The sequence below is a fragment of the Gymnogyps californianus genome, chromosome 19 (assembly GCF_018139145.2).
Source record: "Gymnogyps californianus isolate 813 chromosome 19, ASM1813914v2, whole genome shotgun sequence".
NCBI lineage: Eukaryota > Metazoa > Chordata > Aves > Accipitriformes > Cathartidae > Gymnogyps > Gymnogyps californianus.
The window spans coordinates 13,693,238-13,765,326 of NC_059489.1; the positions used below are offsets into that span (position 1 = coordinate 13,693,238).

At 43.4% G+C, this 72,089-nt stretch overlaps 1 pseudogene; it reads left to right on the forward strand.

Moving 5' to 3' along the window:
* The first annotated feature begins 30,010 nt into the window (after nucleotides 1-30,010).
* On the forward strand, nucleotides 30,011-55,864 carry LOC127023890 (myosin heavy chain, skeletal muscle, adult-like; annotated as a pseudogene).
* The last annotated feature ends 16,225 nt before the right edge of the window (nucleotides 55,865-72,089 follow it).

A 72,089-nucleotide genomic window follows, 5' to 3' on the forward strand; every position in this document is an offset into this window, starting at 1 on the left:
CTACAGACCAGCAACTGGGTCCCACTTAAAAATGGGTGCTTTTAAAGCTGCTGAAACTTCCTGCCCCACGTATTATGATCAAATCACACCAAACAGGTTAAAATCCAACCAGGTGGGTCAGCCAGTGTCATGTGTTCACCACTGGGACAGAACAAAGACAGGTGGAATGGGCCAAAGAAGGCCTGGAAATGTTAGGGTCACCAATGCTCAAAGAAAAGACCCTGAGCTGACAGAAGCAGCCACTGGTCAGTGTGCAGGGCCTCATTTGCACTGGGCCCTCTCCCCAGAAATGGCACCATGTAGGTGCTTGGAAGCATATGACTGTCAAAAGGCCAACGCGCAGCATTAATGGCCCTGCCAACTCCACCGCACACCTGGTAGAGCAGCCTAAGGAGAGCCACTGCAGCACCTCTTTTGACAGCTGGGATCTGCCTGGACCTTCATAGTGCAGGTACCGGGAGATGCCCAGGGCTCTGGATCACCCTCACTCATCTTAGGATGACCATGAGATCCAGCCTCCACAGATGAGGACCTCCTAGACTCTTAGGCCAGCAAGGGCGACAGAGAAAGCCCTTTGCAGCCTAAAGTGTAGACGAGGCGTTCCCGTAGTCTACCTTTATGCTACCTCAAAACACGCAAGTAATCACAATATTCTTCCCCATGAAGTGGATGTGAAAATGGCACTGTGAACCCAAGCAAAGCCCACCTAGACCTTCACTGTTCAAAGACAAAAGCAGAGCAGGACTACAGTGGGAAGAAGAAATCCTGCCCCTCATCTCCCTTGTCTGCCTCTCCTGTCCTGAGGTTTCCTCTTGCAGAGGAAGCCTGGGGCTGGGGCGAGAGCAATCACGCATCAGCTTCCCCTTTCCCTCCGGGACATGTCAGCAGGACCAGCTCCCTGGGAGACAGGGCTGCTGTGAGAGGCACGGTCAGTCACTAACACACACTTGAAACACAGGCTGCCTCTCCCTTAGCAAGTAGCGCAGCATGATGAGAGATCAGTGGGGCAGAACAGCAAGTGCTGAGGACCTGGCACCTAGACTAAATGGGTTTCAGGGGAAAGAGTGCGAGTCCCAAGAGCTGAATGCCTGTCTGAGGTGGGAGCACATTAGATGTGCCCCTGGAGCCCACCTGTCCTGCAAACCGAAGTGTGGGACAACAGGGAGATTTGCTTCCATAGCATTTTCCTGTTTGACGCTAAGCATTAATGAAGACATGCTCAAAGACTCCTCGTGCAATTAATGCTGATTGCACCATGGCAGCGTGTGCAGACCCCAGGTGAGGCAGGGGCTGGGCAACACCCACCACCAAAGATGCTGTCCCTGTCCCAAAGGGAATGGTCCAGTCTGGGAGTCTCTGTGCAGCCAAGGCTGCAGGTGCAGCAGTGCCCTCCAGCTGCAGTGCCTTAAAATCCTCTCCTTCCTCTTGCTGACAGGGGTGAAGTCTTTCCTCTACTTCTGCCCTGGCCTGTGGCAATGAGCTAGCCACGACTGCAGGAGGAGAGGGCTTTGGAAGGCCAAGAACAGATACTTGCCTTATTTAGGTGAGCTGCGCTTCATGCCCTTGGCTCTGCAGATCCCCTGTCCAAGGAGTCGTCTGTGGCCAGAATGTGACATTTCCTTCATGATACAGCTACTGAGACGGTAACAGGCTGTCCCAGCATGAGCCTGCCAGACACCTAGGTCTCCAGGGGCAGAAGGGTCTGGCATAACATATGCACAATTAAAACTTTCCCATAGGCATCCTCAGGTAGATGTTAGGTCCTGATGGATTAGGTTATAAGAGCATAAAGAGTCAGAACTAGCTCCATCTGGCTCATGATGGAAATATAAAAATAGAGTGAGAAATGAGTGGGGGCAGAAAGAACAATAACAGTTGGGTGGAATTGGACATGCACATATGAGGTCTGAGATAAGGAGAGAATGGCTCAAATGTCTGGAATATGGGCTGGAAAGGTGTGGTTATATGTAAAAGGAAAGGATATGAAAAAGGGAGGAGGACGTTTGGGAATAAGAAGCAAATTGGTGGTAGCTTTGGGGAAGAAAAATAAGAAAAACTGATAGATGTTGGGCTTGGAAGAGTGCTACAGGTAAGGGTGGCATCAAAGAGAAAGGAATAGGAGTTAGAGGTGGGAAAAAGTGACAAGAACATTTTCTGCCTTTTTATTGTAAGAATAGGTAGGCTTGAGGCTACCTTTAAATGTGTAAAATACTTACAATGATGATTATATGAGCAACTATAACCATAGTTATTACATTATTGCAACTAGATGTTTCATTGGGTTTACTAGTAAAAGACAATTTGAGTAAATGGCATCACATAAGGAAGATCATATCTTTGGTTTTTTAAACAACATTTAAGGTCACTGTAAGCATCTTGGATAAAGGAAAATGTCTGTGAAGAAAAATACTGGCAGTTGAGTTTTATTTTGTTGAAAAAACTTTCCTGGCCAACATTTTCTATGCTGGCATTTCTGAAGATGCAAAGAAAAATCTGTATACAGTCAGTATAATTTGGGGAAAAAATATATGCCTATGTCAGTCCAAAATTATTTTTTTAGTAACTAAACTAAAACATTTTTAAATGGTGTTATTACAAAACTATTTGTTTTCTGTCTCCTTTCTATTTGTTCAGTGACCAGAAAAATTATCTTGGTAGAATCCAATAAGCAGATCTCATAGCATTCATACACAGAGCCATAGTATTACTTTGCAATGAAATTTTACAAAGACTTTACATGTTTGATCTGATTATTTCTGTGAATAGAAAATGAGTACTCCATAATGAAAACAGAAATTTTATTATTTTTTTAGGAAGTAAAATATTAAACTACATTAGTGATTAACATGCTGAACATTTATGACGGTGGTGGTGTTTAATAGCCAAAACTCAATAGGCTTATGACACCAGGCTGCATACATCCATAAAAAGTCATAGAATCATAGAATCATAGAATGGTTTAGGTTGGAAGGGACCTTAAAGATCATCTAGTTCCAATCCCCCCCTGCCCCTGCAACCTTCCACTAGACCAGGTTGCTCAAAGCCCCATCCAGCCTGGCCTTGAACACTTCCAGGGATGGGGCATCCACAACCTGTCTGGGCAACCTGTTCCAGTGCCTCACCACCCTCACAGTAAAGAAATTCTTCCTAATACCTAATCTAAATCTACCCTCTTTCAGTTTAATGCCATTACGCCTTGTCCTATCACTACACAACCTTCTAAAAAGTCCTTCTCCGACTTTCTTGTAGGTCCCCTTTAAGTACCGGAAGGCTGCTATGAGGTGTCCCCGGAGCCTTCTCTTCTCTAGGCCTAACAACCCCAACTCTCTCAGCCTGTCTTCATAGGAGGTGTGCTCCAGCCCCCTGTTCATCTTCGTGTCCCTCCTCTGGACTCACTCCAACAGGTTCATGTCCTTCTTATGTTGGGGGCCGCAGAGCTGAACACAGACTCCAGGGGGGTTCTCACGAGAGCAGAGTAGAGAGGGAGAATCACCTCCCTCGACCTGCTGGTTATGCTTCTTTTGATGCAGCCCATGATACAGTTGGCTTTCTGGACTGCAAATGCACATTGCTGGGTCATGTTGAGCTTCTCATCAACCAACACCCCCAAGTCCTTCTCCTCAGGGCTGCTCTCAATCCACTGATCGCCCAGCCTGTATTTGTGCTTGGGATTGTCCCCACGCATATGCAGGATCTTGCACTTGCCCTTGTGGAACTTCATGAGGTTCGCACGGGCCCACCTCTCAAGCTTGTCAAGGTCCCTCTGGATGGCATCCCTTCCCTCCAGCATGTCAACCGCATCACACAGCTTGGTGTTGTCAGCAAACTTGCTGAGGGTGCACTCAATCCCGCTGTCCATGTCCCCGACAAAGATGTTAAACAGCGCTGGTCCCAATACCAAGCCCTGAGGAACGCCACTTGTCACTGGTCTCCACTTGGACATGGAGCCGCTGACCACAACTCTTCAAGAGTGACCATCCAGCCAATTTCTTATCCACCGAGTGGTCCATCCATTAAATCCATGTCTCTCCAATTTAGAGACAAGGATGTCGTGCGGGACAGTGTCAAATGCTTTGCACAAGTCCAGGTAGATGACATCATTTGCCCTTCCCTTATCCACCAATGCTCTAACCCTGTTGTAGAAGGCCACCAAATTTGTCAGGCATGATTTGCCCTTAGTGAAGCCATGTTGGCTGTCACCAATCACCTCTCTGTTCTCCACATGCCTTAGCATAGTTTCCAGGAGGATCTGCTCCATGATCTTGCCAGGGACAGAGGCGAGACTGACCAGCCTGTAGTTCCCCGGGTCTTCCTTTTTCCCCTTTTTAAAAATGGGGGTTATGTTTCCCCTTTTCCAGTCAGTGGGAACTTCCCCGGACTGCAACATCTTCTCAAATATGATGGATAGTGGCGTAGCCACTTCATCCGCCAGTTCCCTCAGGACCCTCGGATGCATCTGATCAGGTCCCATGGACTTGTGCACGTTCAGGTTCCTTAGATGGTCTCGAGCCTGATCTTCTCTTACGGTGGGCAGTTCTTCATTCTCCCAGTCCCTGCCTTTGCCTTCTGCATCTTGGGTGGTGTGGCTGGAGCACTTGCTGGTGAAGAGTGAGGCAAAAAAGTCATTGAGTACCTCAGCCTTCTCCATGTCCTGGGTAACCAGGTCTCCCGTTTCCTTCCGGAGAGGGCCCACATTTTCTTTAGTCTTCCTTTTATCACCGACGTACCTATAGAAGCTTTTCTTGTTGCCCTTGATGTCCCTGGCCAGATTTAATTCTCTCAGGGCTTTAGCTTTCCTAACCTGATCCCTGGCTGCTCAGGCAACTTCTCTGTATTCCTCCCAGGCTACCTGTCCTTGCTTCCACCCTCTGTAGGCTTCCTTTTTGTGTTTGAGTTTGCCCAGGAGCTCCTTGTTCATCCATGCAGGCCTCCTGGCATTTTTGCGTGACTTCCTCTATGTTGGGATGCATTGCTCCTGAGCTTGGAGGAGGTAATCCTTTAATATTAACCAGCTTTCTTGGGCCCCTCTTCCCTCCAGGGCTTTACCAAGCAGATCCTTGAAGAGGCCAAAGTCTACTCTCCTGAAGTCCAGGCTAGTGAGCTTGCTGTGTGCCCTCCTCGCTGCCCTAAGGATCTTGAACTCCACCATTTCATGGTCACTGCAGCCAAGGCTGCCCTTGAGCTTCACATTCCCCACAGGCCCTCCTTGCTGGTGAGAACAAGGTCCAGCATAGCACCTCTCCTCGTTGGCTCCTCTATCACTTGGAGAAGGAAGTTGTCATCAACGCATTCCAGGAATCTCCTGGATTGCTTATGCCCTGCTGTGTTGTCCCTCCAACAGATATCGGGGTGGTTGAAGTCCCCCATGAGGACCAGGGCTTGTGAATGTGAGGCTGCTCCTATCTATCTATAGAGGGCCTCATCTGCTTGGTCTTCCTGGTCAGGTGGCCAGTAGCAGACCCCCACTATAATGTCACCTGTCCCTGCCCTCCCTCTAATCCTGACCCATAGGCTCTTGGTTGGCTCCTCATCCATCCCCAGGTGGAGCACCATGCACTCCAGCTGGTCATTGACATAGAGGGCGACAGCCCCTCCTTGTATCTCCTGCCTGTCCTTCCTAAAGAGCCTGTGTCCTTCCATTGTGTCTTAAATACTTGTTTAGTTCTTGTGAATCTGGAAACGTTCCTTATTTATATTGGGGAAATATCTCTCTTTCATTCATATACATGAAAGTATATTTCATTTCTCATGTATTTATAGTTTGATACCATACCTTGAAGATTAGAATCAGCTTGTATAAACACTCTGTGTAGTCAGATCACCTACTAACTGGTAAGTAATGCAAAGGTCACTGACCTTGAAAAAAGCATTGATCCATAATTACCTTAAAGGAACATCTCTGAGAGAAAGTTTAAAATAGATGCAGCTGGTGTACTCCAGTGGAGCTGCATGGATTGCAAAGACTCTTAGAGCTATAATAGTCTGGAGTGATGTGCCTCCGAAGTAAAAAAGCACTGTTTCACTGACAGAATAACATTAGCTGAAAATATTCCTGTTCTGCAGAAAGAAACTTCTACTCAGTGAATTCTGACAAACCGAATTTATCAAGTCAGTTCTTCATGACTTACAAGTCTATTCAAATCCCAGAAGAAACTACTAGCTGAAAAATATCCTGTCTTTCTCATGAAAGGGAGAAAGGAAGAAGTCTGTTGAAGCGTCTTATTCTACTTACCTGGGTAGCCCTTTGGAAGACAAGACAATACTTCTGGGAATATATGATTCAACATACATAAAGACCTCAGACTGGGGGCACTAACAGGCAAAGTCCAAGGTTTGCAAACGTGCAAGGCAGAGTGCGGGGCGGAGCACTGACATGCTCGTTCCATGCTAGCTCTGCCCGGAGGCCTCTAGAGGTCACCCTGCTCCAGGAGGACACAGGCTAGCTGACGAAATCCCTGAAGGAGCATCAGGGAGTTGACAACATGGATGCAGAAGGCAAAGATTATGCCTGCATGCTTGGTAAAGAAGTGATTGAGTGAAACGGTCTTTACAGCTTAAGATGGATAGGAAATATTCACAGTAAAGTTCAGGCAAAACATAGTTTAATTGTACTTTCCATTTATAGCATCTGAGAGTTACACATCACAGTTATGATAATCTGCCTGCATCATGACACCTCTCCAATTCTGTGACAGATGGAGGATCAGCTAAGGAACACATCACTGAACCTTTTTTTCTGAGTCATTTGCATCCTAATAGTAACATCGTGCTAGCAACCCTAATTTCCCTTCCATCCACCTCTCTGTCCTTCTCTGACTCATTTTGCCACCTGTTGTCCCTCTGCTTTCTGCACTTTACTCAGAGACTTCTAGGCCTTTTTACTTCACTCATCTGTTCTGTAACTGGAGTCACTCAGCTGCTTAAATGTGTGAAGGAAATGGCATTCCAAATGTCACCTAAGAGTTACTTAATATTTGCTGTGGAAATAGGAGGTGTGTGCATTGTTCACCCTGGCTGCACATTCAGTACTGCCCCTTTTCAATCACAGGTTGCACATTTACCCACCTTTCTACTCTCAGTTGGCTGTTTCAGGACCTTTCCAAGGGACTAAGTTGCTTTAGTCTATGTGTGGAACAGAGAGTTATTGCTGGAAACAGAAGACTTCGCACGTATGAAAGTCCACTTTCCGAATTCCCTATGTGGACACATGGAATGTTTGCTTCCCTTTTTATGTAGTAAAGCTAAATTACAAATGCACAATGTATTGCAGATATTAGTTCTTGAAGGCAAGAGCAGGATTAGGAAAAAGGATGGACATTGCTGCTGCTGCTTTTTATGAACTGTAGCACAAGGTAGTCTTCATCAATAATATTCTCAGGAGATTTACATTTAGCCCCAGACATTGCCTTTTACATATGTACATAAATTATTGGTCCCAACCCCCTTTATTCCTAGAGAATCACTCCACAGCTCACATTAGTAATGGTAATTACTGGGTTATCTCAAGAAATCAGTTCAAAATTCCATCTCCCCCTGCCCCGCCCCAGCACATGAAGTCTTTATCAGGAACATTCAGACAGATTCTTAGAGGATATCTTACGGAGGTAATACAGCATGTTAAGCTCCATATTTAACAGACAAGTTCCATGGGGGATATAGAAGGTACTCCCTGTAATTAATTTAATCTGATCCAATACTTATCAAATCTAATAAAGAAAGTGTGTCCTTACCATCTCCAGGTCGTGTTCACAGCAACATGTGTAAACAGTCAAAGTGTAGCAATGAGAAGATTTGCTCTGAAGGATTAGTGTTCTAGCATTTCTGCTTATCATCTGCCAACATTCCTGGGAGCTCTCCTTTTACCCAGGGAACAGCAGAATGAGCCCACGCTTCCTACATCATACCATATACACTGATGGTTTACAGGCCCTATTGATCTTTCCAAGCATGCTCTTCTAATTCTGGTAGCATGGCTGACAACAGTATTTGCAAGTTGCAGATCACACAAAGATTGTTTTTTTGAAAAGAGTGTACCAATCAGCTCAAGAAAATGCAGATTTTGTTCTAAATCTCTTTTTATGGAAAAAATGGCAGGCTGCATTTTGTGGATGAACTACCAGGAGTAGCAAGAACAAGTACTCTACGAACACTCAGCTGACTGATCTCTGAAATGTAGTTCTCTTTTTTTATCCAGAAAGAATTGTGTTAAACTCAACTCATTGTCCCATGTCAGTGGTAAATGCAGACTAATTTCCTGAAAATACTTTTTTCAATGCAATTTGTCAAAAGTCTTAAACCCTGCACAGAGAAGTATTCTGTTCTGCCTAGAGGGATAAATGAGTCTATTTTATATATGGGATACTGACTGGGCAGAGCCACCTTGTTAAGTTTTCTGCGGTCTGCTCAAAACCTTATCATTCCATTTTTCTTAGATACCATAATTAGTGAGGAAGCATAAAGTAAGTAGACATAATCTCTAGTTCCAACATTCTTTACAGAACTACTCTCAAAATCACCTCAACTGGATACACTTAAATGTCTATTGGCTGTCTCTGATGAGAATAGCACAAACCTCTGACCAGTTAAACCTGGCTTGAGAAAAAAATGTCTTCTGATCCTTCTGCAAAAACTTATGGTTTCTCTTTCTATTTAATTCTTCCTCAAATTATAAATTTGTCGTGATTTCTTCTGAACTGTCAGTACACAGTTCTAGCAATGTCTATAGCCTGTAATATCTCCTTACTGCCTACTCTATTTACAACTGCCACAATAAGGTGTTAACCTACTCATCCATAAAAGCTGAATGACCTAGCTCTGAGGATTTTTAATATCATAGGCAACATTATTATTTATTTCAACCTCCCCCTTCATGTCTCAAACCTTCAAATTTTCCACTGATAATGATGCATTCACATTTTTTAAATATTTATGTATTTTTATCATATAACACTTTTTTGAAACTTACAGGTCTTGGGCACATATTGCTGTACCAGATCCATTGTGAATTTTAAGTCATTACATAACATTTGAACGTATATAATGACTTGATCCACATGAGACTTAGGACTGCCTTCCCATAAATTGCCAACGAGATCTGTGGATCTCTCTGACCTTGCATCTTTTTGACCAAGTGGCTAATCAAATAGCAGAAACTCACTGGTGAATGAATAAAGAGACCAACCTCATCTACTTTGGCTGTCTTCTTAGCTACAGCGCAGATTATTGGATTGACTATTTGGGAAGAATAATATAGTTACCCATCAGCAACTGAATACTCTCTTCTTCCAAAAGGAGTGCTCCAACTGTAGTACTGCTAGAGCCATGGTTAATGGGATTTTTAACCCTTCTTTATCGCAATGCCTATTACACAAAGTTTTTTGAGAGTATATCCTGCTTTCAGATCTGCCCTTCTCTCTATGCAAAGACTTGGGCTCCTGAACCCTTTGCTAACAAAGCATCTTGACATTTACCTGGCTTTCATGTGGATTTTAGGTCATTCTGCTGGAGGATAGATTGAATGTTTTAAGAACCCCTCTTTACTAGTGGACTAGCTAACTTTATATGACAATCAAAGGCATAGATTTATGGCCCATGAGCTTGCTTCAAAAACTGGTGTAGAGCCATTCTTCCTGTACTTTGAAGAAATCTCTGGGCATAATGGCCTGTAATTCTTACTTCAAAGATTCAGATCTCCTTTGATGACCTTTAAGTGGCTTCCTCATGTCTTCAGTTACTTCTGGTTCCATCCTGTACTTTTCTGGCTTTATCTTGTGTTTTTTCAACTATAGCTTTTGCTATTCTGGCTTTATTCTAAAAACTTTGTTTGCAGTGTGAGCTGGGCTGAATGCTTTCAGCTACAGGGACGGCCAGTGACTGGCCAGTCTGGGTTCATATGGTTTGAACTGGAAGTACTTAACAATTCCAATCTTATTTCCCTCATGCTGTGTTAACATTGATCTGTGTCAATATTGACTCTTTCAGAATTTTTCCATCACAATGCTTTTTTCTCTATGAACAAAAATGTTCACATTCTGTCCTGCTGCTCTTAGAATGTGTACCGAACCTGTTTAGATAACATCTAGAAGCAGAAGTTTACTTCCTGGCTAACGAGTCTTGCCCGAGCTATCTTTCATCCTGAATATACTTACCTAACATATCTGTAACCACTTTTCTGTGCAGCCTCATTACTGAGCAGTGTCTTTCTGTTTCACAGCAACTATGTGTGAAGTTGCACTCTGCTTTTGTGCTTGAAATCATTGTACTTCCTGCTATCTTATCCATACAAAAAATGCATAATACTTTGTCTTTTTTCCGTTTTCCACCATTCCCATCCCAAAATGCTTCCCTTTTATAGCCTCTAACACCCCTGATTTTTCACAAACAAACTGGCTCAAGTTAACTGTCAGACAAGCTGATATAGAATCAACCAATTGTACCGCAGCTGCAAATTTGCTGGGCATCCTTAGGATTCAGGTCTCCCTCACAATATCTTGCTAAGAAGTCACATCTTAGCAGGAAACAGACCCAGGTCTGCTAACTGTATTCCCTTGTCTGCTGTTCTTCTGGTCCACAACTCTTGAAAGTTGAATACTGTTCTACATGAAGTGGCCTATATCCTAATGATTACAGCATTGTCATAGTATGTTATTTGATGGTCAATTAGGCTAATGAGAGCCCACAGCACAGCTATTTCACTATCTCAGCATGTATTGTAATCACTAGGCATTCCTGCACCATACATTTGATTACAGATCCTGGAAACTGAAAGAGATTTTTAGATAACACTCTGTATAACCTAGATCCCAAAAGATGGAGGGAGCAAAAAGGCACCTGTCTTCCCAGGTTGAGGCTGATTCTGAGTGAACATAACACCTAACACTGAACATCTAAGAACAGTTCCAGTTGGTACTTATGCAGGCAATAAGAAGTTTAACTAGTGCTACAGAGAAAACGATCAGTGTTGCATTTAATAGAATTTAGGCAGTTGCCATTTTCCTCTATTTGTAATGTTGAAGCTTATAACAGCAGAGGGTGAGACTCACTACTTGTTCAGTGTTCCTGTGCCACTCTTCCTCTACGCTTGTTTTCTTATGATAAAGCTAACCTTTTAGCTGGCCTTAGCTGGACTGGAAGAAGTGCAGTAACCACTACTAAAGATATTTTGGCAGCGTCTCAGATAACTAGTGAATAACAAGCATGTTTGGAAAGCTTCACAGTCTGACTGGCTTGTAAGACATGAATCTTAGCATTTCTCATCTATTTTAAACACACTAATTAACCAGTCAGTGTTGACAGGTAGGAAGCTTGTTGGAAAGTAAATCAGTCAAAGAAGAAGGGAGAAGAACATTTCAAAATAGATACGATTCAGGAAGGCAAATTGTCCTACTCTGAGTCTCATGTCTTGTTGAATAGAATCTGAGTTATTAAGCCAAATTCAGACACATTTAGAAACCATTCCCTCAGGTATCAGTGCAGATGGAGAAGACATCTAAAGAGCATTTGGCTTATAAAAGACACATATGTAGTCAAGAAGAGCTCTTTTCTATTCAAGAGTTATTTTGAGTTACACTAACAATTCAAGCAAAAACTTCACTAAATTCTCAAGCATTTTGTCTTCTGAATAACAGAAATTCCTAGCTGCCAGTATGAGGCAATGTCTGTCCGATCATGAATGAAGTCCATTTCTTTGCACAAATTAAGTACAATAGTCCCCTTTGGACAATTATTGTGACATAATTCTAAAAATATTCTATTCTATTCTATTCTAATTCTATTCTATTCTAATTCAAATTCTCATCCACAGTCAAATTTACAGAAAATCTATCTTGATTTTCCTAATGAGTCTGGACCTAAGGGTCAGAAGTCTTATTAAAAAAACCTCAGGGTGATCACTGTTAATTTTCAAAGGGCAATTGCAGTAAGAGACATTAGCGTGTTCTGGCTAGAATAACATACAAGATCAGCATCATGTACCTTCTATTCTATTCTATTCTATTCTATTCTATTCTAATGACACAGCAGCAGAGAACTTGGCCATTTTTTGCCTATGTCCTTTATTGCTTTGAGGAGGAAAGGGACTATCAAAAAGTTGCTTATATTAATATTCCTTCTGAACTTTTAACTTTCATACCAGTTCCTGATCTTTGGTTCTTTCACGTATTAATTTTGTTTGTCCAGTTTTGTGGCCCATTTTCACATTCCATGTAGAATTCTACATTCCATTCTACATTCCACGTAGAGTCTCAGAATGCTTGAGATTGGAAGGCACCTCTGGAAATCATATAGTCCAACCCCCTTGCTAAAGTAGGGTGAACTAAAGCAGGTTGCTCAAGATCTTGCCCAGTTGGGTTTGAATATTTCCAAGGATGGAGACTAAACAACCTTTCTGGGCACCTAGCTCCAATGTTTGACCACCTTCACAGCAAAAAGTCTTTTCTTATGTTTAAAGGAATTTCCTGTATTTCAGTTTTTGCCCGTTGCCTCTTATCTTGTCACTGGGCACCACTGAGAAAAGTCTGGCACTTTGCAGGTTATAATTGAGGAGATGAAAAGCCAGTTTTCCACAGGACTTGGCCCAGTCCTGTGATTCACCAGCAATTTCTCAGAATTGCTATAAAGAGATGTCATTTTAGCCCAATGCTACCCAGTGCAGTCACAGTGCTGTGCAGTGCCACCTCAATATAAAAAGTGAGAAGGCGCAAGACAATCATCACCATTATAGAGTCATAGAATCATAGAATAGTTTGGGTTGGAAGGGACTTTTAAAGGTCTTCTAGTCCACCCCCCCAGCAATGAGCAGGGACATCTTCAACTCAATCAGGTTGCTCAGAGCCCTGTCCAACATGACCTTGAATGTTTCCAGGGATGAGGCATCTACCACCTCTCTGGGCAACCGGTTCCAGTGTTTCATCATACTCATTGTAAAAAAATTCTTCCTTATTTCTAGTCTGAATCTACCCTCTTTTAGTTTAAAACCATTACCCCTTGTCCTATCGCTACAGCCCATGGGGTGGTGATTATTTTGGTTTGAACCAGCTGTATAGTTCACGGCAGTGGTTCCTAACAGGTATGCTGATGGAGAGGAATTACTTTAGGAAGCACTTGGGCTGGTGGGATAAGCAGTTCTAGAGTGGGCTCTGCACAGCATTTGGGAAGCAAGAAATAACACGTTAGCAGCAGGGTTGACTGCTCAGGATCTGTTTGGATACACATACAAGTGTACTAAAGTCCCCTGTCTGAACAGCCCCTGCTTATCTTTCTTCAGGGGCAAGTCACTCTTATGGCAAATTTGTGTACGTGATGCCTTTAGCCCTGCCAGTCCGTGCACTCCCAAGGCAGCCATAGACAGGGCTGCCCCCCTTCCAATCAGATGGCCTGCATGTCATTGGTTGTCCCTGACTGTTATACATATTTTGTAATACTTTTTTATCTCTCTGCTGTTTCCTCTGAAGAATTATGTAGCTCTTTGATATTCTTTCCTTCTGCTGGGTTACTACTGTGTGGACAAGGGGATGGCACAAAACTGTGTTCTGTCCCAGGGATCAGGTCTGGAATGGAGCTGGCGTGAGAGCAGTACAGAGATACTAGTCTGGGGATGTTTGCTATTCTGCTCTCCATACTTTGTGTGTGAAGAAGAGACTTGAGATGGAAGAAAATTGGTTCTTTTCTTGTCCCATGTTGTGGGGAGATCTGTCTCTCTCTCACTGGGTACTTCTGGGTAAATAACGGTCTGTACATCTTTCGCTACAATGCAGACTAAGCATTCTTTGTTGGTCTGTGAGGAGTTATCCTTGATTTTGTGTGTAGACAGACTTGTCTGACATCCCAGAAGCAAAGTGTGTAGTTCTTGGTGTTTGATTATGATCACGTAACTCAGGGTAAAAGGAGATATGCAGTGTTCTCCACAATGCTGGCTGTCATGACTTTGAGGACTTGTTTAGTATCTCTTGAAGGAAAGAGAACACCAGCTCTCCCTGATCAGAAAACAGCATCTTTCTGCACAAATACTGGGAACTCAGCAAGCATAGCTGTTCAGACTATCCATAATGTCCCTGCTATGGACAATGGAAGGGGTCGTTCTTCCTCGCCTGATGCTCCTGTAGTGATGGGTAACCAAAACTACAATTGCACTCACAAGATGCTGTAATGGAGGGATAGCAAAGCACTTCTGAGCATGGACCATGCTGATAAGTGATATCTTGCATCGTAAAATTCAGGCAAATTTCCCACATAGTTTTGCTAAGTTAAGGCTTGTAAAGCCTTTGGTGTTAAAGATTGAAGGGAGAAAGAAACTGCTGCAGCCATTTATCAGTAGTACCTATGCATTGCCTACCATTATGATGCTGCTGCTTCCCTAAGTAACACTGATGCCATATATGAGACCTCCCTCCAGCGGTATTCAAGAGCGGACAAAGTGTGTGTGCGGAGAGCATATCTACCACCTCAATCCTGCTGCTGAGGAAGGAAATCCACTTCTCAGGGTAAAATAAGTGGTGGAGAAAACTCTCTCCCAGGCACTCTTTTATCTGATCAGCTGAGAGAAGTTTTCAGTCTCCTGTACCAAAGAACTTCTTTTCTTACCAAAGAGAGCTGCGGATGTGATGAAACAGGGCAGAAGAGGGTGATCATGATGGTCACGTTCAGAAAAGTTTGTGGGAAAAGTAGCCACTCTGTACATCACTTAGAGATTTCTTCCCAGGAAGACTTCAGGCTCCGCACAGCAACAGTAAGACCAACCCCAAAGGAAGATGTTAGAGCATCATAAGTGGTGTGTGGGTACATGCAGGTGTAAGTGAGTACGTGTGTGTCCATGTGTGCAGGGAGAATAATTTCTTAAAATGAACTTACGATGTCTGAAACAAATGTATAAATCCTTCAGTTCTTATATTTGGCTCAGATCATATTCCCTGTGCAGCTGGTAGAGCCAAATGTTTCACTCACTCCTCAGAGAGCTCAAAGCTCTCCTTCATATCTTAAGATGTCAGCGAAACACTAGCTTCTTTCTGCTGAAACCCAACTCCAAGGAGCAATGACACTAGCATCCATAAAAATAACTGTCTGGGCTGGGGTCCTTAGAGAAGTGTTTGCTATTGGATTCTTGAGCCCAGTATAGAACAGGCATTTTCATAACAAGTCAGACCCTGTGGGGCCCCCGTTTCAGCTTGGTCCATTTTAAGAAGTCATTGCACACTTCATGTGTGGCAGGGAAAGGAGCAACTTTATCTTGTGTCCCTGTATGCTCCCAACTCAAAATTACTGATATTTCATGCATTTCCAGGGGATGTCCTTCCCACCTTCTCCCTACAGTAAACATGTGACATGAGCCTCTGAGAAAGGCAGGAGTAACCCAGACTGTCTTCCCTAGCATATTTTTTATGTTCGTTGAGTTCATTCAGTCCATGACTTTGGACTCCATCTATCATATTGAAGTTCTAGCATGTCTGGCACAGCAGCACTCAGCGGTGGCGTGACTTCATTCAGGCCACGATAGTCTACTGTTAGTCTCCATTCTCCATTAGACTTTCGCACTGGCCATATGGGGCTGTGTTTCCACCCCTGGGGCAGTCGATTCCAGGTGTACTGGACGCCCCTCCAAGTGAAAGCAAACTGTGGCCGGCACTCTGCTGCCAAAGGGATTGAGAAAAATGGCCAATACTTTATTTCTATACTGACTCATGGATGGTGGCAAATGCTCTGTGGGGGTGGTTGCAGCAATGGAAGCAGAGTAACTGGCAACACAGAGGTTAGAGTAGCCACAGTGTCTGTTGCAGGGGTTGGAGTAGACACCGTGTCTGTTGTGGGGGTTGGAGTAGCTGCCTTGCCTGTCGCTGGGGTTGCAGTAGCCGCTGTGCCTGTTGCAGGGGTCAGCACACCCGGAGTGCAGGGGATGAGCCTCGCCCTGGGAAAAACACCTGCCTGATCACGGTGTCTCCCCTGAAAAAACCCCAGTGATACACAATGCAATTGCTCACCACCCGCTGACCGATGCCAGAGCTGTGATCTGCGCCTCCCGGCCAACTCCCCCCAGTTTATATACTGGAAATTTGGGGATCAAACCCATGACCTTTTTGCATTATTAGCACCACGCTCTAACCAACTGAGCTAACCACTGGGCATATACTGCAAGTAAGGTATTACATAACGCACCTTTAAGAACAAGTGCACCAACTTTGAGAGCAAATACATCAACATTGTGACCAGCAACTATTGAACTAATATAATGTATGTTTATAACAAATTTGTTCAAAGGCTTGTTGTTGCTCAGGGCCCCATTTAAAATCGTTCCTCTTCCAGGTCACTTGATAGAGAGGGCTTACAATCATACTATAATTTGGAATATGCATTCTCCATTTCTTTGAAAATGACTGTGGACCAATGGCTACGGGTCCCACTCCAGATCAGCCGAGAAGAGGCTGTGCCACGAGAGTTTGGAGCCTGTGTGCTGCTGCTCCCATGCCAGGGCAGGCTCTGCTCCATGGGAGGGACAACGCCCCTTTGTTTGCACAGGCAGGCAGGCTCAGCACAGGCAGCTTCAGACACAGCCACTGTGCATGGCACTCCGTGCATCCATCCCATGGCTGCCAAGCCATGGCCTTGGATGCTCACTGGGTTCAGATGCCAAGGTGTGACCTGCAGCACAGCTGGGCCTGCTCACAGCTGAGCAAATCCTGCTCATGGGGTGCTACAGGCAGTGGGGACACACCAGCAGGGCTTACAGCAAAGCTGCTGGAGCCCATGAGGGACTATAATTCATGTGTAAAATACCTTGTTCTCTGCCTTTTGGTAATGGTATTCTGATCCAGAACTCTTTTGTTCAATTTCTCTCATTTAGCTCAGAGAGTTATTTTCTCTTAAATTAGTCCCATTTTTTAAACAGAATCTCTGTTCAGAGTTAATTTTGGCTAGATTGTTACGACAAGACCACTTCCTACATCTATCAAAAGCACCCTAGTGTCTCTTTCAGACAGTCAACATGGATTCTTAGTCACAGATGTAGCAGGATAATTCTTTCTGGGGTTCACAGGAGGTTGTAGTCATAATTAAAGCATGAAACATCATGCTTATTCAGTGTTTACTGTGTCAAGTAAAATTTCTTGGTTGATACAGCTAGGGACTGCCTCTGCTTCCTTCATGCTAGAATCACATTACTGGCTTGTCAAAATGGAATCTGTTAGTATAATGTCTTTCTTCATTGCATTATCTAGATGAAGTGCTGGTGAATGCAAAAAGAATATTGGAACAATAAGCTCATCAGAGCTTCCATTATCACCATCCCAGCCAAAAGCAGTACCATCTCCATCCCTTATTCCATACCATTTAACTCACGCACTGGTCTCACACTATCCAATACATCCTTATTAACCACTACCCCCCTCCCCATCTTTTGATATATGCACAAATGTCATTTTCTATGACAGGGGTGGTCTATGGGCCACCCCTCAAAAATGCCCATAGAATATCCATCGAGTTCATACAGTACATGACTTGCATTCCATCTATTATGGTGGTCACTTAGGACAGGAGAGACGGTGTATGTTTTGGAGTTATTTGGCACCAAATCCAGCTCAGGTTGGCTCACTGCTGCACTTGCACATCTTCTTGTGAGGCTAGTCCTCCATTGGTTTGTGTGGTTACTGTACAATACTTCCTGTAACATGTAACATAAATCATGGGCTACAACAATTTAAAGGTATATCTGTTACAGTCTCCACCCCTTGACCCTTTGGATGAGGGTTTAATATTTGCAATGAACTCTTGCCCTTGCCCTTGCCCTTGCTCTTGCCCTTGCCCTTGCCCTTGCCCTTGCGTAGGTGTATCCATGGGCCACAGTCCCATAAGGGAGTGCCTGCTCCAGCCTGAGAAGGACAATATTTCCCGCAGGGCCAGGAAAAGGAAGGTGGCCACTGTGAGGGCCTTGCTGTGCCCAAGGGACCCCCTGGGCCAAGGGTGCTGTGGCCCCATCTCTGCCCCTGTGCAGATTGTGCAAACAACAGGGGGATGCCAGCTGCTGGGGAGGTGTCACTGCCGCTACAGAGCTGGAGGAGTACAAACCAGCTACTGGTTAGGCACTTGATGGGCTCTAGCCTCCAGCCTGCATGGGGAAGGGGTTGTGGGCAGGAGCCTGCCACAGCCTCAGCCCAGAGGGTGATTCCTGCACAGGGGCCCCCACCTGGGCTGTGGGCTAGGCAGCAGCCTCATCCTTCAAGCAGTACCCCAAGAGAAGCAGCGAGGCATGCTGAGTAAGAGCTGTTTTCTTTCTTCCTCTCCCCAGAGCTGACAAAGAGTGCTGCAGAGGACCTGGGTTGGAACTGTGAATACCTGATGGCTACAAATGAACCTGGCCCAAGTGACTTTGGAGGAGACAAGGAGTCATTCCTGTGGTTGGGCTTCAGAAAGGGGCACAGGGAACTGCAGCAGTGGGACTGGGTTGACTTGGGAGTCTGGGCACAGACCAGCAGCACAAAATGCTCCTGGAGGAGGACAGGCTTGAGGGAGGGTGGGGAAAACATTATGGTACTTGATCTGGACGGAGCTGCATTGTGACCAGGACAGCCCCTGAACATCTGAGTCCCAGTGCAAAGCCCCTGGGAAATGCTCAGGACAGCTTCATGGATGGTGGGGGCTGGTACCTGTCAGGGCCAGTGTGAGCAAGTATTGCATGGGAACCTGCTTCCCCTTCTTGCTAGCACCAGCCTTGCAGGGTTGACTCTGGTCCCAGGGCAACTGTGAGTGCTGTGATGAGATAAGAAGATGAGTGCTTTTCAGAGAGATGACTGGAGATGCCCAAGAGGACAGATCAGAGGCTGGGTAGTGCTGTATTAAGGCCTTCCTGTACCTTCTGGTTCCTGATTCCCTCAGGGATGGGGGCAGTGTCCAGAGAGGAGGTACCCTCTGATATGTCCCTGCCTGTGTCCCACCCTCAGTCCCAGTTCCCAGCACAGAGGACACACAGCCAGGCAGCTTCCTAGGAGGGTGTTAGGTGCTAGGGGACATGTCCTTCCCAGCACAGCACCAGCAGTAATAGCAGGATGCTAGAAGCCCTTCTGCCCCCATGAGCAAAAGCTGCCTTTGTTTTCACAGGCCATATGGATCATTTCCTCACCTGCTGTCTCTGTGGTGGAGAGAAGGTCGCCAGCAGAGCAGCTCTGCCGCCCAGCAGGTAGAGCAGTGAGGTGAGGAGAGCAGAAAAATCACCTGAGCATCTCCTCCATCAACTCACACGAGTGTGTAGCCAGCTCTGCAGGAGCCTGGCTGGCGGTGGGAAGCCAAAGATTGCCCTTTTGGAGCTGTGGATCCTTCCAGTGCCAGCCAGTGTCCCAGTATGCCTGGGGGAGGATAGAGGGGAGAGGTGGTGCTGAGCCCAGGCTCACAACTGCTTCCCTTGGTTGCAGGATGGAGAGGCTGAGGCAGTGGCTAAGGAAGAAGGCAGCAGAGATGTGCCCTTAGCGAGGGGTGGACAGCATGGAGCGGGCACTGCAAGACTGGTCTCATGAAGAGACACAGGAGAGAGAAGCTCCTGGGGAGGAAGAGTCATCATCTGGGCCCACAAGGCGATGACCCAGAGTGCAGCTGAGGAAGTGGGACCACACTGAAGCCTTAAGATGGCAGCAGGAAGTCTGGGGCTGCTTTCCTTGTGGATAGAGGTGCCATGAGCCTGACAGCACCCTGACCCCACCAGTGTCACCTCCCATGCCAGCAAGGCAAAGTGCTACCCCCACCTCCGGGCAGAAGGTGGAGGTTTCCTCCTTAAAGTCCAGCTTCTCCTCCACCCCGCAGTCTTCTTGCTACCTAATGGACGAGAGCAGCTTCTGGTCCTCGGAGGACACAGACTACATGGTGACCATCTGCAAGGGCAACTGTGTCAGAGACATGGGCAGGGAAAAATACTCCCCACATAGCTGGAGCTATTGGGAGAGTGAGAGCAGTACTGAGATCTGTGACTCCCTGTCCTGTGGCTGTGCAATGGACCATGCCATGACCTACACATCCAGTGCATCCCCAGATGTCAGTGGTGAGACACACACGAATCCAAGAAAACGTATTGTTAGTCTAATCAGTGTTTCAACAGTCTGATCAAAATACAATACGTATTACTTGTCCAGTCACTAATACAATCTAAATTGCCAGTCAAAATGGATGAATCACAAATTTAATAGTATCTGCTCCTTTTCAAAAAATGCTGATTTCTCATTTTTCCAGTCTTCTGAGGTCAAGGGTCCTTCCCTATAAAGTGAGTCTTCAGCATCCTGAGTTCTTTGCCAGGAAGAGTATGATGTTGTTGGTGGGGTTTCTTCATTCTTCATCTTGGGTTCTCTTGACATTATTTTTATATGCTATTGAACATTCTGTTGCTAGTATTTCTTTTTTTTTTTAGTCCATAAATCTAGTTACCCAATGATCACTGGGGTTTTTTAGATCTTTAACATATAGGGTATAATTTCTTTGCGCAAACTAGGCTAAAGCTAAAAACAAGTTAGACATTTGTCTCCAAACTGTTGGGAAACTTGCTGCTTCAGCCAAACAAAGCTAAATAAGCTCAAGACTCAACAAGTCCAGGCAAGCTCTGATGAGTCCTTGTATTGCTAAGCTAGCTCAAGGCTTCTGGCCTTCTGATAGAAATGGCAACAAGAAATGTAATATGCTATGGGACTACACTAGGAAACTGCTGTAGGCACCTTCTGGATCGGCTTGACATTTGGTCTGGCCCAGAATGGTCATTCTCATGGTTCAAGCTATTCATTTTGAGTTCAGTCTGTAGCATAGGGAAAGAAGTAAGTCACTCTGAAAGGCATTTCTTTCCATGACTATGACATCTTTTATAGAGAAGCATTTATCGCTTACAGAGGTACCTATTTCTTTCCATAGGAAGACAAGTCTAGAAGACCAAGTTAGACCAGAAGTCAAATTTTTAGACAGTGACACCTACTATACTGCAAATCCCTGAGTCTACACAAGCAAACAAGACAGTGTTTTCCCATTGAAGTTAAGCAGATAGTGGCATTTATTTTTCATGTCAAATGGGGATTTTCTCAGTGTGTAATATTATATATATACTGAAATCCAGTCAATTAGATAACTTACGAAACTCTCTGTCATTGATAGCATAAGAGGAAGGTAAGTAAGTTCTGCATCTGTTTGCATTTGTCATAGACTCCTTGATCCCTCACACTACTATGAGTGGTAGCTTATCTAATACTGTCATGCCAGTGTATTTATTTTTTTCAAAACTTGGTTTAGAAACCTGTCTTCTGCTAATTTTTTATGTTGTTTTACTTCCCTTTTGCCTCACTTTAGTTCAGTATGAGGTAGTTGCTGAAGATTTTGTACTAATTTCTCTGATTATGTTCAACACCAATATCTTTTCTGAAGTTTTGCAATCCCTGCTATGAGGCAAATCTTTCTGTGGAGGAGTCAGTTAAATATTACTCTGAGGGCAGAGAACAACTGCAAATGTCAAAACAAGATCCTCCTAAGGAGCAAATTTTTCTACCATCTAGTCACTGGATTTCTATGAAGTCTTGACAGCAGGTGGATCTCACTACTTCTTTTTTGTTGTTGTTCTTGCAGTAACCCAGAAAGAGCCTTTAGCTCTTTTGAGCCTTCAATTCAAGGTTGTGAACCGAAGGTGGAACAGTTCTGCCATAGACCACTTGGCTTCCGGAAAAAGCAAAGTTAAATACCTTCTTTTATGAGGAGCCTTTGTATTTTTAGCTGAGCTCAGTGTCATTAAATGTTGAACTAGCAGTGGATATGCAGCAACTATGTTTATCCTTGCATTTGATTAACAAGTAGTTAAATTTGACACCGTGCCTTTGTCTAAATTCAGATTATCATGTTTAAATGTTATTCTCTTCAAATCCTTTTGATTCTAAGTGTAGCAAATTTTGAAGGATTGTGAATTATTTGCAACTTCCTCGGTACTTTCTAATTTAATACTCTTGAATCATTTTTGTGCATCATATGTCATGAAATTTGCTTCACAGTGAGGAAAAATGTGTTTAGTTTTGAACTGTTATGAGTCTGAATAGATAAAAGGATGTAAAACACCAGATCTTTAAAAAAAAGCAATGGCTGGAAAATTTGAGAGAGTTATGAACTAAAGACATCATAGAAAAAAACAATGCTTTTAGTAGTTGTGACTAGCCCTTATGTCACAATTGTCAGGTTGAGATGTACAAAGACAGCATGTTGAACATGTATAGAAAAGAGCAAGATTATAATACTAATAGGTAATGCTCACTCATGAAGTTAAGTGTGTGAAAAATATTTCTTTACATAAAGTAAAAAAAAAAAAAATATTTAAAATATCAGTTTGATAAACGGAAAATATATTGAGAGGACCCAGGCTCCAGTTCAAGGCAGTGCCCTCGCCACCTGGGCTCTGGCTGCGGCCTTGCTTCTTCCTGCCCATTCTTAACCCCGGGCTCTGAGCTGCCAAGGCCATCCTGTCCCCTCCTCAGCCAGGACCGATAGCCCCTGGGCTGCTGGACACCACGTGGCACCCCAGCACCCCAGGGACTCAGAGCCTGCAAGAGCCCCTCAGAGCAAGGCCTGCGGGCCCCATGCTGGGGAGCACAGTTGTGCTCTGGGTCCCGCTGGAGGGAGATGCCCCTGCAGCACCCCTTGGTGCCTGCTCCCCAGAGCGGCAGGACTTCAGAGGCACCCCTGTGCTCGCCGTTTCCCACTGGCTGGCTCTGGGCTCCTCCTGGGCATGGTGCAGGGTGTTTCCATCAGCCTCCCCATGCTCTGCACATGAAGCCCAGCAGTGAGCTCTGGGTTTGGGCTCCCAGCTGGGGCCTAGACACCCAAAATGTGAGTGCTGCAGTGCCAGAGCCCTTGGAATAAGATCTTCGTGCTCAGGTCAGTGCCTAACGTTGGATATTACCCTGGATCACAGGCATAATTTTTCTAACCTTGCCGCTGTGTTATGGACTGAGCTTTATCCACTGAGCTCTTTTAATAACCAAAATGCCAATGATCAGGAGAAGAGTGTGTTTAGATCTGGCATGATTTAAAGCTGCTGATGTGTAAGGTCCAACAGGTGAGCTCTGTTGGATTTAGCTGCAGCAATTTAGCAATGCTGTTCCCAGGTGTCTCACAGGTCCCTGTAGCAGAGAAGAGTTGACAGATGGAAATGCGTGCCCACGCCTCTCCACTGCTTGTAGCATCTTGTATCTTAATCTTAACCTCTGATGAAGGTAGGTTCAGGGTTGGCACAGTAGCTAATGTCTGGGCACCTTTCTACAGTTTCTCAGACAATAATCTGTGTAACAAGGCAGTAGCAAGGAAGTGGAAAGCGACCATTCAGAAGGTCTTCGCATGCTAATATAGTGCAATGTGTGCTAGGTGAGGATGAGTATCAGTCATTTCCTCATTAAAAAACCCGATATCAATCACTTTAATCTTAATCTGCAAATTACTTCTTTTTCACAACACTGAAATTCAAGACATCATAAATTGGAATCTTCTAGTTAAAAAATCCACACTTCTAAATAACATTTTCTTATATTTTCTTACATTTACACATCATTTTGGAGGGATCATGTAAATATGTGAACAAACCTGGACTTCAGATAGGCAGATGGTGGAGTTGTTAAGCATTCAGGGTACCACAAGCCTGGGACTCTGTCCTGAGGTAAAGTTTGGAACAAGTATGTGTTGGACAGACAGATATATGTTGTTTATGAGTTTTGCGTGCAGGTAAGAATTGCTCATTCACTGAGCAGAGTTGTGGATGTGTTATACTTCAATGTAGGTGTGTTTACAGCTGTCAGAAGGAACATCTTGCTTTGTGTTTGTGGAGTAGACCCTGTGTCAGAGATTGTGAATGTCATTGACCATCTGCTATGCCTTCTGATGTGGCACAGGTCTAAGCACACTCCTTCAGAAAGAACTAATCAGCTGGGACAGAGCAGCTTTTCTACAGCATCTTCCATTTTTATGAGGAATACGAAGGCTGAGTATATGTGCGTGCACAGGTGCAAATGGATGTGTACACTCATGTATGTATTTAACTACTTGCCTCAGAATTCATCTGATGTACTCTATGTGAGGCTCTGGCTCAGAAACTCAGCATGGACATGGACTCAGATAGTGAGGGACCCCCAGCGCCAGCACCGTCACAGGAAGGAGCCTGGACTGTAGCACAACTCATCCCTTCTGCTTTAGGTGTTTTGCTATTGCAGCTGGTAAGTAGTTCTAACAAAAAATTACTTGCTCCTTTATGGCATATTTTATTTGAAACATTTAGCACATGTCTTCATAAACTTTAGACTGTGCTGTGAGAAGTACAAACAAATGTCTAAGCACTAGAAAATGTGTCCAGAGAGATTGTGGCAACTTCCTCCTTAGAAATTTCCAAAATTCACATATACGTTGTCCTGAGCAGCCTGATCTAGCTCTGCTTTGAGAATTGTATGAGACACTTCCAGAGAACATTCTGATGCAAATCTTCTCAGGACGCCATGATTCAGTGATTTTTCTCCATCAAGAGCAAGGCCTCTGTGTCCTCAAATCTGCACCCTGGATTATTTTTAGTGTTTAACTCACCAAGCCTAGTGGGCCCTTTCAAACTGTCTCTGCTGGACTTGTCCAAATCCTTCTTTTAGATCCTTCTCATATTATTTATAGGAGATTCATTCAGTCAGTGAAATATCAGTAATTTCTAATTGTATCTGGTCACATCACCTGACAGTTTTCCCTTTAGTTGAGTTCGCCAAACAATGCTTTGCCAGGAACAAAGTTTGCCCAAAATGTTATGACTGAAGAAAGACAGGGTATCTGTACAATGTGAAGACAAGACTATGAAATGCCTTGAGACAAGACAGCTCTGCCTTTAAAGAAAATTTCAAGGTAAGTGTGGGGCATCTCGGCTAGCAAAGAGGAGATAGAGCCTTGCATTCTCTGTTACACTGCAGTCCTACTCCTCCTGGCCCTCATTTTCAGCAGGTGATCTGTTTCTCAGCTCATATTTTAAATATGCTTTCAAGGCATCTGTAAATATTCATTCTCCAACTTCACTCTGAATTTCTGCACAGCAATAAGAAGGGAAATTCTTTTTCCATTTTACAGTACTACCAGCCTGCAAGTAACTCGTCCTATCCCACAAGAGGTAAGACACTTTTATTCATTAATTGTGTATAATAAGGGCATATAAAGGATTTGGACTTGTCTAGTAGTTCTACTTTGAAATACATATTTACTGGAGGGAGGCAGGGGGAGAGAGGGTAATTATGCTAGGAGTTCATTTGCCATCCAAAGAGTGTGTCTAAGAAGTACAATGCAGTGACATGTAAGAAAAATAACATGTATCTTAGAAGCAGTATTACTATATCAGTGTCACGCTGCACTTTTGCTAATAAGCCCTGCTCTTTGGTAGGATGAAATAACTTGAGTGGAGAAGAGCACACCGATGTAGTTATACTGCTTCCAGTACTAGATCTTGCAGAGCTGATGATGGGCATTCTGTGTACAGAATGCTATGAAGTGCATTTTGTAACGTGCTGTAGACCTACCATAGGAGACCATCTAAAGTAGAATTTCTTTCGTGCTGACAAGCTATTTGCTGTCTCTGTTATGTACAATTCAACTATAATTCCACTGACCTGGACTTAAACCCACTTCCAGCTGATGTCTCCTATTTAATTGTGGACCAAAGCAGACCATGGTTTTTTTATCCCTAAATCTTTGACTTGGCACTATCCGAACTGATCAGGTTACAGCAGAAGAAAATATTTGTCTATTTTATCCATTAGTGAAAAACATGTGAGTCAGTCTATCGCTTTTTCCTATGTTTTCTATTAAAATATATTGTGTTGAAAAACATACAAGTCCTGCTGATTCGCTTTGAAACGTGATGCAGTGTCCTCTTAGTGTTTCAAACTCCCTAGTTGCTGGTAAGGGATTTGAGTCAAGTGAAGACATAGATCACAATGAATATTTATCTGAACACCTTTAATTAATTTGCTACAATTATTAGGCTCGAACTGTTATTACTCATGCCAAGACAACCTTGGACACTGTACATTCATGTATTTCCTCACAGCTCATTCATGCACACACTCACCCGTAGCTCCCCAGTAGGAGCAACAACCAGGAGGCCAACCCTGACAGGCCAGTGGCTTCTAGCTGCGTGTTCAGAAAGACCCTCAGGGGCTCCTGGTTTCATCAGGTGGTACGTATAATGCCGTAGTCTTCACTAACCTCTTGGATGTCATCCCAGTTATACAACTCGCTGTTGATGCTGGTGTGTGCCAGTGGGCTCGGGCAGATGCAACAGGTCTTGGTGTGTGAGTTTGGCAGTTCTTGAGGATTTGTCAGGACCACTAGCCTGCAGAGATTACCAGTTCTGAGGAGAGTCTCACAGCATGCACTTTTTCTCTGTTCAGCCTGCTGTCTTCTGGTGGCTGTTTCTCCATCCATACAGAGGGGTACCTATGCAACCCGTTCACATTCCCTCACAAGAAGCCAACTTTTATGACATTGCTAAGGACTTTGTGCTATTATGCCCATCCTGTACTCCACATACAAAACTGGAAATCTCTCTTCCCTTCCAAACTCAAATTTAATTCTTGCATATGTAGGGAGCGCTCATTTAACTACAATTAATTTAATGCTTTGCTCTTTGTTACACAAAATTAGTGCTTAAAGTCTTAGCTGAGAATCTAAAATTGCCTTGCCTTCTGAAAATTCCAACTATGAGAAATGTATTATCATTTGGGGATTCTAATATTGGATTTAAAATTCCACTTTAATTTTGAAATTCATAAACCTTTATTTTCTTATAAATTATTTTCATGTACATTTACAAAGCACCAAAACACTATTAAACTGAAACTGTGATAAACATTAAAAAGTCATATTTTTTCATGCAATTGTGTCACTTACAAGTTATTTCCAATCAGCACTATCAGTCACTGTGCTGTGAATTTAAGTTCAGGTAGTCACAATATGTTACAGTTGAGCGTTAAAAGGGAAAAAAGGTCTAAAAAGTGCAGTATATGTGTCTCAGATCAGCAGGCTGATTCAGAATAAAAATATGTCTAATTGGCTAGATGGTTGGGAAGTATAAGCTTTTTGACCTAAACTTCTTTACATATGTAAATCTTCAGTGCCATCTACCACAGTGTGAATATATGGGAACCTGTCTCTATGGCCATTTGCAGTGGAAAATTGGAAATGTGGCACTGAAATACTACACGCACTGAAGCTGATGCCTTTTTTGGGCATTGGATGATCACTCCTGCTGGGCAAGGACAGGACCACAGATCTCACTGTGCAGGGGACTCAGAGAGGCCATGTCCTGGTTTTCCTGGGATAGCTGGCTGGGGTTAAACCACGACAGGGCAGAATTTCTGTTTCACCAGAGGCAGAGTACAGCTAAGCAGCATCTCCACGTGAAACAGTCATTCTTGGGTGTAGTGGATGCATGGTGCTATTCACCTTCAGTGGCACGTCAGATCTCACTGCTCCACTGGGAGAACTGCCTTGAGGAGTCAGTCTTCCTGCTTCCACAAGGGAGAAGGAGCAGCTCAGGAAGGCAGTGGTGGCTGCTGTGGGAAGTCGTTTCTCCCCGAGGCCATGCTTCTGCATGTAGCAGCAGCCAGCCTGGTTTTCCTGTGTTCTGGCCAGCCAAAACCATCTGTGGAACCATGGCTTCTTTGCTGCCACTCACCTGCTCCCAGTGCCCACCTCAGGGTGGTGCTTTAGGCAGGTGGACTTTGCCTCTGGCTGGGCAATACAGCTTCTCACTTCCTGGGGTAGAGTTTTTCCTGCCCTAGGGAGCAGGAATGGACGAGGAAGGACAGGGAGTCACTTCCTAACAACCTTTCAAGATCTAACTTTTCCAAAATATTTGTCCAAAAACCTTAAGAATAACAGTCAAAACAGAAATATCAGCAACTCTTGAAGGTATTTGCAATTATGTTAAAGACCCAGAGATGCCTTCAGTTTTGCCATGTGCTTGTGCCCCAGATTGTGAGCAGTCATGTACTTCCTGTTTAAATCCCATTAGGGATTAAGTGAAGGTGTATCTTAATAATTATCTTACCAGCCAATCAAGAACGCCTGAGCCACAAAAGCCCAGCATACATGACATGTAATAGTGACAAAATCTGTACTCAGCATTCACTGAACACAGAAAAGAACTGTGGGAACAGTGACTGAAGACTGGAACTACTTTTATTTTAGCTTAATTCCCTAACAGCTAGACTGCAGGCAGAGATCTTTCTTATCCTGTGCATTTTGCATTCCTTTCTGTGCAAGGATTCATCTTCAATAGGAAAAATGGACAAAAGGGTTTTGTTTGGCTTTCAGTGGAATTTGTAAGAGGTGGTAATCAAAACTAGATGCCAGTACTTAGATAAGGTTCACTTGCCTATCATATAATAGGTGCTCCACTACCCAGCCTGTCTTAAAAGACAAGAGAAAGGCTGGATTAGAACTTTGGAAGAATGATTAAATGTTTCCTGGAAGGAAGATTCCAGGTTTGATGCCTGATACTTCCTGGGGTGCTAACTCATATACACTAGGCAGCTTATACAGAACTGCAGAAATGATCTGTGCTCCATATTCCCTGTCTGAGGGTATATCACTTGCCTTCTGCAGGGGTCTGTTTCTCTCCACTGACTATATAAGGGTGCTGAGGTGGTAAGCTTAAACTTTAAAAAAATAGCTTTCAGAAGAACAACTTGTCCTTGTTCTAAGCCTCTGTCACCTAAATTCTCTCTGTAGTCAACGGAGAACAGTGGATGTTGACAGAGAATGATTCAGGCCATCCTGAGAAAAATGTATCAAAAAAGGTGGAGTTAACTCCTGGAGGTGCCTTTTTTCATCAGAAACTGTAGAGACACCCTGGACCTCCAAATTAAACTGCCAAACAAACAAACAACCAAAAGGGAAAAAAAAAAAAAAAAGGACTTCTTCAAACCAAGGCAAAAAAACTGGGGAACTCTTAATAAATCAGTTTTTTAGGAGACCAAGGAAGGCACTTTGATCAGAAATGCACACTGAGATAATGTGGAGCACCCTTATAGGAGTTTGAAGATGCTAGGAATGAAAGGCTCCTACACCTCACCTGTGTAAGACAGGTGAGGACATACCAGCAGGGACTTTGTTTAGTTTCTCTTTCTCAGCTTCTTCAATCACATCTCATTTAGTTTCCACACTCTTGACAAAGAAAGCATTTTCTGTTTTCTTCACTTGGAAGTCAGAATAGTATTAGCCTGTTCTTTATTGAATTAGATACATTTGAATATCTTTGCTTTGGTAGGAGCTGGGGACTGCATTTAGAGAAACACCAATGAAACTAGTTTTTTCCCCATTAGCAAGTTTTCAAAACCAGGAAATGACTGAATATAGCTCTTAAAATGGCAATCATGGCTCGATTTACAAGAAGTAGATAAAATATACATAACCTTGTCTTTCAGTGTGTGTCTTTCTAAAGTGGAAGAAGTGTAAGGGGGAAGCTAGCCAAAGTGAACTATTTATAATGCCAGAAGGGTGGCTTTCAAGAAAGATACAAGAGTATCTGCTGGGAAGGGATGTAAAAAGAGATGCTTGTTAGAGCCTGTATAACTTTTAGATGTTTAAAGCCAGACTAGTGAGTGAGGAACAGCTCCCTCTTTCATTTTGATAGGTACTTCTGAAAAGTTTGTCTCCACTCTGAAGCACGCCATTAGAACTGAAGTTACTGTTCCTGCTTGTTAGTAAGAAAGACCCTTTTCTGAACTGTATCCTAGAACTGGCTGATGGGAAAAAACAATTTTCTTTTATTTTCTAAAGGTGGATGCAGTTAATGTCTATCAGAAAATTATTTGTGCTAACGCAGCAAAGGGAGTAGTACGTCATGGCATGACAGGGCAAGGATAACTTAAATTGCTGTTGCCACCAGACTGATCATAAAGCAAGCCTCTGATAGGAGAGTTTTAATCCTCCTGAAGACAGTATTGTCATGAAATAACATTTTGCCCATCAGAGTTCTCTACAGGTGTAGCCCAAATATACTGCAGCCATGTCTTTGGACACTGAGATGGCCATCTTTGGGGAGGCAGCTCCCTATCTCCGAAAGTCAGAAAAGGAAAGAATCAAGGCCCAGAACAAGCCTTTCGATGCCAAGACATCTATCTTTGTGGTACATCCTAAAGAATCCTTTGTGAAAGGGACAATTCAGAGCAGGGAGTCAGGGAAGGTCACTGTCAAGTCTGAAGCAGCAGAAGTGAGTAAAAACCAAGGTTTAAAAACGGTATGTAATTCCCAGTCTCAGCTCTTAGCTGACATACATGCATTTCTTTATTCTTCGTCAGACTCTGACTGTGAAGGAAGATCAAATCTTCGCCATGAACCCTCTCAAGTACGATAAAATCAAGGACATGGCCATGATGACCCACCTCCATGAACCCGCTGTGCTGTACAACCTCAAAGAGCGTTATGCAGCCTGGATGATCTACGTAAGTACCAGCAGCAGTCTTCCTTTGGGTAGCTAGGAGGAACTGCTCTGCCAGGCTAAGTGGAAGCCAACGTGCTCTCTCCCTTCCTCGCAGACCTACTCGGGTCTCTTCTGTGTCACTGTCAACCCCTACAAGTGGCTGCCGGTGTACAACCCAGAGGTGGTGTTGGCCTACCGAGGCAAGAAGCGCCAGGAGGCCCCTCCACACATCTTCTCCATCTCTGACAATGCCTATCAGTCCACACTAACTGGTGAGTAGCTGTAACTCCCTTAAGGCAATTATACTGTGAATACCTTTCAGGGGAATAACAAGTTGTGTGTAAACTCTCAGTTTGGATTGTTTCTTTCCAGGGTCATTTCCCAGATCACCCATATTGTGTTACTCCAAAGATTCTAGATGTCCATTTAAACCAAATCTGCGAGAAGCTGTGTATAGCTCTAAGGACTATTACAGTAAGTAGCATACAGTGAATTACTCCAGATCTTTTTTCCTCTTCTTGATTAAGTCCTCCAATGATATCACAGCAGGTTTAGCACCTTAATGTACCATTTCAGGGTTTCAACAGTGCACATCTGAGCTTTATGCCACAAAAACATTATTTCAGTGGGCAATAAAGCTCCTTCTTTTGGGCACAGTATAAAAAGATATTAATTCTTAAAGAACAATAAGAAAATAATGAGAATGTTTCAAGCCAAAAAAGTGGCTTCCTCTTGTAGCAGTGTGCTGTAGCTACCCTGGCCTACCAAACATTTGAGGAGTTCCTTAGCGTGGAAGTCTCTGTGGCTGCCTATGGGACATGGTGGGGTGGATTGCATGAGTGCAGCTCTCAGTATTTTCAGTTGAAATAATGAAAACTAAAAATGACAAAGGTTTTGACTTGCATGTAGCTGCCTAGTCATGTGGTGAAATTGCAGTGCACAAGGCTGTATGATGTGCATAATAACGCTGGAAACAAGAAGTTGGACATGTGTAAGGCATAGCGTTGTGGACTTGAGTGAGTAAAGAATTAAGATCAGGTATGACAACATGGTATAGGTGTTGCGTGTTAAGTCAGGGATTTTTCCAAATGCTAGTCAATTGCAAGCAGACAACATTGTATTCTAGAGGGAACTGGTCATGAATCATATGGATTTGTGTCTCTCTGGGCTAGTGGCTTGAATGGATAAGAATCACTCCCTGGATTACATTACAAAGTTAGTTTAGATATACCTATGGAGTCTTTTTCTGGTAAGGTGTCTGTTTTAATCTTCTGCAGCCAAGGATATACGTGCCTGAAAGAATAATGCCTAAAGTACAGAAAGAGAGGATATGTTTTCAACTGGCTGATTGCTCCTCTGATGAGCCTGGAAACAGCTGCAGCAGGGTATTATTTGGACTCCCCTACTTGCCATTGATTCTTTATGCTGGGAGGGGTGCAGATGAGCTTTTATCATGTAACCTAACATTAACCTACAATTTTAATTTCATTTGCATATTTTCTCTTTTATTTTCTTTTTTTTTCCACTCTGTAACTTTTAAAACATACTCAACTCCTAAGATTTGCAAGAAACCTAGCAAAAAATCAAAAGAGAAAATGAAGATGGTGAAAAAACCTACAATAGAAAACATTCATTCTTCTGTATTTGATAAAAAGATGAATTAACAAAGGAAAGGAAACAGAAAGGGGGAAAAAAAGCTTTGCTGAAAGGTTTCATTTTTGATAGAATCCAAAATCTTTCCTAAGGCAGAGTATTACCGAGGGGAGTTACTTAACTTCCAAACAAATATTTTTGTCACACAACTATCATGATTTCTTATTTTTAGACCACTTCCAGTATTTTCTGTGTCATTCATTAGTGTTAAAGTTTCTTTATTTCTGCCTCTTTCACAGATCGTGAGAACCAGTCAATCCTGATCACATATGTACACCACCTGCTCAGGTCCCTGCAGGGCTGCCCGGTGCCCTCCTGCCTGATCACACACTCTCTGTCTCTCTCTTTGGTTTGACAGCAGAGAATCCGGTGCAGGGAAGACTGTGAACACAAACCGTGTCATCCAGTACTTTGCAACAATTGCAGTGAGTGGGGAGAAGAAGGAGGAGAAACAGCAGTCAGGCAAAATGCAGGTGAGTTACCAGTTACTAACATTTTGTCTAGTTCTGCAGTTGTTATGTGGATTGAACTATGTGGTTTAACAGTAATTATCCTGTAGGGAACACTTGAAGGTCAAATCATCAGTGCCAACCCACTGCTGGAGGCCTTTGGAAATGCTGAGACCATGAGGAATGACAATTCTTCACGCTTTGTGAGTTTTCAGTCAAAATCAGCTTCGGTTTACAAGTAGGAAGAAGTGTATTGTTATTGATTGCTTCCTGAAGTTCAACAATAAGAAATTTATATTCATGTTTCCTCAAATATTTCCTCATTTTACTGCTAAGTATTGAAACAAAAGGTAGACTACATATATAAATGACAGAAATAAAACTTTAAATGGAAACTAAGTATACATTCAATAAAAATATATCCTGAAATGGTAAACTGGTAGAATGATATATACATCTTTTTTTCATTGTATAAAATTTTCATTCTCTAGCCCATCCTCAGCAGGACTTACTTCAAATCTAGATCAGATTCTTTGGGGCCTGATACAGTCAAGTTTTGAAAATCTCCAAGACTAGAGATTCCACAGCCTCTGGGTACCTTTCCCAAAACCACAATGCACTTACAGTAAAAACACTGGTCTTCATGTCTAGTCAGAATTTCTCTTGCTGCAATGTGTGATGTTGCCATTTGTGCTTTCATAGTAAACCTCTGAGAAAAGTCTAGCTCTGACTTCTCTATAACTCCCTTTAGGAAGTAGAGCTTCCCTTCTGTTGTCCAAACTCAGTCTACTTATCCTCTCCTTAAAACTGTCATCTCTTTTTTTTGTTTCCTCCTCTCTTAAGGGTAAATTCATCAGGATTCACTTTGGGGCCACAGGCAAATTGGCTTCTGCTGACATTGAAACATGTAAGAGACCTCCTGACCTCGTCACATTCCTTCCTTCCTTTCTACCTCAGTGTACTTTCTCAGGCCTAACTCTGTCCTACCGTCCTTACCAGATCTGCTGGAGAAGTCCAGAGTCACTTTCCAGCTCAAGGCAGAAAGAAGTTACCACATATTCTATCAGATCATGTCCAACAAGAAGCCAGAGCTAATTGGTAGGAAGTATTATAAATTTTTTGATGGAATCTGAACGTGTTGAACATTTATCTTCATTCTTATGCTCAGATATGTCCTATTCCTCTTTACAGACATGCTCCTCATTACCACCAACCCATATGACTATCACTTTGTGAGTCAAGGTGAGATCACTGTTGCCAGCATTAATGACCAGGAGGAGCTGATGGCTACAGATGTAAGTGACACAGAGCATATTGGTATGGTGAAAGTTCCGTTTAATGGCCCAGAGGTTTATTTGACTGATTCTGTTGCCAGAGTGCCATTGACATCCTGGGCTTCACTGCTGATGAGAAAACAGCCATCTACAAGCTGACAGGGGCTGTCATGCACTACGGGAACTTGAAGTTCAAGCAGAAGCAGCATGAGAGGCAGACAGAACCGGATGGCACAGAAGATATTAGGATAATTTGCTACTGATCTCTCTGTACTACCAGCAAAATGTTGTATTGTAATACCAACAGAGTCTGTAGAAAAGCTCTTTTTTGAAAATGACAAGCTTTTTTCCTTCTAAGAAGAGATTTTTTTTTTTTTAAGAAGCTGAGTTCATCATTCCAAGGACAAAAAGATTGCTTAGATATCTTCTTCTCATTATCTTTCAGCCTGAATTCTAAATTTTTAGTTCTCTTGGCTCTGAAATCTCTTTCTTTGTCTCACATGACATTGTCTCTCCTCTATCGTCCCAGTGCTAGGGAATGACATTGAAAGAAACAGGCAGACATGGTTTATCAATACCTGACTCCAAAGCTGGTGTCACTGCCAGAATTTTGGGTTTTTCAATCATGGGATGATCTACGTGACACCAGGCCTGCTGGGGCCTGATGGGATTCACCTTTCTCAGTGGGGGAAAAATATTTTTGCTCATGAGTTAGTGGGACTGATTGAAAGAGCTTTAAACTAGATTTGAAGGAGGAAAGGGATAAAATTAGGCTTACTAGAGATTAAGCTATGTGATGGCATGACAACATCTGAGGGATGATGGTGTGCTAGTGAGAGCTTACACTCTTCTCCACAATGTACTGAGTGCTCTGGAACGCATTTGAAACGTTTGTACACTAATGCATGCAGTATGAGGAATAAACAAGAGGAACCAGAAGCTTTGGCTCAATCCCAGAGCTACAACATCATTGGCTACAACATCAAGTGAAACTTGGTGGGAAGAGGCCTGTGACTGGAGTGCTGTGATGGATAGTTATAGGGTCTTCAGGAGTGAGAGGCAGGACAGGAAAGGTGGAGGGACAGCACTGTATGTAAAGGAGGAGTTGGACTGTACAGCACTTGCAGTTGGGGATGACATGGTTGAAAGTCTCTGTGTAAGGATTAGGGGAAAATCTAATAAAGCAGATGTTGTTGTGGGAATCTACTATAGATCACCTGGCCAGGATGGTGACACTGATGTACTATTCTATACGGAATTAAGGGAAATCTCTAGATCCGTTGCCCTTGTCCTTATGGCTGACTTCAACTTCCCAGATGTTAACTGGGACTATCATACAGTAGACATGAACAGGTCCAGGAAATTCCTGAAACACGTTGAAGATAACTTCTTGACACAGGTACTGAGGGAGCCAGCTAGGAAAGGTGCCCTCCTAGATCTGTTGTGTGTAGACATCTTCTTGTAGGTAATGTGATGATTGGTGGCTGTCTTGGCCACAGTGATCATGAAATGGTTGCATTTAAAATCTTTGGTGATATGAGAAAAACTGTCAGCAGAGCTACTACCCTGGATTTTGGGAGAGCAGACTTTAGGATGCTCGAGGAACTAGTTAGTAAGTTCCCCTGGGAACCTGTTTTCAAGGATATTGAGCTCCATAAATACTGGTCACTTTTTGAGAGCCATCTTTTAAGAGCACAGGAGCAGGCAATTCCAATGTGTCAGAAGTCAAGCAAGCAGGGCAGAAGGTGGCTTGACTGAACAGGGATCTCCTTCTAGAACTTAGGAGGAAAAAGAAAGTGTATGGACTTTGGAAGCAAGGTCAGGCTATATAGGAGGACTGCAGAGATGCTGTTGACCACTTTAGGGAGAAAATTCATACAGCCAAAGTTCAGTTGGAGTTGAAGCTGACCAGTATTGTGCTGGATAACAAAAAGACTTTTTAAAGTATGTTAACAGCAAAAGGAGGACTAAAGAAAACAGTGGTCCATTACTCGATGAGGTTGGTCAGCTCATAAGTAAGGATAAAGATAAAGCAGAGACATTTAATGCCTTCTTTGCCTCTGTCTTTAACACCAATGATGGGCCCTGAGACCCCAGGAGCCCAGGGTTGGAGGACCGCTACTAGGGGAGTGATAAGCTCCTAGTTGTCTTTGAACTTGTATGGGATTTGCTGCTGCAACTGAATGCACATAAGTCTATGGGCCCAAATGGGATTCATCCCAGGGTACTGAAAGAGTTGGCCAGTGTTATTGTGAGACCTTGCTCAGTTATTTATCAACCATCTTGGGAATCTGGAGAGGTCCCAGTGGACTGGAAGCTAGCAAATGTTATTCCAATTTTCAAACAGGGCAAAAAAGAAGATTCTGGTAATTATAGGCCTGTCAGTCTCACTTTGGTGCCTGGTAAAAATATGGAGAAGATTATTCTGGGAGTTATTAAAAACCACTTGAAAGACAATGCAGTCATTGGTCAAAGCCAACAAGGGTTTATGAAGGGAAAGTCATGCCTTACTAACTTAATATCCTTTTATGACAAGGTTACCCACCTAGTGGATGAAGGGAAGGCAATGGATGTGTTTTTTGGGGATTTTAGCAAAACTTTTGATACTGTCTCTCACAGTATCCCTCTGGACAAAATATCCAGCATACAGCTAGACATGTACACAATACAATGGGTGAACAATTGGCTGAAGGGTCAGACTCAGAGGGTTGTAGTAAATGTGGTAACGTCTGGCTGGTGACCAGTCGCTAGTGGTGTTCCCCAGGGCTCAATTTTAGGTCTAATTCTCTTCAGTGTTTTTATCAATGACCTGGAAACGGGAGTTAAGTGCACACTAAGTTAAGTTTGCCGCTGATACTAAATTAGGAGGAACCATTGATTACCTTGAGCGTAGAGAAGTCTTACAGAGAGATCTTGATAGATTAGAGTGCTGGGCAATCGCCAACCGCATGAAATTTAACAAGGACAAGTGCTGGATTCTGCACCTGAGACAGTATAATCCTCGATGCACATATAGATTGGGGATCAAGAGGCTGGAGTGCAGCCCTGCAGAAAGGGATCCGGACGTTTTGGTTGATGAGTCAACAATGTACCCTGGTGGCCAAAAGGGCCAACCGTACCCCTGGGGTGCATTAAGCACAGTATAGCTAACTAGTCAAAAGAATTGGTTGTACCACTATACTCAACATTCGTACAGCCTCACCTCGAGCACTGTGTGCAGTTTTGGGCTCCGCAATATGAAAAGGATATAAAAATATTTGAATGTGTTCAAAGGAGGGCATAAAAGATGGTGAAAGGACTAGAGGGCATGACTTATGAGGAACGGCTGAGGATACTAGGTTTGTTTAGTTTAGAGGAGACTGAGGGGTGACCTCATTGCTGTCTACAACTTCCTGATGAGGGGGAGTGGGGAGTGAGGTGCTGATCTCTGCTGTATGGTGAAAGGATGTGAGGGGAATGGCTTAGAGCTGTGTCAGGGGAAGTTCAGATTGGATATTAGGAAAACGTTCTTCACTGAGAGGGTGGTCAAGCACCAAAACAAGCTCCCCAGGGAAGTGATCACGGCCCCAAGCCTGTCAGTGTTTGAGAAGCATTTGGACAATGCTCTTAGATATATGGTTTAACTTCTAGGTTGCCCTGTGTGGAGACAGGAGTTGGACTCGATGATCCTTGTGGGTCCCTTCCAAATCAGGATATTCTATGATTCTATGACATTTATAAAGTAGCCTTCAGGGAATATTTTGTTTTGAAATAATTTTATCAAAACCTGTGCATAATCCAATAATTGATTATTCTTCTCTGTCTTTCAGTTATCAGTTGCTGACAAGGCTGCCTACCTGATGGGTCTGAACTCAGCTGACATGCTTAAGGCCCTGTGCTACCCTCGAGTCAAGGTTGGGAATGAATATGTGACCAAGGGTCAAACTGTGCAGCAGGTAACAACCAGCTGGTGACTGGGAACCTCTGGCTTGAATTAACATCATGAGCATTCTCTTCAGATCCACATGGTAACTTTCTTTCCTTCTGGTACAGGTGCACAATTCAGTGGGTGCTCTGGCAAAGGCTGTCTATGAGACATTGTTCTTGTGGATGGTTGTTCATATCAATCAACAGCTGGATACCAAGCAGCCCAGACAGTACTTCATTGGTGTCCTGGACATTGCTGGCTTCAAGATCTTTGCTGCAAGGAAAAGAGTTTGTTAAATGCTTCTTAGAAGAGCCATCCAACTATTAAGAAAACTCAGAGAAATACATTGTTTTATTTTATATCATAGTGGAAAAATGATTATGCACTTACAGGAGCTCAGAAGCACCTGGCTATACAAAGGTTATGGATTTACATGAAGAACAACTCAATAATAACACTCTCCAGAAGTACAAAAATTCTTATAAGGCATAGAAAGTGGGTGTTAAAGGACTGTCAGATGAGCCATTATAGGCTGAAAATGGTGGCAAAGGAACATGGGCTTTTTGCAACGTCAGTTTTGATGTACTAGGGCATCAAAAATTATGTGTTTCAGGATGCAGTGAAAACCAAGGATTTAATCTGAAAGAAGAGAAAATTTTGAATGGTATAATTGAAAGATTAAAATTTAATCACAAAGATGTGTTGTAACATGCCTAGGGACTAACCTTCTAAATTTTTTCCCTGAGTGTGCTTTATAACTGTGTACAAATTAGGAATATTTGTTACAAAGAATACCAGAAAATCCTTTGAGAGTACTGAATTTGAACTCTGTCTTTCTTCAATATGAAGGGAAAGGTGTTATTGAGAATGCTGCACATAGCACTTAGTATAGTGTAGTTTTCACTGTGGAAGCTTGTGAATTTAAATTTCTCAAGTTTCTCCTCTTTTAACATATGATACCATTGTTGCATGACAAGAGCAGAGTGCTGACATGAGAGAAGAAAGCTGCAGTGCTAGTCTTCAGATGCATGACGTGCATTTACATAGAGTTCCTCTGACCACAGGCACCTACTATGTCGAATAACCCTAGTCAGTGTTAGGAAAAGGACACTTGCCCTGCCATTGGCTCTTTCCACTAGACATAGCTGTTAAATAAATCACAGATCAGGCTGCTCAGCTGTGTCTGGTACATGCTTGTTACAGGAAAGATGCTGCAGAAGAGTGCTACAGGTGAATTACAAGCTGATCTAACCACAGATTTAGTCTGAGCTGGAAAGTAATGGAGTAAATCTTACTGTTTCATAGAAGCAGGAACATGGTTCAAAAATAGCTGCATCTGTCTGTGTTTTGCAGTTCAACAGCCTGGAGCAGCTGTGCATCAACTTCACCAATGAGAAACTGCGACAGTTCTTCAATCACCACATGTTTGTGCTGGAGCAGGAGGAGTACAAGAAGGAAGGAATTGAATGGACATTCATTGACTCTAGGATGGACCTGGCTGCCTGCATTGAGCTCATTGAGAAGGTATCCTTCCTGTTCAGGTGCATTATGCATCTGGGAATTCTATAGTTACTTGGCATCAGTTTTCAGAGGACTCTTCCACATTCATGTCCAAACATTCAGTTTTGGTTATTCAAAATACCTGAATATGTAGCTTATTTTATCTGTGAGGTTTCAACAGCTTCATGGCAGCAGCCCTGTACTAATATTTTTTCAAGAGCCAAAACACTGCAAAGCTCCCAATAACAGTATTCTTTCAGAACAGCTAGAGTTCGTTTCCACTATAGAGCCAGCAAGTTTCTCTTAAGCTCTGATAGATTAATTTCTGCCTAGCAGTACAACTATAACTGGAGATTTTTTTTTTTTTAATATTTACAATATAAAAGATGGAAGTTCACAACTTCCAGCTGATAGTCATCCTCTTATGTGCATCAACTGGAGCAATAAAAGAGAAGTCAAGTTCATTATGAGACATGGCATTCAGTGACTAGGAGGATCTTGAGCAAAGAGCACTTTTATTAAGACTTATCCATACACTGTGAGTTGTTTAGACCAAGAGTTTTTGTGAATATGACATTTTAAACTTTATTTTTCAAATTTTCTGACACAAATAATGTAAATTTCCATCAGTCACTGAGCCTTTGAAAGTAAACTGGGTAAGTATCCATGCTTAACCCTGCTATTTGGATTTGAAAAGAGACAGCAGTATCGTCTTACTGATACCACAGTCTTTACTTGTGATTTCGTACTCTATTGAGATAAGCCCAGCCACCTTTGTGTCAGAAGGCCAATTTGACATCTGTGTTTATTTTGCCTTCTTCCAGCCCATGGGCATCTTCTCCATCCTGGAAGAGGAGTGCATGTTCCCCAAGGCAACTGACATCTCTTTCAAGAACAAGCTCTACGACCAGCATCTGGGCATGTCTGACAAATTCCAGAAGCCCAAGCCTGCCAAAGGCAAGGCTGAGGCCCACTTCTTCCTGGTGCACTATGCTGGTACAGTGGACAACATCTCTGGCTGGCTGGAGAAGAACAAGGATCCCTTGAATGAAACTGTCATTGGGTTGTACCAGAAATCATCTGTGAAGACACTGGCCTTACTCTTCGCCTCTTATGGTGGAGAAGCAGGTCAGTTCCGCAAAATCTTTAGGTTCATCCAGGCACAAGGTACAGGGAGAATCACAAGTTAAAATTTAAAAATATATTTTTTTTCAATTGTGCAGAAGGTGGTAGTGGCAAGAAGGGTGGCAAGAAGGCGGCTTCCTCTTTCCAGACTGTCTCAGCTATTTTCCAGGTAAGTACAGAATTTGTTATCTCTGCTGATCTGGAAATGGAAAATAAACTCCCTTGAAATGTGAATAGTTCTTGGTTCTAGTTTGGTAAGCTGTAGTCATAGTTTTTTAAAGTTCTTGACCCATGTTCTTATAGCAAGGAAATCCATCATGTCATTTAACCTCTGTTGCAGTGGATACAGAGCTTATCCCTTTATCCCCTACTTTTACAATGATGTTGTCAGCTATCATAATAAAATTGTCTTATATAGCCTGGAAGCCTTCTTTCCCTCTCCTTCATATTTCAAGGTGAAATATAGTCTTGTAATGAGATTGTTTTGCCTTTCTGATTAAATGACTTCTTCACTCTTCCCATGGCAGCTGCATACTCTAGGAGTTAGTCTGGTATGTGTGAAATATCCCCATATCTTGAGCTCTAGACTGGTAACCAGTCAGAGGCTTAACAGTTCTTTCTCAAACCTGGGCCCTCCTGCCTGGCTTTTCCATATGCTTCTCCCAGGTGAAGACGCTGTTCTTCCCTGCAGGTATTCAGAACCATATACTCATCCTTCACCTTAGGGCTCCCTTCTTCAAATGGCCTATTTCTTCCTGAAGTGCTTTTGGTTTGCTCTTGGTCTCCTTGTCCAGCCTCCCCTGGAGTAGAAGATGGGCATGTGTGCCTCAGCTCCAGGAACAGTCACTGGCACAGGTGTAGACCTCTCATGGACGAAGGACATTTGTAAATGTCTCCTTAGTTGTCCTCCTGTTCTTATTTCTCCTCCTGTTCTTCCTGCTAAACTCCTGTTTCACAACACACACTTGAAAAACTGTGAGTTTTCCAGGATAAACTTGGTAGCCTCTGCCACACTGGTTTTTATTCTGTTGGTGTCCACCATTATTGCCAAAGCTGGCTTTTCAAAAACATGACTTTTACATCTCAAAAATACCTCTTTTGATATGGGTTAAAAAAATTGGGAATCTGCCCTCTCAGATGTGATTTGAGGCAGGGGGAATGTTACTAATAGCTGTTCAGTTTACAAGGCTTTGGACCACAGCTGGAATCTGTTGCCCAGTTCTCCACCACTGTCATCTTCGTGCTTGCCTCTGAATCACATATAAAAAAAGCATCTTTCACACTTGGCTCCACAGGGAACATAGACAATAGCCTTTTAAAATGAATACCAATATTCACTCAAATTAACTCATTATTTGGAACAGAATTTCTGAAAGATATCAAATATTATGTCATTAGCACTGTCTATGAGCTTTCCAGAGCAAAATGGCAAAATTTTTTACGTTTTATTTTATCACAGTATTCATATCACAAAGAGAATACTATATTCATATGGCTCCAGCCAGTTTGATGGCATTATAGTAGTTTTACTGTAAAGGTGAAAGTGCAGAACAAACATTTACTGATATAAACTTCTGTTCATAATTGTTCAGGAGAACCTAAACAAGCTGATGACCAATCTGTGCAGCACTCACCCACATTTTGTGAGATGCATCATCCCCAATGAAACAAAAACACCTGGTAAAAGTCTCTAGTATATAGAGATTTTCCTGTGATACTGAAGATCTTTATGTTGCAATCCACAATATTCACTTGTGCTCTGAATTATAAGGTGCCATGGAGCATGAACTGGTGCTGCACCAGCTTCGGTGCAACGGCGTGTTGGAAGGGATCAGAATTTGCAGGAAAGGATTCCCCAGCAGAGTTATCTATGCTGACTTTAAACAGAAGTCAGGTTTCTCCAGCATACTGTCTTATTATAGCTAAGTTTACATGTATAAAAACTTAACCTGGTGGGACAATTTAGGACCATGTTACAGCATTGATATCTCTTCTGTAAGGATGGGATGAGTACTCTTTGTTGTCTTTACCCAGCACTATATGTCTCACCTGTACTTTTGATAGCATTACATGACTCATTGAAAGCAAACAGGACATACTGGTATCCTCCCTAGAAAGGTCCTGACATTGTCTGTTGCAAGAACAGCTGGAATTTGTATAAGCAACTATCAGGGATCAACAATTGCTCCCTAGGAGGAGAACTGGGAGCTGAAGGTGACCCCAGGGCAGACCCTCACCAACAACACCCAACAGGGTGCAGTTCAAGAGGGTCTGAACAAGGTGGCCAGAGTTGGGAGCTGGTAAGGGGTCCATCAACAATCCCAGACAAGGCAAGCATTGAATCAGATCCAGGGGCCATCCAGGTAGTCCTGTCAGGAGCAGCAGGAGATGGGGCTAGAGACAGCACTGGAAACAAAGCTACAATATCCATACAAGAGCTCCATGGAGGACACAACTACCTACAGTTTAGGTCCAAGGTCTATAGACAAAGCAAGGCCAGAGACTGGGCTGGAGAACAGCTATGATGTAACTCATGCAAGACATGAGATCCCAGGCCTAAGCTGAAATGCAGCCCATGGGCCCATGGTGGAGGCCCTAGGTGAGGCTTGTCAGGGCCGTTAAGACCTATTGGTGCCTTCAGGGCCCTGAGAGCAATATAGTTACTTAGAGACAGATTAGACAGTGTGTCAGGTTTCCTTCCTCTCCCAGCTAGCTCAAATTCCAAACTAATGCAGCTTTTTTGTAACCTCTATATGTTAGTTATTTAAATAATGCATTCACTATAATATTTAACACAGTGTTCCCATTTTTTTTAACAATTACTTTACTGTCAGTGATACTGTAGTATCATCTATTCCACACAGAATTATAATGGGTAAGTTGTAGCAAAAGTTTCTCACATTGTTCAGAAAATGTATCTCTATCTAATAAAGGAATGTCTCAAAAAATCAGTCAAGGTTCATCTAAGACATTGTCCTGCCATGTTGGGAAGCCAGCAAGCCTGGCTTAAAAAAGAACGTTGGCTTGGGTAATAAGATATTCTTACATTCTCTTTTTTCCTACAGATACAGGGTGTTGAATGCAAGTGCTGTCCCGGAGGGACAGTTCATGGATAGCAAGAAAGCTTCTGAGAAGCTCCTTGTATCCATTGCCATTGATTACACCCAATATAAATTTGGTCATACCAAGGTACAAGTACAACTTCGTTAAAATATAGAGATTTGTTACAGAAATATTAAGATAGGTATGAATAAAATATGAATAGAAATATACATGCATAAAAGCACTAGAAACAAAAACAGTACAAGGACTAAAGCAACAACATGCATAAATAGCCAAGGACATGTTTGCCAGCAGTAAAAGTGGTAGCATTTGTAAGTGGTAGCAGGAAAATGTAGCTTGCACCAAGACCACAGTGTAGTCCCATCACCAGACAGTCTGTGCTCTGTTAACTAGGATGATGGCAACAGAAAGACTGTATCCAAAAGATACAGAAAACGAGAAAACAAAAGAAAATGGACAGCAGTCTTCACTGAGTTTTGTGAAGAAGCAATATTCTGAGGTGAAAGAACATTCTGCAAAGTCATTGATTCCTAAAACGGATAAAAAAGCCTGTCCAGTTGCCAGTTTGTGACTGCCAATCAAGATAAAGCTAGAGGATGTAGTGAGGAATAGGTAGCTGAAATTCCTTGTGTATCAGACAAGTCATACCATTCAGACTGCCTGGATACATACACACCGGTGTTTGTGAGTATACTGGTGTGAAAGTGTGAGTGGTTACAGTCAATTTAGAGAACTAAATAAAATTAAAATATCACCTTCCTCTTCCATAAATTCTCAATGACTTTGGTAACAGTAATTCCTATGGAAAAGTAATCTGTTCGTGTTTTGATGACCTAAGAGTGATGTCTTATGTCATCCCCTTTCTCAAGGTGTTCAAAGCTGGGCTGATAGGTCTCCTGGAGGAGATGAGGGATGAGGAATTGGCACAGCTCATGACTCGCACACAAGCCAAGTGCAGGGGCTTCCTGATGAGAATGGAGTACCAGAGAATGGTGGAGAGGAGGAAGACATTCTTCTTAAAGCTCCTCTCATTGCCCATTGTTTCTGCAGGCATCACACTGACAATTCTTCCTATGTGTCCTGAGCAACTTGCTCTAGGTGACTGTGCTTGAACAGGAAGGGTTGGACAAGATGTCCTCCAGAGGTCTCTTCCAGCCCCAACCACATAAGAGGTCATCTTCTGCATCCAGTACAACATTCATGCATTCATGAATGTCAAGCACTGGCCCTGGATGAAGCTGTTCTTCAAGATCAAGCCCTTGCTGAAGAGTGCAGAATCTGAGGAGATGGCCAACATGAAGGAAGAGTTTGAGAAAACCAAGGAAGAGCTTGCAAAGTCTGAGGCAAAGAGGAAGGAGCTGGAGGAGAAAATGGTGGCCTTACTGCAGGAGAAAAATGACCTGCAGCTCCAAGTGCAGGCTGTGAGTACCATCAGTGCACTTCATACTTCTTGGTTAGTAGAAAATGAAGATCAAACATGCCTTCCAAAGAACAGAATCAAATAGGACAGATTGATCTGCACGGCAACCATGATGAAACTCAAATTTATAAATAAGGGCCATACATAAGACTGTACTATATGTGGCCCTGGCAGGTGATTTGGATTGGAGGGACTTCAATCTTACATCCCCACAGACTCAATGTAAAGAAGAAAATACCTTCAATAAAAGTATATGTGTGTATATAAATTATATAAAAAATAGAAACATATATATGACAGATATCATATATAAAACATTTAAACACATATATATGAATATATATGTATATTATATATCTACACATAAAGTGTGTGTATATATATAAAATTATATATATAAAGTTTACAAAACTATACGTGTATACACACACAGTGTGAAATGTATATATATATATAAAGTACACATGACCATATGGTCACACTAACTAAAATGTTGTCTGAAGTATTCTAATAGGAACAAGAGTAAACAGAGGTGTGAAAGAATTCCCACCATTTCAGAGGCTTCAATGTATGATGAAAAGCATGGGAGACACCTTTACCCTGAGAATACACTTCTAGTTGAGTAGGTTCAATTTTTCTGAAAGAGCATTTCCTTCAGGAGTCAGAATGCTGGATTCCAAATCCTCACCAGATTTATTAATAGGCTACTTAGCAATGATCACTGAGGCAAAGGTCAGAAGCAAAACCTAGAGAATACGTGTGATTAAGTATAGAGCTATGCTGTGAAATATTACTTCAGTGAAAAATAAGAAACTGATTATATCATATGTAATATTCTAAGCAACAAAATCGAATGAGTGAAAAAATCACAAGATATAACTAGTAATAAGAAAAACTTCGAGAATTCTTTCTATTGTAGGAAGCAGATAGTTTGGCTGATGCTGAGGAAAGATGTGACCAGCTCATCAAAACCAAAATCCAGCTGGAAGCAAAAGTTAAGGAGATAACTGAAAGAGCAGAAGATGAGAACGAGATGAATCCTGAGCTGACAGCCAAGAAGAGGAAACTGGAGGATGAATGTTCAGAGCTGAAGAAAGATATTGATGACCTTGAGTTAACACTGGCCAAGGTTGAGAAGGAAAAACATGCCACAGAAAACAAGGTATACAACAGATTTTGTGACTCACATTCAAGGAAGAGAGATCCATTTCCAATTCTTGTAACAAGATTGTTTTCTTCTTCAAGGTGAAAAACATTACAGAAGAGATGGCAGCCCTGGACGAGACCATCGCCAAGCTGACAAAAGAGAAGAAAGCCCTCCAAGAGGCCCATCAGCAGACACTGGACGACCTGCAGGCAGAAGAGGACAAAGTCAATACGCTGACCAAAGCTAAGACCAAGCTGGAGCAGCAAGTGGACGATGTAAGCACACCGGCAGACAGCAAGAACAGGACAGGTATGGAGTTCAACCTGGCTGGCAGAGCCCTGATGGTCTTGTTCTGTTTAGCTGGAAGGGTCCCTGGAGCAAGAGAAGAAACTGCGCATGGACCTTGAGAGAGCTAAGAGGAAACTCGAAGGAGACCTGAAGCTGGCCCATGACAGCATAATGGATTTGGAAAATGATAAGCAGCAGCTGGATGAGAAACTGAAGAAGTAAGTGTGGCTGTGGGGCCACAGTGTGAGTGCTGGGCTGGTGCACTTGCCTTTTCTCTTTGAGCTCTAACACGGTTTGCTTTGCCCAAAGGAAAGACTTTGAAATCAACCAGATCCAGAGCAAAATCGAGGATGAGCAAGCCCTGGGCATGCAGTTACAGAAGAAGATCAAGGAGCTGCAGGCAAGTCTCTGTTCCTTCCCCTCTCTCACCCAGACACAGGTCAGGTAGGAGGAGGGCATGGGTGTGAAGGGTGCCTAATGTTCCCCAGGCTCGTATTGAAGAACTGGAGGAGGAAATTGAGGCTGAACGTGCCTCTCGGGCAAAAGCAGAGAAGCATCGGGCTGACCTCTCGAGGGAGCTAGAGGAGATCAGCGAGCGCCTGGAAGAAGCAGGCGGGGCTACTGCAGCTCAGATCGATATGAACAAGAAGCGCGAGGCAGAATTTCAGAAGATGCGCTGTGACCTCGAAGAGGCCACGCTGCAGCACGAAGCCACGGCTGCCACCCTGCGGAAGAAGCATGCGGACAGCACAGCTGAGCTTGGGGAGCAGATCGACAACCTGCAACGAGTGAAGCAGAAGCTGGAGAAGGAGAAGAGTGAGCTGAAGATGGAGATTGACGACTTGGCCAGTAACATGGAGTCTGTCTCCAAAGCCAAGGTATTGAAAAATATACTGAAAACAACTCGAAAACAAATAATGCTGAAACATATCTTTTTGAAATATGGTCCTGTTACAATATAACTCTCTGTCTCTGTATGGAACTGTATTTCTAACCTTCTAACACCAATAAGCAGTATATAACTTGCACGTCTGTTCACATTTTTCTGGTGAGAATTGTGCTGTTCAGAATGAGGAGGTGTCCAGATACTAATCTTCTTTCATTCGCTGTGATCTCCACAGGCAAATCTGGAGAAGATGTGTCGCACACTGGAAGACCAGCTGAGTGACATTAAGACAAAGGAAGAAGAGCATCAGCGCATGATCAATGACCTCAGCACTCAAAGAGCTCGTCTGCAGACAGAATCAGGTGAGAGAGCCTCCTCTGTGCTGTGGAATGGGAGAGTATCCTAAACCAGTTTGTTTGGGTCATGAATGACAAGGAAAACATTTCCTTTCTGCGTGCTTTCCTAGGTGAATATTCACGCCAGGTGGAGGAGAAAGATGCTCTGATTTCTCAGCTGTCAAGAGGCAAGCAGGCTTTCACCCAACAGATTGAGGAACTCAAGAGGCACTTAGAGGAAGAGATAAAGGTGATGACTTTTCCTACAGCTGGCCACGGAAAACACTCTTAACTTCACTGTGCCTAGTGGGGACAGGGTCTGCTTGGCATGAGCCATACTGGGAGAAGATTTTCATTTCTGCTGGGAGTGTGATTAGTGGATTTTGTCCTCCAGGCTTACACCTGTCCTTCACTGCAAACACCTACACCCTCCCAGCAGTCATGTTTGCAGCGTTAAATTAATGCATTGGAAGAGATTTCGCAGGATATTACCATTCCTGACCCAATCCTGCTCTATACCCAGGCCAAGAACGCCCTGGCCCACGCCTTGCAGTCTGCTCGCCATGACTGTGACTTGCTCCGGGAACAATATGAGGAGGAGCAGGAAGCCAAGGGGGAGCTGCAGCGTGCCTTGTCCAAGGCCAACAGTGAAGTGGCCCAGTGGAGAACCAAATATGAGACGGACGCTATTCAGCGCACAGAGGAGCTGGAGGAAGCCAAGTACGTGGGGAAGGTGGGGAAGGCAAAAAAAGGGGTAGAGTAACAAGGGAAATTTGAAGACACAACTGCAATACTGTCATAGAAAGTTAAAGCTGTGCTTTGGGGCACGGTAAGTGCTGAGGTAAAGTATATCCTCCAAAGGGTTTGGTTTAGGAAATGTAGAGGAAAATATTCCTCTGACCCAGAGAATGATACAGAAAACCTGTGGACAGTAGACAGAGAAGGCACAGTGGTTGTTCAAGCCTGGGAATCAGAACTGGGAAAATAATGACTGGCTGGGAGAGGACTTGCACTGTCTGTGCATAGGATACATACTCGATGAAGTGGTAAAATGTCCTGTTGTGAAAAGCCCATCAGCCACACACCACAGCCTCCACTTTGCTCTCAAACCATGAGCTGTGCTTGCCACCTCCCAGGAAGAAGCTGGCACAGCGCCTGCAGGATGCAGAGGAACACGTCGAGGCTGTGAATGCCAAATGTGCTTCCCTGGAAAAGACAAAGCAGAGGCTGCAGAATGAAGTGGAGGACTTAATGATTGATGTGGAGCGATCGAATGCTGCCTGCGCAGCTCTGGATAAGAAGCAGAAGAACTTTGACAAGGTCTTTTGGGCTCCAGGCCTGGGGCTCCTGGGCAGAGCATCCCCTCCTGATTGCCACATCCATACTCACGCCCCATTTCCCTTCAGATCCTGGCAGAATGGAAGCAGAAGTATGAGGAAACACAGGCTGAGCTGGAAGCCTCCCAGAAGGAGTCTCGCTCTCTCAGCACGGAGCTGTTCAAGATGAAGAATGCCTATGAGGAGTCCTTGGACCACCTGGAAACGCTGAAGCGTGAGAACAAGAACTTGCAGCGTAAGTCCCTGGCCCTCTGCTCCTGGCTGGGCTTTCTCCCTATCCACCACTACCCACCGCTCCACATGGGTCTATGCCTGCAGGTCGGCAAAGATGCCCGTCACCTTGGTGGGGCAGGGCCCTTCCCATTCGGCTCTGTGCCTGACCATGCTGTTGGTCTTTGTTCCCACAGAGGAGATTGCCGACCTCACGGAGCAGATTGCCGAGGGAGGAAAGGCGATTCATGAGCTGGAGAAAGTCAAGAAGCAGATTGAGCAGGAGAAATCTGAAATCCAGCCTGCTCTGGAGGTGGAGGAAGTTGAGGTACATGCCCATAATCATTGTTTTCCAGAGCGGGTGTCCCGTCCCACTCGGTGGGTGAGGGTGAGGTTAACCTTTTGATTCTCTGTGCAGTAATCCGGAGCAATGACAATTACTCTAGAGGTTCAATCAGATCACAACTTTACTCAAAACTTGCTTAAAACTTGGCAGAAAACAACGGATGGTGGCTTGGCAAAACAGTATAACCACGACAAACTCCTCGACACGATATTACCATGACAAGCTCACAATATTACCCTGACAAACTCGCAATGATATCACCACGACAAACTCACAATGATATTACCACGACAAACGCACAATGATATTACCACGACAAACGCACAATGATATTATCCTTACGTGCCCAGAATAAGGTCAGAAAACAGAGAGAGGAAAAGAGAGATACAAGAAAAGGGGAGAGAAAGAGAAAGAAAGTTATCACCACCCTTGGATCCAGCGATGCTCTCTGCTCTGCATCGTGGCCTCTGGTGGTGGGTGCGCGCAACATGGCCCTTCGCAATTGTGTCTTTTATAGACTAAATCTCTGTCCACAGTCACACCTCCTGAAGACTTATGTGGGTTCATTCTACACAGTTCTCAACATACATGGTAGTATTCCAGATGGTTCTTTACCTACTGAGCATCTGCGGCTTATTGGGGTGGTGGTCTTAGGGACTTGCCATGGAGCTACAAGCCCCCTCCTCAAATAAACTTTGTGTGACCTCTGACCATATATGGTGGGTTACCAGGCTGGTTCTGCCAGAACAGGGACTGCATAGCCTCCGGCACACCCCCTATGTCCATGCCAACCAACTTCTTGCTAATGTCCCTCCCTCTTTGTTATGCAGACTGTACCTTGGTTGATACAATGTTTGAGACATTGACAGACGTTAACTGTTTCAGTCCCTTACAGTGGGGTACTGAGGAGCAGTGTGAGAGAGAAAAGCTTGGGGCTGTCAAGGAAATGTCATTGCTCTCTATCTGTTTGGTCTTAAGCTCAGGCCTCAGTTTCCACATCATCCAGAGCAAAATAGTCCCATTTCTCTGTGTTAGGAGGTAGTTTGGAAGAGAACAACTGTAGGTAAAATCCTTTTATTGACACAGTGTTTGTTTCATATTCAGGCCTCCCTAGAACATGAAGAGGGAAAGATCCTGCGCCTCCAGCTTGAGCTCAACCAGGTGAAGTCTGAGATTGACAGGAAGATAGCAGAGAAAGATGAGGAGATCGACCAGCTGAAGAGAAACCACCTCAGAATTGTGGAGTCCATGCAGAGCACCCTGGATGCTGAGATCAGGAGCAGGAATGAAGCCTTGCGGCTGAAGAAGAAGATGGAGGGAGACCTGAATGAAATGGAGATCCAGCTGAGCCATGCCAACTGCGTGGCTGCGGAGGCACAAAAGAACCTGAGAAACACACAGGCAGTGCTCAAGGTCCGTTCAGCAAAGCTACAGAAAGAGAAAAGGCTTCCGTGACATTTTTGGCACCCAAGCGCGCACTGCCGCCTTGCAATTTCTCTTGCCTCTTTTACAGGATACCCAGATACACTTGGACGATGCTCTCAGGACACAGGAGGACCCGAAGGAGCAGGTGGCCATGGTGGAGCGCAGAGCAAACCTGTTGCAGGCTGAAGTTGAGGAGCTACGGGCAGCCCTGGAGCAGACGGAGCGGTCGAGGAAAGTGGCTGAGCAGGAGCTTCTGGATGCCACTGAACGTGTGCAGCTCCTCCACACCCAGGTAAGGGCATTGTGTGGAAACCAGTCACATAGACCCAATGCAGAGGATTGCTATGTTTCAGAGATCAGGTTGTGAGAATGGTGTGGAATAGCTTCTCTACTGCTGTCTACGAGGGAAGGCATATTCACAACCCATCACCTAAGCCCAGCACTGACATTTTGTAAACAAGCATTTTAAAAAGAATTCCAGATTTTGAAATGCAAGGTTGAAGAGTAAAGACTTGGCTCAGCCTGCAGGTTTGGTATTGCAGGCCTCAGAACACAAGTCTTGCTATCTCTCTTTGTACAGAACACCAGCTTGATCAACACCAAGAAGAAGCTGGAAACAGACATCATGCAAATTCAGGGTGAAATGGAGGAGATGATCCAGGAAGCCCGCAATGCTGAAGAGAAGGCCAAGAAGGCCATCACAGATGTGAGTCGGGGGCTCCTTTCAGTGCTCATGGTGGATGTGTGCTCCCCCAAAATGTCTCCAGCCCCCAAATGGCTTTGACCCTTTGCTCCCATCAGGCAGCCATGATTGGCAGAAGAGCTGAAGAAGGAGCAGGACACCAGCGCCCACCTGGAGAGGATGAAGAAGAACCTGGACCAGACGGTGAAGGACCTGCAGCACCGTCTGGATGAGGCCGAGCAGTTGGCACTGAAGGGAGGCAAGAAGCAAATCCAGAAGCTGGAGGCCAGAGTGCCCTTGGACAACATGTCCCTTGGAGAGATACCAGGCAAGCTCCAAAGATGGGCTTCTCATTGCAGGTGTGGGAGCTGGAAGGGGAGGTTGATGCTGAGCAGAAGCGCAGCACTGAAGCCGTGAAGGGTGTGCACAAGTATGAGAGGAGGGTGCAGGAGCTGACCTACCAGGTAAGGCAGGAGGCCTCCTTGGGCTGGCAGAGTTTTCTCACAGCAAGTCAGATTTTGCACACACCATTCCCTAGAGGAACTGTTATCCTCACATGATGCTGAACCAATAATTCACTCTCTTTCCTGTTTGCCGACTGCTTTAGTCTGAGGAAGACCGGAAGAATATTCTCAGGCTGCAGGATCTGGTGGACAAGCTGCAAATGAAGGTGAAATCCTACAAGAGACAAGCTGAGGAGGCTGTAAGTATCACTCTGGTGGCAAAGACATTTTCAAAGGCAGAAACTTGGCCACTGAGGAAGTGATTTTGAGCATTTATGAGTTGGTTTTTTTCTTTTTATCATGATATGTTTCAGGTTTGATAATGTATCCTTGGGACTGATTCGGAATTCACAGAATAATAAGCAAACAGTTATATTTGAAAATATGAAGACTATATCAGATTATAAATTAACTTATTTTCAAATGTAAATAATCCTCAATTCTCCTTCACAATAATACAACAATTAAGTAATTTCTTATAAGATATCTGACTAATATAATATTTTTAAATTGTTATGGTTTTTTTAAAAGACCATGGTTTTATTTGGTATTTCTGTCCCACACTAATAGAAATGTGTTTTTGATAAGAATACTAGACTTATGACAATTACACATAATATGGAAAGGTACCTCTGAGAAAAAGTAGACTGAATTCTTAGAAGGCTGCTGTGCTTCTATTTATACCATTTCTAGGGAATGTAAATGACCAGGGTGCACAAACAGTGATTTAGCATTTCATGCTGCATTTAATACAGATGGGGGGCCCAGAGGTGCTGCTCAAGATTGTTGGTGACTCCTGGAAGTGGTCCAGAAATGGTGGCAACATGCTATGGATCAGTTTCTAACACCAGGTGGAGCGATCAACCCAGCACTTCAGAGTTCTCAGTCAAAACAGAGGTCCTGAGGAAAAATGGATTTGTCTCGCTGGAGTGCAGTTTTTCTTCCTGAGGCTTGGGCTGATACATTCTGGTCCAGGTGATGAATTGCCAAGTGAAGGATCTGCAGGAGGATGTGAGCAGGCTGTGTTGTTTCTGGAATGCCAAACAGGAGATCAACAGGTCCTCAGAGACACCCTGGAGGTGCAAGAGCTCAAACCCTGCATTACATGGAAGGACAGATTGCCTGAGGCTACACTTGATGGAGACTTCCAAGAAGCTTGACGCTTTTGACATCTATCATCAGGAGAAGGCACATTCACCACCTACAGATGTACACTTACAGACTAGATACAGGGTCTGGTGACAAGTGAGATATGCTTCTTCAGAGGATGCATCTGGGCCAGGTAAGCCTGACCCATACTTCCACAAAGTGGTGGTGAAAGTGGTTGGACACTCCTTTCTAAATAGGGTGGAGGAACTCATCTGCCAACCAGATCTGCTTTCTCAGGAAGTTTGCTATTTGCCAAGGGCTCTAATGTTGTGGAGGGACTAACAAATCTTGACTAGCCATCACATTATGAACCATTGTTTCTCCTAGGCATGTGGGTCCTGCTTTGAGAAGAAAGCAGGACTAGGCAAGCTGCTGAGATCCCTTTCATCGTGAGTTAATCATTGTTTCTGATACTCAGTGATACTGCCCAGAGATTACAGAGCTCTGGGGACTACAGTGAATGACATGGGAGCTCAGGTGTTGTCCTCCCTGATATTCTGCTGATCAAGGGGACTGCTTGGGTATGAAAAGATGCATTCTTCAGTTCAACAGCTGGTTATGTGGCTGGTGTCACAGGCAGGGCTTTGGCTTTTATGCCTACATCTTGTTTTGTGAGGAACAAGAACTTCTGGGGAGTGGTGGATTTATATGAACAAATAAGGTGAGAGCATATTTGCCAGTATGCTTGCTGATTCAGTGAGGTGGGCTTTAAACTAGGTTTATTGGGGGATGGTAACAAAATTGCCCAAATAAAAAGACAAATGGATGCAGAGAGGACAGCATGATGGGGAAGGTTCTCACACCTCCCCTGAGAAAGCAGCATGACAACAAAACCATCTCATGTGTCTGTAGACAAACTCATACAGCATGGAGAACATGCAGGAGGAATTAGAATTCTATGTACAGTTACTGCAGAGATAAAACCTCCCTGAGATCACAGACACAGTGTGCTAGCTCTTACGACTGGAGTGCTGTGTTTTTAAGGACCACCTCTACAGAGCACAGGAATGTGCAGGAAGTCAAGCAGTTTTGGCAGGAGGCTATATATTCTGAATAGAGAATTTCTGACTAAGCTCAAATACAAAAAGGAAGTACATGGAAAGTGGAAGCAGGGATGAGCGTCCTGTGAGGAGTATAAGGACATTGCCTGAACATATAAGGATGGTGCCTGGAAAGCCGAAATATAGAGGAAGATTGAGCTAGGAACCACTTAAGCGAACTGGACGTACATGAGTCCAATAGACTAGACAGATGCATCTGGCTGTGCTAGGGAAGCTGGCCGATGCCATTGCAATTTCTCTATTAACTGCAAGTTTATGGCAAGTGGTGAAAGTCTCTGATGACTGGAAAAGCACTCAAAGAAGGGCAAGATGGAGGATTTGGAAGCCACAGCAAGTCAGCCTTACTTCAGACACTGGGAAGCTTATGTTCCAGATCCTCCTGGAAGTAATGTCAAGGCACGTGAAGGAGAAGAAGGTGATTGGAAACTGCCAGCATGGATTTATCAAGGAGAGTTCTTTTTGATGTCTTCAGTGGTCAAATGTGGTGTTGTTGAAAAAGAGACAAACTTGTGTTGGAGGTGCACATTCAAAGGGTGAGTGCCCAAATGGCACAAGTTGCATCAGCAAAATTCTGACTGACATTAGGATAAATACTTCCACCATGAAAGTGCTTAAGTGCTGAAACAGAAGCCCAGAGAGGCTGTGGAATCTTCATTCTTGTGGATGCTCAAAACTCAACAAGTCCCTGAGCAACCAGATCTAACGTTCGTGCTAGACCTGTGTGAGTGGGAGATGGATGGTGGCCTAAGGTTCCTGTCAACCTAGAAGTTCAAAGTCCAGTCCTTGGATTGAATAGTTGTTGTTGATGATTGTCTAAGTATTTCATTCAGAGGTAACACGTACCTGTTCTAGAAATACATGCCAATCAACAAGAGGTAGATGGTCATTGAAGGCACGTAGGCAGAAAGAGGGAAAAGGGGGATTTAATAACTGCTTGGATTAGGAATTGAATGATGTTTACTCTTGTCTCTTTGAGACAGACACTTACTTTCTGTCTGTATACATTTACAGGTATTTATTTTCTGTGAATGTCTTGCCAGAATTCCACAGGCCTAGAGCATCAAACAGTGTTACTTCTACAGGTCGTCAAGTCTGGGTCATCAAGAAGCAGGACTCCAAATTCAACACAATCATATTTGAAGATATTTAGGTGACCAGCAATGGTTTCTTTTTAGTTCAGTTCTGAAATCCAGACATACATGGATGCATTGAATTCCTGATCTGACAAGTTCTTCTAAGATACAACATAGCATGTCCTCAGTCTCCTTACTGCTGTATGCATTTGGTTAAAAAATACAGTTTTAGTATTATTCTGTAGATAAAAAGGAGTTCCATCAAACTTTTAGTGAATTTTCTAGATAAGAAACCAGAAAGACAGAGAAGATCTGTATTAAGGGTGTAGATAAGAGCTGGAAAGTGGGAACAGAGGCTATGGACCTTCCCTTCCTTCAGGAATTCCCAGGCTACAGGTAGAGGAAAATGGAAGTGTCAGCCTTTCTGTTTTCACAGCTCCCTCTCCCCCCACAGGAGGAACAGTCCAATGTCAATCTCATCAAGTTCCGCAAGATCCATCATGACCTGGAGGAAGCCGAGGAGCGGGCTGACATTGCAGAGTCGCAGGTCAACAAGCTCCAAGTGAAGAGCCGTGAGATTTATAGGAAAAATGAAGGAGAAGAATGAGGATCTAGAAAGTTGTAAAGTGACTAGAGTATGCACAGAACGTGAAGCTCCCTCACTTTTTTCTGAAACTGCAGTTTGTTCCTTTAGAAATTTGTAGAAAATAAAGATTGTAGAGATCTTGGCATAGTAAATGTTTCAAATTACTTCTCTTTTTTCTTCTGCAATCTCATTAATCTTTTCTAAATCCTTAACTTTCTCTGTTGTATACCTGCATTATGAATTATCCTTATATATAATAATGGAAAATTATTAAATATATAAGTACATATACATATGTTTATGTATATTCCTTTATATACACATGTTTATATATATATACTCCATATGATGCAATACATGACTGACAATGGAAAGTAGTGTTAATGAAGCATCAAGTGGGGAAATTATTTTTTGACACTGAGTGATTGTGAAAGTGCCTTAGCCTAAGCAGGTTTTCTGCAGTATGCTTTTTATGCTGTTCTCAATTTCCCCATTTCTTTTAGGGCCATATCAAGTAATGTTATACTTAGATCTTTCACTGCTAGTAGTTCTAACATTTCAAGGGGAGAACTGTTTGTGGGATGAAGGTTTCAATTTTGTTGGAGATTTCCTCAGTGGAAGGAAGGTGGGTTTTTATTAGACTATTTTTATTTCATTATATTTGTATCAAGCTAAGCAGTGCAGATTAAAGAAATTTCCTGTGCTGATACTTAGCATATTACACTGTGACACATGAGCTGATCCTTTTCAGCCATTCTCAGTGCTCCTCCTAGTCTGTCACATCCTTTCTGAGATGAAATCACCAAACCTGCCTTTAGTAACCATGATGTGAACAGGCCATGGATGCACACTGCAGGATACTAACAGCCTGTGCTACATGCCACATGAAGGCACGAGTAAGGTGAACTCCTGCCAGCCATAGCTTGGGGCACAACTACCTAAAACCTTTTCATAATGAGCTGCCACAAAGTCCTGAAAGGCTTCTAAACTAAAAAGTCAGGCTTAGCAGCATACCACCTGGTTGCACTTACATTATTAAACAGGAAAACAGACTGGAGAAGACATAGAAACAAAGGAAAGCTTATCAACAACTGGCCACCTGCCCAAAGAGTCCTTGCAGGCAGGTCCTTGCATCCAAATTGGCTTTAGTTAATTCTTCAGAACAGCAAGGTCCACCCAGTCCCACCAGAGCCCAGGAGGTTGCTCTTTCCTGCACTCCTGCATCAGGCTAGCTGCTGTTCCTGGCTATTGCAGTATCGAGTGAGCTGCAGGCTTCTGGCACCATGCTGTGCCTCCATTACCTACTACACCCTGACCAGGCATGATGCTGCTGGAGAACAGGAGCATCTCACTCCTCCAAGCGAGTTGCTGTGCTTAAAGAAACGTAACATATATACTAAGAACAACTGAATTAAACATAATCTAACAAAGGATGTTTTATAGAGATAGTAACAGCCTTTTCTGATATCAGCTGGCATATCTGGGAGATGTGAATAACATATACTGAACAGCCTTACTTCAGTCTTTCTTCAGGATCCTGAAGAAAGCTTTGTGTAATCTATGTTGGAGCTCAGCTTTAAAACCTGTTTAATGCATGTAGATAGCGTAAGGCAAGTTCATCAGCCCAATTTAAGCGTAAAAAGACCTTTGTTTTAATGCATTGGGGATCTTCAGAGTAAAGGTTAGTGCACACCTGTTTGCTACTGAGAAAATCATCCTTTATCAGAAAGCAATTCACACACAGTTGGCGTTCAGTTAAGGTAGGATAAGTGGGGAAAAGCATACTTAAAATATCTGAGACAATGGTCTATATCGTTTTTGGCAGGAAAACTTCTCTAACCTGGCAACAATGGTATGTTTATCTTTATAATAAGTGTTTTCCTGCATGTGTGTGATGTATTAATAACTGTATTCTAGACCTACTGAGATTGGTTTACAATATGACTAGATATGGGATGATAATAATAAATGCGATTTACAATGGGCCATGGCTTTGACCAAAGCAAGTGGACACTTAAATTATACTCTGTGTGTTTGTATGTGGTTAAGGAGGTATGTTGATTACAAGGTACAATTTATGTAGCTATGATTTGGACTTCCATTGAGATGATCTTCCCATGTATCTCTTTGAGTAGATAAGACTTACCAGGTGTATTTCTATGTCAGGAGACAAAATTAATGTTGCTGTCTTAGTTACTTACAGTTGTAGGTTAAACTGGACCTGAGAACTGGATCTTGTGGGACTGAGAACAGGATCTGGTAGTAGCTGTGCTGTTTGCCTTTTCTACATTTCCCCTCTGGAACTCTGTAGATTGCTTTAGAGCATGCCTGTGCCAGCTCTCTCAAGCAGAACAGCACTAGCATGTTTGGCAGCACTGACGCTGCAGACAAGTATGAGAATGGATGTTTCTGCATCCATCTACTGGCAGCAGGGCACCATTCATCAGTGCCACTAAAAAGCTGTTTTCATTCCACCAGCCAGACCGTGCTGGTTTTAAAATAATGATCTTGGTTCAAATAGCTTTTGGCTGGCCTTTTCTGCCTTCTCAAAGAGATAAAAGTGGGAAGTTCGATACTAAATAGCAGTTGGCTAGAGTAGTATTTCCTGTGTGGATCTGAAGTTGCCTCCTATGGAAATACTGGAGTATTCTCCCTTCATATCATTAGGGTTTTTTGTTAATTCCTAAGAAAAAAAGTAAAATATTGCTCAGAGGATGGGAGGCCAGGGGTGGAGCACTTTCATTTTCAGATGTCAAATGAGACAGTCAAAGAAGTAGAGCACAGTAAAATAACAATTCATCCATCATTTCTTCTCAGATCCGTTACCTTATTAGATAATTCCTATTAGCCTGGGAGGTGAAACTAAATATGAGATGTGCAACTCAGGAGATGATATACTGTAAATGTAATTTTTGAACCAATGTACTGGAATCTGAGCTTTCTCCCTCATTTCCCTTGTGAGTTGGTTTGAATGGTCCATGAAGAAAGTTGAACTATGTCGTGGTTTAACCCCAGTCAGCAACTCAGCACCACGCAGCCGTTTCCCCCCCTCCTCCCAGTGGGGTGAGGAGGAGGAAAGGAAAGGAAAAAAAGTAAAACTCGTGGGTTGAGATAAGAACAGTTTAATAACTGAAGTAAAATATAATACTAACAATAGTAATAATGAAATAAAATAATAATAGTAATGAAAAGGAATATAACAAAAAAAAGGAAGGGGGGGGGAGAAAAAAAAACGGTGATGCACAATGCAATTGCTCACCACCCGCTGACTGATGCCCAGTTAGTTCCCGAGCCGCGATCCACGCCTCCCAGCCAACTCCCCCCTGTTTATATACTGGGCATGACATTCCATGGTATGGAATACCCCTTTGGCTAGTTCAGGTCAGCTGCCCTGGCTGTGCTCCCTCCCAGCTTCTTGCACACCTGCTTGCTGGCAGAGCATGGGAAACTGAAAAGTCCTTGGCTTAAGATAAGTGCTACTTAGCAACAACTACAACTTCAGAGTGTTATCAACAGTATTCTCACACTAAATCCAAAACACAGCACTGTACCAGCTACTAAAAAGAAAGTTAACTCTGTCCCAGCCGAAACCAGGACAAACTGTAAAGAATCATTTCCACTAACACCTGATTTATCGGTGCTGTAATGACTCTCTAATTGGCTGTTGCCAATTTATTAAGAGAATAGGCTATAAAATGTGGCAGTTCATCTGGTCTTAGATATTTGTCTCAGGTTTTCTCTCCTTTGACTGTGCAAGGAGGTCGTGTTAATGACAGACTCAGCAATCTGAATTTTAGATACTGAAAGCTCAGAGAGAATTCAATCCCAGACTCCTTCCAGATGTGTCCAAAGAGGAGGTTTTGGAACCTGATAACTTGCCAAGATCTGAGTGCATTAACCTTGGAAGGTGGTTTCCCAGGAGAGCTAACAGCTTCAAAACTACTTGGTCTGTTGTATAACTTTTCATTCTGCCTCAGTACACAAAGTACGGAAAAAGAGACACCAGTGTTTTAAAAAGGTTTCAAGCATGATTTTAAGGAACCCAAATCTGAAGAAACTGTAGTCAAGAATATAATTACTGAACACATAGTAAAATATCCATCAGAGGTCTTTGGAGGCACCAGGAAGGACAGCATATAGTTATTCTCACTATAGTATTGCTATTCACTACCTAGGAGAAGTGGCAGCTCAAATCAGAACTACTTCCTGAATTAGCTGTTAGAAAACAGTTCCTGCAAGCTATTCTCTGGTCATGCCTGTTCTCTGTGAGCTATGACCCTCATTGTCACCCAGCATCAGGTCCTTTGGCTTTTCTCCACACTCAGATTCCTTCCTGCTCTTTCACAGGAGACTTTTACAGGACCACATGGTTTGTTTCTCTGCTCAGCTCTACATTCAGACTCTTCATGATCATCCTCAGTCCTTTTTGTTTTGTCTTCCCTCTGGTTTTGTTTGCATGCCTTTCATAAATCAGTGTCCATGCTAAGAATCTGATGATGCCAGAGAATCATCTTTCCTTGATAATTATGTCATCTGGTGCCTAAAACCTTCAGGTGCCCAGTGGTGTCTTGACTGGATGTGTCCCTCTGTCTCATGAGAACACGTTATGTAGGTTTATGCCTCACTTTTGTGTTCATGATTGAAATGAAGAAGAAATGTCAGATTAGGATGGCTTTGGTGCTTTGCCAGCTGCTTTGTCTCAGTTGGTTATGTTTATGATCCCACTCTGAAACTATTAGCATGCCTAATTGTGTAACTATAGAGGTAAAAATTGTTAAAAGAAACCTGTTAAAGGAGAACTAAGCTACCGGCCAATCTGAAAAATGCTCAACTTTGTTTTGCTTGTTGTGAAATGAAATTAAGCACTCCTGAAGATTTGCCAAAGACCAGAGACATTAGTGTGATGCACCTGTTCCTCTTTTACTGTCAAATACGGTGTTGAATTTCTTCTGTGATTTACTAACATGTCGTGTCTAATGGACTACTGCTGATCCAGCATGAACTCTTGCTATGGAGCATGAACTGTGCTGTTAAGAACCAGTGTTTGTAGGAAGTCCTTCTCCAGCGGACCCTTTTACACACACTTCAAACGTATCAGATTGTCTGACTCCTTCTCTCCAGTGTCTTTTTTTGCCCTGGCCTTTCTTAACTATTTGATCTAGATGGATCATTTTAACTCTCGTAAAATCTTCTGATTATACAAAGAATTGAGAAGATGTTTAGGACCACATTGCAACATAGTTTAATACAGCTAACATCCCAGCAGCATTGTGTGTACAAGGGAAATGGCTGGGACACTCAACTGTGGCAGAGAATCTCATAGCCAAAGGAAGATCTGTGTACAGGAAGACATGGCAGGGACTTGATGTTTTCCTGTGGACTGTTGCTGAGAGTTACAACAATTTCCATTGTCACAGAATAGACAAAGGTTTGTTGTGAGAATATACATCGATGTGGGACCTTGCATAGGGGTAAAGACTGCTGTGCCAGGAAATCAGCCTGTTTGTGGTTACTTTTTTGGTGTATTGATCATTACAGAATTATAACAGCATAATTTTCTCCATGTTAACATCAATAAAAAAATTCCTGAAAAAATATTTTTATTACAACATTGAAATGATCTGACTCCGTGGAACTTTGAAGACCAGTTTAAGCACTTAATCAAGCAAAGAGTGAAAGGCTGTGATTCGTATGGTGGTCTGTTGGATGCTTCCAGGGCAGAGGTCACCTATCCTGAACTGCAGTGCTATTCTTGAATATCTTGGCAGTCATGATAGCCAGCAAATTATAACTGCAGCTAAAAGATATGGGATCCAGCTTATGTGATCCTGGGAGCTGGTTATTGAGCATCCTCTCTTGAGGACAATGTTCTGTAAGGATACCAGTGGATGTTGAATAAGGAATGAGGAGTCTGTCCTTCCAGCAAGCTAGAACACCCTTCCAAGATGTCAGATTGATCTGAGTCTTAAACCCTTCAGATAAAAATCCAGTTTTAAATGTTTATATCAGTCTTTCTGCAGGAAAACTATGAATTGTGCAAGGGTATGCAGTCACCAACATAGCAGCAAAAGCAGACATGCCATTTTGCCTTCCTTAACTCAGCTTCTGACAGCTTAAAATGTCTGGAACAACAGTGCGTCACACTTTTATGGTCCCTCTCAGGTGATTTGTGTTAATGTTCTTCATGTGTTGACTTTCTTGGCTGTAAAAAAAAAAAAAAAAGTTTATCAGAAAAATAGTGGTGTACTCCAGGGGTCAAAACAAATGCCAATATTCTTTAACATCTTCATTAACAACCTAGATGCTGGAACAGAGTGCACCCTCAGAAAACTGGCAGATGATACAGAACTGGGAGGAGTTGTTGATACACCACATGGTTGTGCTGCTATTCAGAGGGAGCTTGACGAGCTGGAGAAACAGGCTGACATTAAGTTTAGCAAATGCAAATGAAAAGTCCTGTACCTGAGGAGGAATAACCCCATGTACCAGCACAGGTTTGGGGATGACTGGCTGGAAATCAGAAAAGGACCTGGTAGACACCATGTTGAACGTCAGCTGGCAATGCACTTTTGTGGCAAATAAGGCCAACAGCATCTTGGGCTTCTTTATGAAAATCGTTTCCAGCAGGTTGAGAGTGGTGATCCTCCCTGTCTACTCAGCTCTGGTGAGACAACATCTGGAGTGCTGTGTCCAGGTCTAGGCTCCCCAGTACAAGAAAGGGAAGGACATCCTTAAGCAATTCCAGTGAAGGATCACCAGGATGTTTAAGGAATTGGGGCATCTGACTATGGAGAGAGGCTGAGTGAGCTGGGGGTGTTTAGCCTCAAAAAAAGAAGCCTCAAGGGGATGATGTCAATGTGTGTAAATACCTGATTGCCAGGGGGAGTAAAAAAGTCAAAGCCAGACTCTTCTCAATGCTATGCAGTGACAGGACAAGAATCAATGGGCACAAATTGAAATGTGAGAAATTCCACTTAAACATAAGAGAAAAGGTTTTATATTGTGAGAGTGTTCAAACACTGGAACAGGTTACCCAGAGTGATTGAGTAGTGTCTATCCTTGGAGATATTCAAAACCCAGCTGAGCAACTTGTTCTAGTTGACCCTGCTTTGAGCAGGAGGGTTGGGCTAGATAATCCCCTGAGACCCCTTATGACCTCATAATTCTATGACTCCATGATTTTATATCATTTTATTTCACCTAAGGTTATAGAGGACAACAAGTTCAACTCTGTAAAGGGTTATTGGGTACTAGTGATAATATTTGGTATCTGGATACCAGTCCTGTAACACCAGAGGGACTGAAAGTGGTTGGAGCCATCCCACAGTCTTCCATAACACGGAGTAAAAGAAAGGAGAGAATGTGAAGCCTTTAGTTTACATTTTGCTCTTGTGAATCCATTAAAAAGTTTGTATTTGAAGTGTAGAAAAGGTTGAAGTCTATGTCTATTTGCTGAAGGGCAGATAGACTTTATAATTAGCCATAATCCATTCTGTTTACTTTGGACGATGTCACAAAGAATATGGAATGGATGACATGTATTTATTTTAAAGCAATCACAAAATATTTTAAATCAAATATTTTTATTTATTTATTAGTAAGTTATTGTCTTACAGTGTTTTGCACAAACTATTGATATTGTGGAATTTTTTTAATAGGAAAACTCTGCAAACTTTTAAAAATAAAAATAGCAGTTGGGTTTTCTGTTATAAATGGTACATTCAGGAAACACAAAATTCCCACACATTGCACTGTGCAGAACTCCACTAGACACCCTGTAAAGTACAGAGGATTATCGGGATCAAAATGGAATATTAATAGAGGTGGAATGGAAAATTAATTTCTTCTCGCTTTGTAATTTGCTGCCATACATGGAGGACAGGAGTCACTTTGCACTGACACACTATTTCTGGAGTCAGGCTGCCTGTCAGCTGGTAAGTGCTGATGCAAAGGTAACTGATCTTGGGAAAAACATGGATCCATAATAGGCATAAATGAACATCTCTGAGAGAAAGTTTAAAATAGATGCAGCTGATACCTTGTTTGTATTACATAGACTTTCAAGTCCATAATAATCTTGATGTGAAAGAGAGATGTGTATTTCTTAAACTATATGAGCTCCATTCCCTCTCGATCATCAGAGTTAGATGAACACATCCCAGTTCCACAGAAAGTATTTTTTCTTGAGGGACTTTAGTTCTGAAAGACTAACTAGTGAAACTGCTTTAACCCTAGTAATCTGATCCACAGGAAGAAACTGTATCTGACTCCTGAGATGTAATTTAAGGCTTGATAATGGCAGTTTTTTTCACAGTGGGGAAAGTTCATCATTTGCACATGCTGCTGGGCTCTTTCAAAATAAAGAGGGTACTAGTATGAATAAATATTATTTAAGCAGTGATGAGTGGAGGTCTGCAATCTTTAAAGGCAAATGTATAATTTCAGAAGAAAGAATGGAAATGAATCTCTGGGAAATGTCTGAAGAAAAGATCTACCGGCCTCGGGCATATTCTGTGTTTCCACCCATTTCATGCCCATTGCCTGAGTATCTCAATGCCTGTCTCACTGGGAACTGAAAGAGTGCCTTGGGAAACAGATCCATTTGCCAAATCTCTGCTTTGTCCTGTCACTGCAGGAGGGTCAGGCAGGCAGGCTGTGTCTGGTGCCTCCTCACACCTGAAGTCCTTGTGAGCCCTGGTGCCAAAAGAAATGGCTGAAAACAACAAAGTAAGGGAAAGCAGAGGTACAGGTAGGGACTGGGAGGACAGAAAGTATTTAGGACGCTCCTGGGAGAGCTGAGAGAGTATGTGCACATGGGGCACTGCATGAGAAGCTATTTTATGAGCAGGTAACTCTTCAAGATACAGAGAGTCTGAGTGTGACCTTCATGCAAACAACTGTGAAGCATAGAGCAGTGAGATCAGGGTCCTTCTCGCAGCGCCAGCTTGACCACTGAAGGAGCATATCGTTTCCAGAAACAGTTCTGGGAGTCTTGGATGGGGTGGAAAACACTGTCAGTCAGTGACTGTCAGGTCACGAAAAGGATTGATTTGGGAAGAAAGAAATACTTCTCTCTGAACAAGGTGGGCATTAGAGTTACTGCTGAGTAGTAAAGGCTTTCCCACACTGCTTGAACCCAGCTTTCCTTTTACTCAAATCCCTATTGCTTTTTGGCTTCTCCTGCCTCCTGGTCCCTACTGCACATCTCTCTGTCTCTCTGTCTCTCCTGTTCCACCCCATTAATCTGCTCTCTTACTGAAGCCTGATAGTTGCTCCACTTTGCAATGGAGAGCACTGTCAGTGTAACACTTCTGTCACAGCAGGCACTGCTGAGATTTCTTTCTCTCTTTGCTGTGCAGGTAGGATTGCCCTCACTCAACACAAAGCTCTAACATGCTGCCTTTTGGCGCTATACAATCAATTGTCCATTTTGAGGCATGTGTGCAGTGCACCCTGTGGGACCCCTGATGAGCCTGACAGGGATGTCCAGCCCCCAGTGCAGCAGCATTTCTGCTTCTCTCTTGAAAAATGATACCTAACCAGTTGCTCTTTATCTTGTGCAATTTATTGTTTATTCATAATTTGAATAGCTTGTACTTGTCCTTATGGAGTTACATCTCTTGTCTGAAGGCACAGTTTAAGTTTATTTTTCCAATGGCACTTTTTCAGTACTGCCTTCTGGTATATTTGCAGCCTCTTAACTTCTGAGACCACCTGAAAATTCACTTTGAAAACTCTGTAATCTACCATCCATATATTAATGGCAATGCTCATCTCGACTCATTGCTGCATAATGCAGTACATTCTTCCATTTTGACACTGACCGTGTGATTACTACTCTTTCAGCAGAGAGGGTTTCTTTAGTATTTTGATCTCAGTCTTTATGTCCTCAGTACATCTGTGTGTTTTAAGGAAATATCAGGACTTCTCAGAAGTTTTACTAAAGTTACTTACTATTTTTCTACTATTCTGAGAGCCTCTCAAAATGTCACAGAATATTTAGGCATGGTTTGTTTTTGACAGATCAGTGTAGGCTACTATTCAATAGGCAAATGGACAAACATTGTCACCAGGTTTATGAATGACTAGAGAAAAATATTATTAGTAGACCTGGAGCCCAGAACTAACCGGATCCTGTAATTTCACAAATGCAGAAAGGCCCAGGAATAAAGCTTTCAGTGTCAACAAATAGCTGATGGAAGCACGAGAAGGGACAAGACATTCTGCAGATTGAATGATGATGTAGCAAAATGTCGAAGTCTGAGAAGATTTCCGTATATATTAAAATATTAGATCATGTTATGAAAGCAACTCTTTTGGGTTCTTGCAAACAGGAGCATGATACTTGAGCTGGGCATAATGACTGATTCGGTCTTAGACCTGTGCTAACAAGTATGCAAGGAATCCTTCCCAGGTAGCAGTGAGGAAAACGGGGGCCTTAAGGAGATATGCCTTGATCCCTGCAACAGAAACCATGGCTTTAGCAGATGTAGAAAAATGTTGTCACTGCTGTCATAATCCTGTTTCAAACTCTCCTGAAAAAAAGGCATGAGATGTCTGATAAAGCTGCTTTGGCCAGTAAAAAGCCAAAAGGAAGAATAAAAATAAAAAAACCACCTAGTCTCTCTTCCCCTCCAAAGGGTGGTAAAGAAGCACGTGGAACAACAGATGCAAGGACATCTGTAGAAAAAAGTTGAAAAGGGATTGCAAGTTAGAACTTTAACTTCTGAAACAATGTTAAACAATAAAAAATAGCTGAGGATACATAGCTGAGATGACCTTCAGAATGCTTTTTGATGTTAAAACCTGTGTTACTTTTTTTTTTTCACGTTTTTCCAGAATAGTAGTCATGAAATATATACATATTTGAAAGCACAGGAACTAAAGCCTAGGTGCCTCTTCTCTACTCTGAGTGCCTCTGGCTCCTTCTTCTCTGGCCTATGACTTCTGCCTTCCTGCTGCATGTGGCTCCGGCTGGAAGACAGCAACTTCTATCAGTAAGTATGTCAGTTCTGCTGCCTATGCTGAAGACACAGACACATTCCTGCAAAGTAGCAAATGTGGCTGTGATCCTTTCCAGCCTGAGAGACTATTTATGCCATTTTGTGGTCATGTGAATCTATCAAACTGGGACTCAACTATAGCAAAAAAAAGAAAGAATGCAATAGCTGTACTGAAGAATGGGGAAAATGTGTTCATCATAAAGAGTCTTCTCAATAAAACAAGGATTGAAACAGTTGAGAAAGATTCACTTATCTGGAAAAACTGCAGCTCAGAATTACTAAAATGGTCATGAGAATGGACGAACTAGTTTATGATGAGTGACTTGAAAAGATTGGCTTGTTTAGTCTAGTGAGGTGAAGCTGATACAAGGTGGATTTATTTGTGTAACTTTACTGAGGAGAAAAAAACAAAGAGGAAAAATATCTCTTTAGGCTGAAGGAAAATATTAGGAGTAAAATGAATGAATGTAAAGAGACCATATGCTAATTCATTTTGAGAATTAGAGGTACATTTCTGATCCTCAAACACCTATAAGCTAGATCCATCTTTTGAGAATTTTAGAGGTAAACAAATAAATTTTATGGAAATTAAGAACTGGAAAGATGCCATCAAATTCTGGTCACTGCAGTGGTAAGCAGCTTATCATAAATTTTTCTCCATCCCTGTATTGTTCTTCATTATAACTAGCAGTAATTTAGGACCTGATGAGATTACAGAATTGATTGTAAGACATGTTGAATGATACAGACAGACTGAGATGGTGTCTAGTTCTGTGTTCCTATCCTTCTGTTTTCCAAGTGACAGCACTCTTGCTTTTAATTTAAAGATCAACCTTCTTTTTGGTCCCAGCTGAACTGTCAGGAGTACAATGTCCTTCTGCTCAAGAAATTTTGGCAGTGTCATGGATAATAAATGAATGACAGGGATATTTGTCTGGCCAGATTTGTACAGCACAAACTGTATTTTTATTAGGTAGACAAATTAATATGTCAACATACCCACTCAGCAATAGCAATCTGTAAATTGCAAAAGTCATTTAACAAAAACTTTCATGACATGCCAAACATTTCTCACCCTTAGGGAGAGAATTGCTAGGGGAAGAACCATGTGCCTTCTAAATATTGAATTTATAATAAGGGGTGGGAATATTGCACTGACTGTCAGTGGCTTTTCATCTGTTCTTCTAAAATGACTGATGCAATGGCCTCTTTCCGGAATTACCGTGGCACATCATTACTTTTTTTTCTTCCCACTTTTCTTCTCTTTGTTTATGTTATTAGCAGGAGGTTATGCTCCCTGTACTCTCTGGCATCCACCTGTGTTCTTTTCTGGATGAGCTGCTCGCTGGAGGTTATACAATACCATGCTACAGAAAGGGTTCATTCATGCCACATTGTGCCCGCTGATTGTCACACTAAAAGTGGAATCACATTCCTGCCTACACATGCCTAACACTTTGTTGGTCTGCATCAGAAGAGCCCTGAATGCTCTGCATAAAGCAGAAGCCAAACTTCCTTGTTATGCAGATAATCCACTGTTTAGTAGATGCCATGCCACTCAGTCTCTTCCTAAACGACCCAAGTAGCCATTGTATGTGTGGATTGTTTCCTGGGCATGTTAACAAGCCCTTTGCCACAGGACTGCCTCTGGCAGGACTGCCACATGGGCATCTCAGCTGAGGACATGAAGGAACTGCTGCTCTGGCAAGAGTGAACTGATGGAAGCCCAGCACCTTCCCCTGAGCTAAATGCAAGGCACCATCAACAGCCCTGTTTCCCTACAGCTATGGGGAGACCCACAACAGGGTTGTCCTGTCATGGCAGGGGGGCAGAATTTTTCTCTGGGAGGAAAAAGACTGTCAGATTGACACAGGGTCAGTGATGCTTTCATACTATGGAGAGGGTGTATTAAATCAGCTGCACTGCACCAGAGCAGCAAAGCAGCTCTAAGACTCCTCCCTGGCCCAGTTTTCCCTTCCTTCCATCCCTGCCCCCTTAGGAGAAGCATGTCGATGCTATTCTGCCACAGGGCTGATTGAGCCATGCTGACTGTGGCTGGCTGTGGCAGTGAGGTTCCAGGCTTTCCCACTCCTCCCTGTTCAGTGGGTCTGGGGTGACAGCAGAAGAGGGCACAGGAGTCCAGCCCCACAGTGTGGGGAGCCAGCACATCTCTGCAAAGGTTTGCTCTTCTTTCCTTCACACTGCTGTAGGGACGGCTTTCCCAAACCACACCCCCACTCACTGTCTCCTTTTCCCAAAAGCTCTGGGAACTGCTTGGTAATGCTGCAATGGAGGGCGGCCAGGACACATCTAAGCATGGAGCACATTGCTGTGTGAAATCTTCCATGGTAAAATTCAGGAAACTCCCTGACAACTTTGCTTAGTTAGTGCCTGTTACAATCTTTGATATTGAAGACTGGAGGGGCAGAGAAGCTGCTGCAGACATTTCTCAGGGGTACCTGTGATGTGCCCAACACATGATGATCCTGGTTCCCTAAGGAACTCTGATGCCATGTAGGAGACTTCTCTCCAGGTGAATTCCATGGAGATGAGACAAGGGGGACATTTCTACCACCTCACTCCTGCTGCCAAAGAAGAAAATGAGTCCACCCCCCTCCATGAAAAACCAGCAGTGGAGAAATCTCTCTTCCAGGAAGTCTTTCATCACATCAGCCTAGGAAGCTTTTCACTCCTTGACACAAAGGAATCTCTTTTCTTACCAAATAAAGTTGTGAGTATTTGGACGAATTTACTTGGCAGTAAGTGAAGTGAAGATTGGGAAGATGAAACAGGGTGGAATCATGGAATTCATGTTCAGGAATATTCATGGCTTTCTTGGGAAAAAGTCACCACTCTGCATTCATGCAGAGATTTCTTCCCAGGAAGAGTCCAAGCTCTGCACAGCCATCGCAGGACCAACACAGAAGGAAAATATTAGAGTACCATAAACAGCGTGTGGGCAAATGTGGGTGTACATTCATTTTTCTATGTGTGTAATTTCCTGAATGCAGAAAAAAATAATTATTTTAGATTAATTTTTGATGTCTTGAATTGTATAAATCCTTGTGTTCTTATTATAGGCACAGATCATACATTCTGTGCAGCTGACAGAGTCAAACGCTACACTCGCTCCCTAGAGAGTTCTAACCTCCCCCTCAAATTTTAAGATGTCAATGAAGAACAAACTCCATGTTGCTGAAACCCAGCTCCAAGGAGCAATGATATTAACATCCATAAAAATAACTGTCTGGTCTGGGATCCTTAGGGATGTATCACTGACAGAATTGCTCAGGCCAAGACAGTGCAGATATCCTTACCAAATTAGATGTCATTTGGTCCTTCCAAACCAGCAACATAAATTTGAAAAAGTTACTTGCACAGTTCATGTGTGGTGGAATAGGAACAGCTCTCTGTCTCATTTCTGCCTGCTACAGGGTCAAAAAACCAGATGCTCTGGAGAGGATGTTCACGGCCCCAGAGGATGCCTCCACTATGAGAAGAATCATCCTTTGGAGACCATTTAGTGTCACATAGTCTTCAAACCAGTCGTAATTAATCTGCACAGCTCCTCACCACCAACAGAGTGGCTACTGAATGTTTCCATTCATTCAAAAAGCTGCCACAAAAATTCATGGGAGGAGAGCCAGGTGCAAACTCCTGACCCCATGCACAGCAAATGCATCAGGATTGGGATGTGCCTGAGCCAGGAGCACCTGGGGAATGGGACAGTGTTCAGGGAAAGCCTCGGCGCATCTCTCTGTTCTCATAATTCCCGTACATTGTCAGCCTCAGACACCAGCGAGGCTCTCAGCCACTGCCAGGGAGACACTGCTGTGGGCTGGCCTTTGGGTTGACCCAGAGCAACTGCCGTCTCCTGACATGCCTGTCACCACCAGCCGACAAGCAGCAGCAAGGCAAGTAGGTCCCCCTCGGGGTCAGCACCTGGCAAAGAGGCCCTGCAACAGAGAGCCTGGAGCCTGTGTGCTGCTGCTCCGGTGCCAGGGCAGGCTCTGGTCCCTGGGAGGGAGGATGCCCCTCTGTTTGCACAGGCAGGCAGGCTGAGCACAGGCAGCTTCAGACGCAGCCACTGCTTGTGGCTCTGGGCAGAGCCTGCACATGGGAGGCAAAGCACTCTGTGCATTCACGGAGTGGATGGAAAGCTGCTGGAGCCAGGACTAGCTGGGGCCCTCTTCTTGTCTGGGCAAGGCAGTTCATGCTGTGCCTGGTGATACTGGCTCCAGGCTGCTGTTGGTTTTGAATTTGGCAAGTCATCGATGTGAAGTGCATGAGACAGAGAGCCCAGGGAGGCAGCACTCCATAGGATTGCTTTGTAAGGCTCTGTCCCACCTGAAAGCAAGTGGGTGGCTTGTCAGTGCCTCCTGGGCGCTGTCCAAGGACCAGAAGCAAGGAGCAGCTCCAGAGGAGGGACGCTATGCTGGCAGATCATGGAGAGAGGAGGACCTGAATGAATGACTGGAACTGATGGCAGGCCTGAGACATGTTCAACTGCCTTTGGGGGTGTTGAGGGGCCAGCAAAGTGCCATATCAGACAAAGGAAGGAGCAAGTATGGTGGCATGAATGTGTGGCAGCTGAGCAGACATGGTTACTCTGCAGCACATTGCCCTGGGTCTGGAGCTGAGCAGGGGTTTGGTGAGCAGCTCCTGTATGGGGTCAGTTGAAGCTCAAGGTTGTCTTATCTCCTGTCAGGACAGGTCACAGATCCCTGGGCCCTGGTAATCACATATTACAAAGGAGGTATTTGTTATTTTAGGCATATGGTAGTCACCACAGTCCTCTCCCAGTTGTCTCAATAAGCTTACACCTGTCCTTTCAGAAAGGAAGAGTTACGTGTTTTATGTTCTACTTTCCTCTCCCTGGCATGCCGCTCTTGTTTTCTTGAGCATTGGCATCATCATTTTGCAAGTGTGGGAGCTCACTCACAGCTTTGGTTTCTCTGAGCGGGACATCAAACGGGAACCCAGCAGTGATCTCCAGGAGTGGACCCAAGCTTTGCTGCCCCAGACAAGAGCTGTCAGGAGAGTTATGCAGATTTATTTACAGTGCTTCTTCCCACCTCAGCCTTCACCCTGCAATAGTAAGCCTTTGCTAAGTTGAACTCTTCCAGGCTCCTCCCTCAAAGGAGCTTCTCTGTTCCCCTGTGGTCTCACAAATGCTCTATGCACCCCATATGGCTTGAGTCAGTAATTTCTGAATGTGTATGGCTGGGACAGTACAGAGTATT